The sequence below is a fragment of the Protopterus annectens genome, chromosome 7.part1, assembly GCF_019279795.1.
Source record: "Protopterus annectens isolate FY-2018-M chromosome 7.part1, PAN1.0, whole genome shotgun sequence".
Taxonomy (NCBI): domain Eukaryota; kingdom Metazoa; phylum Chordata; order Ceratodontiformes; family Protopteridae; genus Protopterus; species Protopterus annectens.
The window spans coordinates 232,336,934-232,409,022 of NC_056740.1; positions in this window are offsets into that span (position 1 = coordinate 232,336,934).

Below are 72,089 nucleotides of genomic sequence, written 5' to 3' on the forward strand. Positions count from 1 at the left end.
CAGATATGCATTGGGCATTCCAGTTATGCTTGCATGTGCAGGTACATCAGCTGTTTCCCAATACATCAGTCCCACCTCCTTTGTGTTCTGTGAGTGTTTGGGCAGACAACACCAGTATCCCCTACTACAGGACCAGATAATGTGATGCATACCTGTATGTACTTTTCCAAGGGTGTGTCCATTTCACAGTGACACAATATATACTGTTTGTCTGGGATACTTTCCCCTGTGCATTGCTTGTATATCTAGCCCAACAGCCATGCCATGTCAATCTTTCAGATGGTGACACATATTACCACCATACATTTGCAATGGCTTACTGCTTGCTAGCTTGTGTTATACTGATAGGTATTGTGTATGGCATTGCAGTTGTGAGGATTTGTCCCTATCATCAGCGGTAGTGGGCAATGGCCACCAGGCTTACCTCAACATGCATATATACCGACCACTCTCACACAATATGAGACACACACCAACCTAACACATACATACCTGCATATTGTGCAGATGCTACAACCTACCCTGATACCTTGGCCACCTCTGTGCATCTGTGCTCCATTGGTATTATACCTACACATACATGTTACTAAATTTTTACATAGGGTTGTGGGGGGGGCACACCTGACTGTTACGACGTGTGTACATCAGATTGGGGGTGGGACACCAGACCATTACTACATAATTAAGTAGGGTTGGGGGGAGCACACCTGACTGTTTCTGCATTCCTACACAGGATTGGGGGGGGCACACCTGACTATTTCTACATTTCTACACAGGACTGGGGGGGGGCACACCTGACTATTTCTACATTTCTACACAGGATTGGAAGGCACACCTGACTGTTTTTGCATTCCTACACAGGATTGGGGGGCACACCTGACTATTTCTGCATTTCTACACAGGATTGGGGGGGCACAGCCGACTGTTTCTGCATTCCTACACAGGATTGGGGGTTGGGCACACCTGACTATTTCTACATTTCTACACAGGATTGGCAGGTATGCCTGACTATTTCTAGATTTCTACACAGGATTAGTGGGGCACACCTGACTGTTACTACATTTCTACGTAGGATGGGGGGGAACCACCTGACTATTTCTACATTTCTACACAGGATTGCGGGGAGTACACCTGACTGTTTCTGCATTCCTACACAGGCTTGGATGGGGCACACCGGACTATTTCTAAATTTCTACACAGGATTGGGGGGCACACCTGACTGCTTCTCCATTCCTACACAGGATTGGGGGGAGCACACCTGACTATGTCTACATTTCTACACAGGATTGGGGAGCACACCTGACTATTTATACATTTCTACACAGGATTGGGGGCACACCTGACTGTTATTACATTACTATGTATGGGGGGCACACCTGACACTTGTACACATTTGCTATGACTGTATTGGTATGTCAGGTACTCCATTTATTTCTGTATTCTAACCTATCATGCTGACTACAGGCATATCAGTGTACTACAGATCTTAGCTTTGATTGACCATATTAGTTTCTGACTTCCTACCCTTCAGAACTAATGCCCCACTGCTTGACGTGCTGTAGTCTGTCTATGTAGGCCTGGGGGGTAGGTTACCCATGGGTATCATTCAGAGGCCATAGCACAGCCTTTGTTTGTGTTTGTCTACACCTGTCCTGCTGGCTGTGACTGTTGTTGGGTATGTGAACCCCCCTGACTGGCATGTGTGAGTCACTTACCTTGTGGGTGTCCCAGTACTGAGGGTGGTGCTGAAGGGCTGCTTATGTCGGATGCACATAGTACACTCCCTACACATGGTTGAGGACAGGTAGTGTCATGTTTGGCATCCCTTTTACTGTATGTGAGAGTCAGAGGGAGGTGTTATTCCCTGGATCCCTCCTGTGTCAGTGTATGTGCTATGAGTTGCCTCTTTGCCAAGGCCAGGGCATACTGGGCACACCTCCTTCTGCCTACTGGGGCAGGCTCAGGTTGTTTCTCCCCTGAGTCACTTGGCAATGGTGGGGGGCTGTGTGGCCCTGCCCGTGCTGTTCCTGCTGCAGCTGTTTCCACAGGATCATATTGTGTAGCATGGTACATACGATGACAATATGGGTACATGTAGCTGGTGAATACTGCAAGGCTCCACTGGATGTGTCCAGGCACCGGAACCATGACTTGAGCATCCCAAACAGATACTCTACTATAATTCTGGTCTGTGCGTGTGCCTCATTATGGAGTTCTTGTTCGGGTGTGTGTGCATTTCTGATGGGTGTCATCAGCCATGGCTCCAGTGCGTATCCAGCATCACCATCTAGGTGACCGTGAGGGATGTCCCCATTGGCAAATCTCTGGTACAGCTGCATCAGATGCCAGATGTGGGAATCATGATAGCTTCCAGGGCAGCCAGCACAGACATTCATTCTTATGCCCTTGGCATTGCACACAAGCTGGCAGTTGAGGCTGGGGAAGCCCTTGCGGTTGATGTAGACCCTACCCTGCTCACCAAGTGGTGCTTTGATGCATATGTGCGTGCAGTCTATAGCACCCACAACCTCAGGGTATTCTGCTATTTGGTGGAACAGTTGCATATTGCTGGCCAACGCCTCACGGGTGTTGGGGAAATATACGTGCTCGCTGACATGGCATCCAGGAACTGGTGGAGTACCCTGGATGCTGATGCCTGTGAGATCCCCATCATATCCCCAGTTGGCCTTTGAAAGGTACCTGTAGCTAGTATTCTTAGGCCTACACATACCTTGGTATCCACTGGGATGGGTTCTCCTCTGTTAGTTCTGTGTGTCAGATGTGGCTGGCACAGCTCAACAATTTGCTGTAGGAGGTCCCTGTCCACCCTATAGTGTTCCACTATCTCCAGCTCATGTAGCCCCTGGTAGGTTACCCTGGGTCTGTACACTCTTCTCTGTCTCCTCACTGTGGGTTGGTCAACAGCATTCACATCCTCACCACCCTCAGCCTCTTTCACATGTTGTTGTATGATAGCTATTGCAGCCCCAATCATTTTGTTGTTTTGTTTGTTAAATGTTCCCTGCTTGTATACACCGGTGGTGTAGAGTGTGGGAAAAACCAGAGGGGAAGGTGTTTGCATAGTTTATAATAGTGTTCTGGGCTGGGCTGGTCTGCTGCCTGTGTAATTGGCTGATTCTGATAGATTTCACCTGCCAGCTATGCTAGTTCTCCTAGATTACCTTCCTACTGCTGTTTTCCCTTCCCATTGCCTTCCTGTTTAAGCCCTGGGCCACGCCACGCAAACACAGTGCTCAAATGTGCACAGAGATGCTATTTAATGGTTTAACTTTTTTCCCCCTTTAAAACCTGGTGCCCGGTGCGCACACCTGCTTAGGCAATGTAAAGAGTGTTAGGCAGACTCAGACACAGCCCCTTGCTTAGCTGTGCTTAGCTAGGAGCAAACCTGAGCCATAGGGCTCCAATCCGCTTACAATATGCCTGAAACATGATGTCAGCTAACTCCTAGGCTTGCACCAAGCTATTCCTGCTCTTACACTGTTGGGACCTGGCTAGCATGCTGGGGGAAACTGGGATTCACTATCATTCCCCTCATTTGCATAGGATTGTCTGCTAATGCATAGTTACATGTCTCACACTGAGCCTCCCCCCTTAGCAACCACTACTCACTGGCCATGTTGTCTTCTGCCTGCCATTGACTTTAAAGGCAGAATAGTGATTTTAGTTAGAATGATTATTTTAGGTTTATTTTCTTACTTTCCCCCCGATCCCATTTGCTCGCTGCTGCCCTATGCTTAAACAGCCGAGATCGGTTAAAAAAATAAAAGTTGATTTTTTTTATTTTTTAAGCTGTTTTCAATGCCAATGGCCTTATATTTGGCCATTGGCATGCTTCCTGACTGATATGCACCCTTTACTTGGAGTACATTTCTGCAGATTACACTAGCCCTGCATGGCCAGTTTCCAGCTTCCAGGATTGCAAATTCACCTCATTTGCATGGATTTCTCCTGCAAATGGGGTAATTTGCATACAGGGGCCTAGTCCGCGCAGGACTAGTGCAGGAGTGCTCATGCACGCCCCTGCAGGCTATTCCTGGATCGCACGGCAGACATATTGCTGCTGGAGCTCCTGCACTAATCCTGAATGCCGTGCAAGGCTTGCAGAATCCGGGGGTATATCTTTCTTGCATCGTTGTCCATTTTCACTGATGATTTAATATACAGTTCTTCAGAATATATATATATATATATATATATATATATATATATATATATATATATATATATAATTATTTAATTAGTCATATTAAAGGCAATACAGTTTTTGAAATTGTGTCTTTTATTCTCTTAGGAAAAAGACTACATATATTCCCATTGTTTGGTAAGCTCTGCCCTACGTAAGTCTTCCTCCTTGTTTTAACATATTTCATTTATGCAGATAAACTTTAGTCTACAGGTATATGTCACTTAATTAACATGTAAGATATATTTACTTAGAATTTTTGGTATACTTTGCCATGCAGAAATACAGTACTTCATGGTAATTTATAATTTGATCTTGTAAAATACAATATTTTGGCCATCAAATTATTGTTTTAAGCAACTTGCGTATTAAATATAGAAATCAGCAAATTAATATTCATACCTGCGCTTTTAACGGTTTCCTGCTAATATAAATCTTTTTCTTAGATTAAGTTCTAGTTCCTTCTCTTACTTAAACAGTACATGCCAGTTTAGAATGTTTTAAAAGCTCAAGTTAAGAAAAGCCTGTTTTTTCCATTTAAATCACTGTTTTAATTGTTCTCAGTTAGAGTGTGGTTCACCAGGTTGATCACTGCTTCAGTAGCCTTAGCTATATGGGTTATATTCTGAAATGGTATAACAGCCAGCCAGCTTTCAAAGCTTCACAACACCTTCCACATGCCCAAACTGTCAAGCAGCTCAAGCTGAGCTGAATGAAAGACAAGAAAGGGTAAGAAGCCCTTCCGATCATTACTGTCATCAAAGAGTATGTTCCTCTGAAGCTCCCAAGGACTGACAGTTGGCTTGTGCTTTGTTTTGCTGGGCTATGTTCCCTTTGGAAAAAACTTCCATTTTCTTAATGTTATTGATCTTTTATTACTTTCCTCTTCAGGAAAGTTATTTGAAAGCTAGGAGTGTTGTGTTTTTATGGACTATCTTGAGACTGTATTGTACTTCTAAATGGAGTAATTGTTTTTTCTGTGGGTTTTAAAGTGCTGTGAAGTAATGGAAAACATTTTTTCTGTAGATTGTATTTATTTTACTTTTGGGGGGATGGCATAATGTTTTAAAGTGCTTTTTACTGTGTTTTCTGTCAAAAAAGTAACTTTTGTGGACTGGTACTGTTTACCAGCAACTGTTGCTTGTCTTCCCCTGGGAAAGAGGCACCCGTTTTGGCTTGACCATGGTACAGACTACCAGTCCCATGGTCAGTCCCTCTTCCAGCCACAAAAAGAGAAAAAAATTAAGCAAGTAGTCCTGCTCACTACAACAGGTTAGCAATTTGCCTCAGCAGCTGGTGGGTGACTCTGTTGTGACCATTTGTTGTACCTCAGTCTACTCATCTTTTACCCTGAATCCTTTCAGTGTAGCACCTGGAGCCACTACGGACCAAATGTTAGCCATGTCCTTTGTGGCTGTTATGGTCGCCTCAGTGGGCAAGGGAGAGCCACTATTGCTGGTCCTGGGAGAGAAAACAGGAAAGGTTTCCCGTTTGTATCAGAATGATGTGGCCATCCCTGGGGAAGCTGCTGGTGTTGTCATTAGTAACATGGTTGGCCCCATTTTTTTCCTGTCAAAAAGAAACAGTAAACCAAGCATGTAAATACTCATAGGTTCATATGTTCATAGGTGTTTACTAGGCTAATGACCACAAGGGTCTTTTTAAGACTAGCCATGCATCCCAGATCTCTGACAAGTTCTGATACCCTTGATAAGTGTAAGCATGGGCCTGGGAGATGAACCATTTACAGGTTACCTATGTCCATTAGAGACATAGGTGCCAAACTACTGATGAATTTCACGTTTCCCATCCAATTGTCCAAGTTGCACTTGAATTGGGTTAGGGAGGAACTCATCTTCACATTGAATGGGAGCCTGTTCCATAGACGTGGTAGTCTCTGGGATACATACCTATCTCTCCAGCAGGTCCTATTTATATCACAGGCAAGGTATAAGTCTTCAGAATAGGTAATTCTGGTTCTGTTTGTTTTGTGGATATGCAGAAGGTCCATCAGAGTGGGGTCTAACAATGCCCTGTATGCCAAGCATTGATCTCCCATCAAAAGCCTGTAGGAGACAGAATATAGGGATAGGGCCTTAAGGCAGTCTGCACAGGACATTTTACTTATGCCCTGTATTCTTTTAGTGAGGAACCTCTGTGGATGTTCCAGTTTTTGGATATGCCTGGGTAGGTACATACCAAAAGGAGCACTGTACTCAATGACAGGTCTCATGAGTGATGAATACAGTGAAACAATGACTTCCTTGGACTTAGATGCATGTCTTTGTTTATAAGTTGTGCAACATAGAATGATTTCCTCATCAGTGTAGACACATGATGGTCAAAGGCTAGATTACTATCGATGTGTGTCCCTAAGTCCCTGACTACTGGGTCAACTCTAAGGGGTGTGTTGTCAATATGATAGTTACCAGGGATGGATGACTTCCCAAAGGATACTATTATGCATTTCTTGGCATTTAGTTTTAGTCCATGGCTCTGACACCAATTGTTTGTCTGTGTCATCCTCTCCTGGAGAACATTTGCATCAGTGTGAGATTCAATGACAGCTCCTAATTTTTAGTCAACTGCAAATGTTGTCACCCAGAGTCCACTGACATTAGCCTTGACTTCTGAGAAGTAAATGCCATAAAGGAGCGGTCCAAGGACTGATCAGCGAGGGACTCCACTTGTGACTGGCCTCTTTGTAGAGGTGGACTCTCCAATTCTAACTTCCTGGGTCCTGCCTGTGAGCCAGATGGCTATCCACCAGGTGACATATGGGTTTATACCTAACTTCTTGAGTTTGTCAACAATGCCCAAATGGGGTATTGTGTCAAATGCTTTGGCCAGGTCAAGGTAAGCAGTGTGAATGATTCTGCCCTCATCCATTGCTTTGGTGACCTTCTTAAAGAAGTCCACCAGGTTGAGTAGGCACGATCTGCTCTTAACAAAACCAAACTCGGTTGGGTCCAGTGCCTGGAGGTTTACTATAGCTCTATTGATCATCTCCATGATAATTATTTCCATGGCTTTACATATAAGACTAGTGAGACTTATGGGTCTGTAGTTTCCAGAGTCTGTAGATGGCCCATCTTTATGTAGAGGGATTACTACTGCCTTTCTTCATTCATGAGGCATGAAACCTGTTTAGAGGCTACAGTTAAATAGTAATTCCAGAGGCCCTGATAGGTCATGTTTCATGCTATTTAGAAGGCATCCTGGGATATTGTCTTTGATTTTCTTTGGATATGTGTAATTTATTGGGACTGGCTCAGAGTTTAATTCAGGTTACTGATCCTTTTTGTAAAGTAGTTTCTGGTGAAAGAAAGAGGGAATCCTCTTTGCCTGAAGAGTCAAATTCTGAATCTGAACAGGAAGATGCAGGGGCATATACAGATTTTTTTCCTCAGATTTCTGATTCAGACTCAGAGATGATCATTCCCTGTGAAGGTTTCTCTTTCTCTGAAACTATTGCTAGAAATACCCTAAGAAAATGCTATGAGTTGTTACATAAGAATTTTTCAGAAGCTGCACCCATTTGTCATATTCTGTCTGCTTTAGAGGATGTGATGTGTGTGCTACTGCCTACAATTTTCCTTATAGCCAACTGCCCTTAAAAAGGCAGATACGATGTAAAAAGACTCTGTCTTTTAAATTTTTATACACGATTCCCAAACCTGACCCAGAGTTATAGCTTTAGTTGATCCCACTGCTGCTAAACATGTAACTAATTCCAAGCCTACTCTTTCTGATAAAGGGGGAAAGTCTATAGTTCTGCAACTTTGATTTTCAGAATTTTGAATTGTCAGGTTCATATAAGAAAGTTTGTTCTGACAAATTGTGAAAGCATGAGGAATGTTTTACCTGCAGTTTCTTCCTGTGATGAAAAATCTGTTTAAAAACCTAAGTTTATTCTATTGCACAGCTCAATACTCATGTTTGCAGTATGTGTCTGACTCAGTTGATACTTCTTCCACTGCTATGGCCACTGCTACTGTTTTGAGGATGCTTCATGGCTGCATTCTTAGAACTGCCTAGAAGATGATTTTAAATTCTCTCTTGGACAGAGATTTAGTGTCTGGTCCCTCTGCTGCAGGCGTGATCAAAAAGTGGGATGAAAGGGGAGAGCTTATGCAGGAAATCCCTAAGATTTTTCAGTCCTTCAGTTCCAGATTTTCAAAGGATTTTCTGTCTCCTCATCCAGATTTGGCAAAAAACAGAATAAACAGTCTAAACAAAACACAGGTAAACAGACATTAAGAAGAGATGGCAAGTGGGTTCCAAACAAAGTCTTGAACCTGCTAAAACCAAGGGTAGTTTAACAAGTCTGAATGACTGTTCATGAGATAATGTGACCGCCTTCCATCCTGGCCCCTTTTTTCTCCCAGAAAGTCTGAATTTCCATTTTTCTCTTTGGTAGCAGATTGTTTAAGACAATTGGTTCTGCAAATCATTCATCAAGAACACAGATGGTGGTGGGAGTAAATTCCTCCTTTCCAGGGTGTCATTCTCATCCTCAACATCAGACTCTTGTTTCCACTGGTTCTTCATCACATGTTGTCTTAAGAAGTGATAGAAGAGGGGGAATTGGTTTTATTCAAGGATGTTCCTAGTTCCAAAGAAAGAAAGAAAATGCTTGGAGATTAGTTCTGGATCTTTCTTTCCTAAATGTGTATGTGATAGTGCCCAAATTCAAATTATGTCACTTCACAACCTATTGCCTCTTCTTCCTCTTTCAAGTTGCCTGGCAACATTAGGCTTAAAAGATGCTTATCAACACATCCTTATTCATCAGATGTTTCTTAAGGTTTTGTGTATCTGGATCACATTATCAGTTCTCTGCCTTACACTTTGGACAATCCATGTCACCAAGAGTGTTCACCAAGTGTCTAGCTCCAGTTATAGCTCATTGTAAGCTACAGGGCATCCATATTTTTCCATATTTAGATGACTTGTTTATCTTTGCAGAGTCTTTTTCAAAGTCACAGGAATCTCTTGCTAAGTTGAGAGGTCTCTTACACAAGCTGGGATTCCAGGAGAACATTCAAAAGTCTTTCTTGACTCCACACAGGATTGTGCTTCTGGGATGTCAACTAGACACTCTAGTTAAAAAAAAAGCTTTTCTTCCACAGGAAAGAAATAGATCTTTATTTAGATCTATTTCTAAGGGTTTCCACTTAGACCGTGGACATTGTGAGGGAATACTTCAGGATTTGGGGTCTCATGGCATCTATGATTTTCATGATATCCCTGCAAGACTCCACATGTGAAAGATGCAGTGGTATCTGAAATCTCTTTGGTCCCAGCATCAACACCATTTAGCTTTTCAAATCCCAGTGCTGGGATTTGTCAGAAGACAAATCTTTTGGTGGATGCAACAGATATCCTTAAATCCAGGTCACCTCTTTTCCCTCCTTGCTCCAAAGCAGTCAGTTATCCCAGATGTTTTCAACTTTGCTTGGGGAGCAATTTCAGGTGGGATAAAAGTGCAGGAGGGTGTGGGACACCAAGGACAGATGTAAGAATATAAATAGCAAGGAGATGCTTGCCCTGATCTAGGCACTCAAATCTCTGAACCATCTTTGCTCCCTGGGACCTCTTCAAGTAATTACAGACAGTACCACAGGCATGTGGTACATCATCAAGCAAGGGAGAACCAGGTCATATCCCCTTTGCAGACTAGCCATATCAGCTTGGGATATAGCTTCACAGGACAATCGCATCCTACATTCAATCAGCAAAACTGTGTGTCAGACAAGCTGAGCAGGACCAGTCAAGCCCTCACGAATGGAAACTAGATCGGATGGTCCTCTAAAATTTGATCCATCTGTGTGGAGTTCCTGGAATAGACCTCTTTGCCTCCTCTCTGAACAATCAACTGGCAAGATTCTGTTCCAGAACTCCACACAAGAGGGCCTGGAAGATAAATGCCTTTTCTTTTCCATCAATAAGAATGCTCCTGTATGTTTTATCACCCTTTCCACTAATATCCAGGGTATTTCTGAAGATTTAGAACAAATCCCCAAAATCATTATGGTGATTCCCTTCTGCCCCAGGCAACAGTGGGTCTTCCTTTTGGAAATGGCCAAGGCAATTACCACAAGCTGCCTTACAGACTGAGTCTACTCACTCAAGAACAGGAATGTTTGATACATCCTCACATCAATCAACTTCAGTTGTTTGCCTGGATGATAGGATCTTAGTTCCTTTTAGGCATAGGTTCACTGAGGATATGCAACAGGTACTAATGGAGGCAAGAAAGCCTGCTACTAGAAAAGCACATATTAACAAATGGTAAAGGCTGGTGGCAGCAACATAGCCAGCACCTATTCAGGGCTAGTTGTTCTCTGCTGTTATGATATACTGTATGTGTCAGCTAATATCCTATGGCCTTTCTTACTCCTCTATCAAGGTTTATTTATTATTCATTTCAGCATGTGTGCCCATGGATCCTTGTATTTCAGTGCAATCTCGTCAAAATGTTTTTGAAAGAGATTCTGCATAACAGGCCTCTAAGAAAACCTTGGGAAATTAATTCTGCGTTAGAGAGGCTAACACTTTCTTCATTTGAACCAGCTAACCAGGCTGACTTGAGGTTCGTAACATGGGAAACAGTTTTACTAATTGCTCTGACCTCTGCAAGAAGAGTATCTGAGTTGCAAGTTCTTATGGTAAGTCAACCCTACCTCATTTTCCACGGGGACAGGGTTTCTTTGAGAACTAATCTTTCTTTTATACCTAAAGTGGTATCCAAATTTACTTTAAGCCACACTATCCATCTCTTCATTTTCTTTCCTGAACCTAAAATGAGGAAGAAAAGATGTACCATATTTTGGATGTCCACAAACAACTCAGGTACTATCTTGACAGAACTAAATCTTTCAGATCTTCAGTTCAATTGCTCATTTCTTGTGATGGTAAGAAGGGACAACCTGTATCAAAACAGACTATTTCCAAATGATGGTCTGAGGCTATTACCTTTTGTTATACTCAACACAACAAAACTATTCCTGGCAGGGTCAAGGGCCACCATTCTACCGAGGCCTTGGGTTTCTCTATGGCATTTTGGAATGGGTTGGATTCTAGAAGTATTCTAGAAGCTGCTACTTGGTTCTCTGTAGATACTTTTACAAGACCTCTAGGCCCAAATCAAGCTTTGCTAGGACTATTCTCCAGGGGCTCCTGGACTCTTCTCTTTCCACCTCTGAAATGTAGTTAGCTATGGTAATCTACCTGCATAGCTAAGGCTATTACAGCAGTGATCAATATGAAGAACTTAGTACAATTATCCAAGTTAAACTTACCATAACAGCAGATACTCAAATGATCACTGCTGCAGTAGCCACTCCCTCCCTCCATTCCCCTTGTTTTTGGTGTATTTTTTATGCCAGAGTGTGGACATTTTTTTTGTTTCTAGAGTCATCCTTCATGGCTCAGCTTCCCTCTCTCTCTGCTGGCAGGAAAGCTGTGAAGGGCTTCACACCCAAACCTGTCTTTTAGTAAGCTCAGCCTGAGCTGCCTAACAGTTTGGATACGTGGAAGGTACCCTGATGCTTTGGAAGCTGGCTAACTCTTAAATGCTTGGCAGGATATAACCTATATAGCTAAGGCTACTGCAGCATTAATCATTCAACCATCTACTGTTAGGGTAAGTTTTAACTCACACAACTGCACTTCATAGGTCTCCTGTGGGAGTCATCTTGAGACATTAGTGGTTCTTGAAATTAAAGTACATTAATTGCTGCTGTTTTTAGGTAGCCAAACACTAACGGGTCAAATTAATAATCGCTTTCGATTGAACTTTAATGTTTTACTATTTGTTATATATTGAGATCAGCTGCACCGTCACGGTATTTGTAGCTGAACAATGGTTACTGTGTGAAAGTGAAGTTTCCCTAAGTCTTTACTGCAAAAAAACATTCTTTCTTCATCTTGTGGGCAACAATTTCTGGTCTGCTCACGAATGTATTTCTTTATGTGGACCTGTATGGATTTGTTACTATCTCAAAGGATCATATCCTTAAAACACTTTCTGAACAAGTCTCCTCCCTTTTTAATGAGTCTTGACAACATGCTAGGTTGTCTAATAACTAGTGTCAGGCAGACTCTTGCTGCTCCCCTGCTTATGTTGTTCAACCTATGTTTTGCCACAGTATACGTTCCTAAGTCATGGTGCATATTATTGGTGATTCCCTTCCATAAAGGTCACCCTGACAGTGACCTGGGTAGCTACATACCCATTAACCATACTACTCATAAATCAGGGCATTGAACTTTCATCAGGCTCATCCCACAGTATTTGCATTTGTTAAAGGTATATCATGTCTACTAAATCTTGGAAGCTTCTCTGAAAAGGTCATGAAAGGCACTGTTCACACTGCCTACTTGAATTTGGAAAAGGAATTTGGCACCATATCATATGAGGGAATTATTAATAAACTAATGGCCTTGAACACTGACTCTTAAGACAGACTGCAAACTGGATCAAGGACAGAATGCGTGCTGTTAGAGTTGGTGATGTATCTTCAGTTAGAGAAAAGATGACAAGTGGCATAACCTCTTTAGGCTTTGCATTTTAATAATGTGTTTGAAGTAAATGATATTCTTAACTATACAGTATGGTTAGCATGTATTAGTTAAAGCAAGAATGTATATTTATTTATTATTTATTTACTATATTTTTCACTTGGTAAGTGTACTGGCCTATTGACCCTTTTCAAACAAAACCCAAACTCAAAGAGCAGAAAATGCATCACAGTCTTTCAATCAACAATTAAATACAAAATGAGCATGTAGAAAATTTCAGAACACAAAGGTAAAACTGAATGCTGACAGGATAAGGTTAAAATATCCAGTCAGAGTGCATTGAGAAAAAAATATATAAAACGCAACCTAAGATATGCAAAAAATACAGTGCAATCATATATATATATATATATATATAAAATACATAAGCTCTACATGCATGTGAAATATTTGCACATAAGATGACACATTAAGAGGCTGAAAAATGTTTATTAAATGTATTCTGTTATTCATGATATGGCATGGTGAGTTACCTAAACATTGTCATGGCAGAATTTGCTGGTAGATTCGGTAAAGAGATGCTCTTAAAGTGCATCTTTGAAGCTTTTAACAGTTTCTACATTTTAATGTCTGCAGGCAGGTGGTTCCAGGTAACAAACCCCAGTCTAGAGAAGGCTGTCTCACCTATAACAATTTTAAATGCAGTGTGTCCTAGAGAGAAATTGTTGTCCTGTGTACTTCTCAGTACATAAGGGTTGTCTTGTAAAGGTAGCTTCACTTTTAAAGGGGGACACAGAATAGTCATTTGGAATTTTTTAGCAAATTGCAATAGTGCATCTGGGAGTTTGCTAATACAATAAATCTGCAGATTTTATTCTCATCAGTCTGCATTCTTTGAATATTGTTGGCTGAGTATGTAATGAGAAAAGTAAGGCCATATTCAAGTGTGGGTATTAAAATATTTTTTTAGAAATGGCCCTGCAAGCAGTGGGTGAAAGGAAGTCTCTGATCCTCCTATAAATAATTAGAAAGGGGATATTAATGCAATGTGACTGAAATGTTTCATGCTTTATAATCAGTTTTATAGAATATGTGATGATTAAAACCAAAAGGTAGTAAATGATTATACAGAACTAAAGAATACATAGTTATACAATACGAAAAACACCTACTAAGATTAATTAGTATAAAGCATATATTATTTATGATCGGGTATAACACATTAGGAATAAAATAATATGCTTCAGGCAGCATAGAGGGGAATAGTATAACAGGAGAATTATAACAGAGGCCATATATTTGGATACTTGGTTAGAAATAATACTAAGCATATGCAGATAGTAGTTTATAATGTAATTTTTTTTAGGATGAATATACAATGAGTCAGTGAAGATATATACGTTTTTATACAAATGGCACAAAAATAATTTAAGGTTAAGAAAGAAAAGTGCTTCAATAAAAGACTTATATAAATTCTCTTAACTTCATACAAATACGTAAGCAATAAAGCTTGACAGGGTGTGTGTTAATGTGTAATTAATGCCCACACAGGGGCATTAATTACACATTAACACAAACCCTGGAGGGCATTATTGCACTTAGAGAATGGGCTCTCGGTAAAATTGTTGTGTTTTACTTTCTTATTTATATATTTTTATTGCTATATTATTTTTTTATATATTTTTGAAATAAAATAGTTCCTCTGATCTAATGTTTCAAAACTGTGTAGTATATGTAAATGGTGTTAGAGGAAGCATTTTACCTCCAAAATATACCATTTAAAAAAAAAATAACTAGAAAGTTGCTTTATTTGTTTCATCCCTTACTGCTAAAATGTGTGGTGTCTTGCCAGTCACTGGGGATTGAATCACTAAATAATGACATACACTTGACTTTCAGACTATTTCCTTCAGAAAATTCATGTTAACACAAATCTGTTATTTAACTTATTTTGTAATTTTTACAAGTACGATATTTAAAATCTATTCCTATTTTTGAGGCTTTGTTCCCCCTTTATTTCAGGCTTTATCCAGATTTCTTGAGCTAAAAGTTCGAGAGGTATGCAAACCTCTTGTATGCTGCTGCCAGTGGTCCAGCATCTCATTGTCTCTCCCTCTTTGTCTCTCTCACACACACACACACACACACACACACACACACACACACACACACACACACACACACACACACACACACACACACACACACACACACACACACACACACACACACACACACACACACACACATGCACACACACACACACACACACACACACACACACACACACACACACACACACACACACACACACATACACACGCACTCACACACACACACACACACACACACACACACACACACACACACACACACACACACACACGTCTGCACTTCAGAAAGATGCATGCTAACATAAGTCCTCTTACTGAATGAACTTTGTGATTTTTTTTAAGAGGAATATGTTCCTGTTTGAGTCTTTGTTCCCCTTTATTTTAGGTTTTATCCAGTTAACTTGATTTAAAAGGTGAGAGGTACATAAACCTCCTCAGTGCTGCTGTTGCTCAATCGCTCTCACTCTTCACTCTCTCTCACTCACACACACCTTGCTATCATGCACACAAGCACGCATTCACACACACAGATGGAAACAAAAACACAAACATAAATGTAAACACACACACATTTTTCTGTTATGCTTAGTTTTTACACTTGCTAAAGAGCAAAATCGCTGCTTAGTGAGTATAAAATAACAGGTTGATCGACCTCGGTTTCACTCACATGCATGCATACACTCACACACACAGACACAATTTTGTTTTATAGTTTTCTTTTTTTAAAATATATTTTACACTCGCTAAACAGCAGAAGTGCTGCTTAGCAAGCATAAAATAATGGTGGCCATTTGTTTTTTTCAGTCCGAGCTTCACGGCAGCTTGATATGCTGCCTTGAAGTGGCGGACTTGTTTTTCAGTGAGCATTACTTGTACATTAGTACCCTGCTGGAGAACGTTCTTTCTAATCACTTTCATCCAAAATCTCATAACCACTAGTCCTAACTCAGCTTCTATACCTGCCCCTCCTAGTCTAACTAATACAACTTTGTTCTCCTTTCAGCCTGTTCCCACTACTTATATCAACTCTCTACTACTTAACTAAAACCATGCTCTCCTTCCACTGACAAATTACTTCCTACATTCCTCAAACTTGCTGCTGACTCTATTGCCTATCCTATATCTATACTAATAAACAGATTCATTCTTGAATCTACTGTGCCCACCCTCTGGAAATCCTTCTTTACTATCCCTCTTCATAAAGGTGGAAATTCTACTGAACCTTCTAACTACCGTCCTATTGCCATTCTGTGCCCCCTGTCTAAGATACTAGAGAAATGTGTCCACTCTCAGCTTCTCAATCACCTCCTTAACCATCACTTGCTTACCCCTACCCAACACGGATTTTGTCCCCACCACAGCACCACCACTGCCCTCCTCTCCTTCACACACACCATCGCAGAGGCCCTAGACAACAATAAACTCATTTCTTGTCTCTTCCTAGATCTCTCCAAAGCTTTCGATACTGTCTCTCATCCTTTACTATTATCCAAACTTGCTAGCCTACACCTATCCCCCTTCTCACTTGCCTGGTTCAATAATTACCTATCTGCCAGGGAACAATCTGTCAAATGTCTGTCAGTCTCCTCCCCTTTCCTTTCCATCTCTACTGGTGTTCCTCAAGGCTCCATCTTAGGACCCCTTTTATTTAACATCTTCACCAATGATCTTTTCTCCTCTTGTAAAGATTCTTCTCTCATTCAATATGCCAACAACTCCGCACTTATCTCTATCTCTAATAACATTTCTGAACTACATTCCCTAACCCAACAAGCCCTACTATCCACAGAATAATGGCTTTCTCAAAACCTACTGATCCTTAATCCCAAAAAGACTAAACTCCTACTTTTCCTTCCCCGTTCTCATTCTCACCATAAAACCTCCTTTATTATTGCATCTTCTAATAATACAACTATCCTACCTGACAACCATACCAAACTCCTAGGGGTCATCGATGATGAACTAAAGTTCAACCTACACATACACCAATGTATAAAAAGAACACACCAGAAATTAGGCCTGCTTTATCGGAACAAAAGATTCGTAACTCCTGATTCTAGACTTACTCTTGGACAGGCCCTCCTCCTCCTTACCCTCCTATATGCTGCTCCAGTCCTTATCAATATTCAGGCCACCACTCTTACCAAACTTCAACAAACTTACCATAAAATAGCTAGATTCATTACTAACTCCCCGCACAACTCACACCACTGCATTGCTTTAAACTCTCTCCAATGGCTTGAACTTCCCCAACTATTGCTACTTTATCAATTTCACATGCTTCACTCTATCCTTTATAAACCCTCATTCTGTCCATCTATCTCTGCCTTAGTCTCTATCTATACTCCATCCCGAACCCTCCGTACTTCTAATCAACAACTACTTGATATTTACCCCCCAACAAAGTCTGTAGGCAAACTACTCTATAAACACTCTGTCGCCCATGCCTGGAACAGACTTCCCCTTGACTTACGTACAATTTCACACACCTCCCACTTTAAAACCAAACTAAAAACATATTTTCTCAATTCCAGGACCTGCCCTTGCAATGACCCCACTTAGTCCCCCCTCACACTCTCCCTTATTAAGGACCCTATTTAGTCCCCCCTTTCACCTCTCATAAGGTATTTGCATAATTCCACAGAAACAGCAGAAATATATATTTACTTTGTTTTACTTCTCTAATGCATTATCTCACTGTAAAATTATATGTTTCTTAATTCCTTCTACATACTTGGAACTTTAACTCATGTATGTACTCAACAATTGTAAAACTTTTGCTCTGTATAATTGCGTCTCACCTCATTATTTTTGTATTAATATGATAATTTGTAATAGAAATGTATTGTTGGAGCGGGTCTCCACTGAAAATGGGCCACAAGCCCAGTTGGACTAACCCAGTTAACAAACGTCAATAAATAATAATAAATAAATAAATAAATAATGTACAGTTTGCCCATTCTCTAATGGTTGTCAATATCTCCAGATATAAAAGTGAGTGGCATCTGACTTTATAGAACTTGAGCAGTCTTGAGAGAGCTGATAATAGGCCTGATTCCAAAAGACTTGCTCCTGGTGTAATTGACTTACTCTGTTGTTAGCCTGCTTTATAAATAGACCTTACACTGGAGTAAGTCACTTATACCAAGAACAAGTATCTTTGAATTGGAGTAGGCTTGCACCAGCGTAAGTCACCTACACTGAGAGCAATTATTTTGGAATCTGTCACAATGTGAGTGTTCAGGAGAGACTGAAGTCAGTCAGTTATTGTTGAGGACTGACACTATGAGCTGTTTACAAGCTGTTTCCACTGGTCAAGGATTGATTCCCTCAGCTTTCATTTGCCTATTATGTAAATCTGAACAGGTCACTTAGCCAGACTGTGCTCTGGGGCTTTTGGGAAACTGGGATAGTCTCCTTGACTGCCCACATAGTAACTACCTGTGAACCAATGAATCAAGAGCTTTAACATAAACTGAAGCTGATATAAACTACTGTCTGATAACAGGGGGAATGAAATTATAACTTATTTTTTGATTATTGCAATTTGGATATTTTTTATAATACAATTATAAACACCCAATTTAAAGCATTTGCTTAATGGGATATATTGTGGTCTACAGATTTAAAGAAAGAACTACTTAAATAATGGATTTAAGCCATTAAAAAGAGAAATAGATGGACAGTTTCTAACTAGAAACCATAAGTTTTGTGGAAGGGAACTGGTTTACTTGTAGTTTAGTTATCTGCAATATTGTTATGTCTGTGTTTTTTGTGTATGTCAGATAAAATGAGCTTTCAGGCAATGGTTTTCCTTTTGTTTTCATAAAGATATTATTCTAAGGATCTGGGTTATTATAGAGATCATAAAATAGCAATTGGTAATAGCAATATGTATGTGACTGATGTAAAATGTCTTCATTAAATGAGTTTCTTTAAATGTAAATAGCCCTAACAGTGTCAATAAGAGATGTATTTTTGTTTAAATATTTAAAACGCATATAGCATAAGTGGCTTTTTACAAGAAACTTATTTAGTGCAATATGTAAGATTAAATAAGAAGGAATATACAGTAGTAGCAAGTTCTAGTTTTAAAGACAAGTGAAGGGAAACCACAATCATATGTAGAAAATCTGTTATACTGTCTTATGTTATTGACTCATATGGTGATGATAAAGGAATGAGGCATGTAGTCAACATTTCATATAAAAAAAGAATCTAACCTTAGCAAATTTGCACCAGATTCCAGGAAATGGAACAAAATTTTCCGGGAAATATTTGGAAAATTTAACTTCAAATAGAAAGGGAAGTATAATAATGGCAAGAGAATTTAACTGTATACTTAAAAAAATGATACTAGTGGAATTAACAAACTTAGAACTTCAGCATCTACAAAGGCTTTAATAAACTTAATTGACTTAATCTTATAGATATTGATAACTTTTTTGAATCAAATTCATTATTTCACACTCATTACACTTATATTTTAGTAGGCAGTCAAGCAAGGATAGGGTATATAGTTCAAATTATTTGTTTTCTAAAATAGAAAAGGTAAAGGTGATATGTTCTTTATCAGATCACATTGCAATTATATATGTGCTAATGATAAATTCAAGAAAAGTGGCTTCTTACAACAGACTGAAAGTATATATATAATAAAGTATCGCATTTTAAAAAAAGTGGTTCCTAACAGAAATACAGTAGCTACTAGTCTTTAATAATATGATGACATTTCTGGTGTGATCCAAAGCATATTTATATGACAAGAAGCAGGATTCATGAACCCAATGCGATGTGTACACAGGCATGTCCATGCTGCAATACGGGTCTATATCATATATTCAAAATTCCAAAATGTCGAACACCATATGTTCGAACTTGGAATTTTGAATATTTAAAACATCGATCGATCAGAATAGCAAATTTTTTCCCAGGAAAAAATTTCGCTCTTCCGAGAAACATACACCCAACACAAGCACACCAAAATAAATAAACCACACACATGCATTTAACAAAACCCAACCCTACACTAAACCACACATACATTACTACCTACTTACCTTAACCCGCACCCGAACCCTAAGGTCCGTAACTATCACACACATACCCTACAAATCTATACACAAACAAACTAATTAATACACACACATACCGTTAACAAAACACAACCCTACACTACACCATACATACATTACTAACTATCCACTTACCTTAACCCGCACTCTAACCCTAAGGTCCGTAACTCTCGCACCACAGTGGAGGAAATAGCGAAGCCATGGAACGGCCCACCAAAATCTTGTCCTCGGTAAGATTTAGATATTCAGGGGCTTCGCTAATTTCACCATTCGATATTTTGGGTTCGATGTTTTCACATTTGGCATTGTACCTCTTTGGAATTTTGATATAGACCCTGCAATACTTTTTGTATTCATGAAGCCCTCTTAGATGGTGCTGCATAGTCATTCCATAAAAAGACATGCAGCACTGCGAAGGGCTAGCCACATGGCCACGCAGAATGCTAATGTGGAGTTCCAGCCCCCAGGAAGCCATTTACATGGCTGAGTGATTCATGAAAGTGCACAGCTATGTAGATCAGAATGGCAATCCCCATCATGTCGCAGTAGCAGACATGGCCAAAAGGCCATGTTCAATCACTAATACGAACATGGTGGGGGAGGGGTGACCACTAGACACTGGGACTTATTGTAAAAGTGCCATAATGACACCATCCTCATCAAAGCTGGGATCAGGGATTGGGGAGAACCACCAGACACCAGGGAGAATAATGCTTAAAAGTGCTGACAAGCACCACCATTAATATGGGGATCAGAGGTGGAGGGATATCTAATGGCAACAATGTCACTACAGAGATGAGGGGCTACACTAGACACTAGGGAAGAGTGCCCTAAGGAGCAAAACAGCAGGATAGGGATAGGGAACACAAGACAAACTTTTAAGTGATGTAATGGCACCAATCACAGTATTGGGATCAAGGGTGGGGGACTAGTAGACCACCAGGGAATACATTGCCATGGTCACACCAACATCAATATGGGAAATGGGGTTGAAGGGAACTGGTGGATACCAGGGATGAGTCTCTAATGTGTTGAAATGACTTCAGCATTAATATGGGGACAGAGGTGGGGAGATATACTAGATAGCAGGGAAAACTCCTTAAAGTGCCCTAATGCATATACATTACTACAGGGACTGAGGGGGTGTAAGCCACCAGACACCAGGGCTTACACTTAAGTGCAGTAATGGGACCAATATCTGTACTGAGCTCAGGGTAGGAAGAACCACCATACCACCAACGCTGGCTTTTTAAAGTGTAATAATAATGCCAGCATCATAAAGGGGTTTGAAGAGATGGGGAAAAACTAGACTAGGAGGGCTGACTCTTGTAAAGTGCTTTAATGGCACTAAAGTATTACAGGGTGGGGGACCACAGAAGGGTAGGGATTGGTACAGGGATTAGTGTGTGTGTGTGTGTGTGTGTGTGTGTGTGTGTGTGTGTGTGTGTGTGTGTGTGTGTGTGTGTGAGTGTGTGTGTGTGTGTGTGTGTGTGTGTGTGTGCACATGTGCGAGCACACAAGTAAGAGTGACTGGAAGGGGATTTGACTGCCTACAAGAGCAGCTGGGTATTAACACCCAATCAACATGTTGCAATTCAGAAAACATGCATATTAGCTGATAATGAAGTCTGACCTACTCACACCATGCATGTTCCTGAATCTCATCTGGGCATGTTGCACTTGAAGAGTCTTTATAGGGTGAGCTATACAGCTCACACTTGGGTCTTTAATGAATTCCAGGGAAAGTCTCAACTTGGTATTAAAACTATAGAAAATAGTGGGATAAAGACTTAATAGAACTACAAGAAAGGGCAAATAAAGTTTAAAATGCAAAAACAAGAGGAAGGTCTTATTATCAGAAATAAACAATGAGTGCAGAATTTCAGGAGATCCTACAACTTATGGTTTCATTAGTTTAGAAAAAGTTAAATGTCATTTTTATTTTCTAACTTTTAAAGGCTTAAACAAATTTAGATTCAAAACAATAACAAGAACTAAAGACATTAACATTATATCTATCCCCAGCACTAATAGGAAATATATGGACATTGAAGAAATTGTAGACAGTTATAAAACACTATAACAAATGAATGCACAGAACATTAGCATTTAAAATGAAAAAAGGAACTGATACATTTTTAAATGGGAATATACAAATAAATATTTTTGGAGCAAATAAGAAAATAAGGGGAACAACTGGTTTTATAACTGGAACGAAGGAGCAAATTAAAAGGTTGAATCAAAATAAAGCTCCAGGTAATGATGGTAATGCAAACCATCCCCCCCCCACCCATTTCACACCACTACCCCATCCTCTACAAGGCACACATCTACTGTTACTCATATATCTCACAGTCTCTACCCCCTCAACACTAGCATGCTCTTCCCCTATAGACTCCTACCTAACTCTAAAAACACTGTTCCCAACTACACTAGTTTAATGTCCACAAAACTCTCTACCTGTATACTACACCCTAAACAAACCAAATACCTCATCCATCATCTTATCTCTATCCTTCTCTCTGGGGACATCCACCCAAACCCAGGCCCCCTCTACCACACTGCATCCAACCCCCCAAGCAACAGGCAAACCCCTCCACTTCTCAGCTCTAAATGCTCAGGGTCTATGTAACAAAATTCCAAACCTTCATGCCTGGCTTCTACATAACCAGCCCAATATTCTCTCCATCTCAGAAACCTGGCTTAAGCCCCACATACAAGATTCTGAAATAACTCCTCCCAACTACAGCATGTTAAGGAATGACAGAACACAAAAAAAGGGAGGTGGTGTAGCACTCCTTTACTCAGCATCCCTCTTAGTTACCCCCTATACCAAACCCTTTCCCAAATTTGGCAAGGCAGAAATAATAACCACAACCAAACATGATGCTATGCACGTAGGTGAATGCACGGCCAAAGTAAACCAAGAAAACGACAAAAGGCCAGCAATAAACGGTCCTGGAGTGTAAAATAATTATAGCCAATACATGAGTATAGCTTCAAATAATCCTTTATTAAACATTAAACATGTTTAATAAAGGATTATTTGAAGCTATACTCATGTAGTGGCTATAATTATTTTACACTCCAGGACCGTTTATTGCTGGCCTTTTGTCGTTTTCAAGGCAGACATAATACCAGCCCTACTCCACCTAAACAAGTATAAACTCATACTTGTTCTCTCCCTCTATATTCCCCTGGCGACAATATCTCATCCCTAGAACATATTCTCTCCTGGGTCTCTACCAACATTACTCATGAAACCATAATACTAGGGGACATGAACATAAACTGGGCCACAATCCAATCTCCCACTAACTCAATATTAACTAAAATAACTTTACACAACTAATCAATTCCACTACCAGGCCTTCCAAGAACTCCATCACTGGAACTACAATAGACTGGATTCTAGTATCCCATCCTCACTACATCTCTGATAGTGGTATTCTCCCAGACCCACTAGCTGACCATTTCCCCACTTTTGCCCACCGTCTCCCCTCTTCTGTACAACTAACTCACACCTATATTTCCACTCATTGCCTAAAGAACTTCAATGCTGAAACCTTCCCAAATGCACTAAAAAGCACAAACTGGAACCCATTAAAAATTCTTTCCCTAAATAATGCTCTATCCTACTTTAAATCTCCTTTCACAAACTTGCTGAACTTCTTTGCCCCTCTAAAAACAAAATGTATAAAAAGTAACCCTGTACCCTGGTTAACCAAAAACACCATAGCTACTATGCGACTCCGTGACATAGACTGGACACATTACCATAAAAATAAAACCACTATCGCTCTAAACGAATATAAAACACAACAAAATAAAGTAAAAAAATGCATTACCTTAGATAACAAAGCTTATTTCTCCACTCTCCAAACCAACCACACCAACAATCCCAAACTATTTTGGAAAGGAATCTAATCTCTCCTCAACCCGAGAAAAAAAGAAAACCCTTGCCCCAACCCAGATGTCTCTGACATGGACTTGGCCACCCAATTTAACTCTTTCTTCATAGAGTCCATAAGCAAGCTAACATCATCCTTCACCAACACCTCTACAACCCCTCCTCAGTGTGCTCCCATCCCTTCCTCCCCTAGCATCCCTTGCCCCCAACCTCCACCTTTTTTTATCAATCCCATCTCTATATCGACCATAAAAAAACTTCTCCTAAAATTAAAACCTGGTTCAAATGCCCTGATGAAATTCCCTCCTACTTCCTAAACGTAGCCACAGAAGCCACTGCTCTCCCTATCAGCATACTAATTAATCGGTCTATCTCAGAAAGCCAGGTCCCCCAGCCTAAATGTAAATCCATAAGTCACAAGATGGGTAGCAAACTGGCTAAAAAACAGAACCCATAAGGTTAAAATTGCTGGAGACATGTCAGACTCAAAACCAGTCACGAGTGGTGTCCCACAGGGCTCAGTCTTGGGTCCACTCTTATTCGGCATTTACTTCTCAGATGTGAAAGCAAATATGGGAGGATTATGGCTGACAAAGTTTGCAGATGACTGCAAACTGGGTGCCATAGTTGATTCACCTGCTGACACACACATCCTACAGAAAGGTCTCACTGAAACGGACAACTGGTGCCGGAATCATGGCCTCAAACTTAACGCCAAAAAGTGTATAGTCATCCCCTTTGGGAAAAACAAAGTACCCACAAATTATCACGTAGACAATAACCCACTGAATACGGAAGAAGTAATCAGAGACCTGGGGACTCAAGTCGATAGTGACCTCTCCTTTGACAACCATGTTGCCAAAGTGGTCAGAAAGACATTCTACCTTGCCCATCTCATCATGAAGGGATTCTCATCCAGATCAAAGGAGGTCATTGTACCTCTATATTCCTCCCTTGTCAGGCCCATGATTGAATATAATGCTCCATTTGGGATGTATCTCACCCGGCACATGCAACAACTGGAAAGACCCCAGAAGTACCTCACCAAGAGGATCATAGGTCTCAAACATGTGCCTTATCCAGCTAGATTAAAGAAACTCCAGCTCTATTCAGTAGCATACCGCCTGCTCAGAGGTGATTTGTGCCTAACATATAGGGCCATGTCCAACCAGGAATTGTTGCTCATGCTCCATCTCAAAAACTCCAATTCCACCAGAACCACGCGAGCTAAAGATTTCAACCTCTGCACAAATATGAATAGGACATGCTGGAGGATAGATTCATAACACAGAGGTTACCCATACTCTGGAACAAAATCCCAGTTCATGTGAGACAGAGCCCTTCATTGGCACTGTTCAAGAAAAATCTCGATGCATGGATGGGAGATGTAAGTTTACCCGGAGTCACCTCAGTGTCACTACTAGACAGAGGTATAGTTTACTAAATAATGGGGTCCCACATGTGTCACTACTAAAGAGGCGCAACTATATAGTATGGGGTGGCGTAAGCCACATCACTGTTGGCTAGGCTTATAAATGCCCCCGGGTAGATAGCCTAGTACACTACTATGAAACTATGAAACTATAAGAAGGCCTTTATTATTCCTCTCCATAAAGGTGGCAATAATAATGACATCACAATCTTTCACCCTATCGCCATCCTATCCCCTATTTCTAAGCTACTTGAAAAGTGTGTTCACCAACAACTCTTACCCTACCTCATCATTAATCAGCTTCTTGCCCCCACACAACATGGCTTTAAACCAGGTCATAGTACCTCCACTACCCTCCTCTCCTTCCTAGAAACAATCAACAATGCCCGCGACTCTGGCCACTTTGTATCCACTCTTTTCCTCGACCTCTCTAAGGCATTTGACACTATTTCCCACAACCTCCTTCTTACCAAACTCTTTAAACTTAATCTATCCGCTTCCTCTACCCAGTGGTTCTCAAGCTATCTCACAAACAGGCAACAAGCAGTTAAATAGAAAACAGCTACCTCACCCTTCCGTAATACATCTACAGGCGTCCCCCAAGGTTCCATTCTAGGCCCCCTACTATTCAACATATTCATAAATGATTTCTTCCAAACCATTCCTAACTCCAGTCTCATCCAATATGCCGATGATTCTACTATAATCTGTTCCTCCCCTTCCATCACAACTCTAAACAATCTAACACAAGCCGCCTTCTCTTCCACTGAACAGTGGATGCTCGACAACCATCTAGCCCTTAATGCAACCAAAACAAAACTTATGTTATTCAATGCATCCAAAACCTCTTCCCTAGACAAACAATCCTTCATAATTACCAGCAATGACAATACCCCCCTAGAACTAGTCTCTGACACAAAATTACTAGGAATTATCATTGACACTCAACTAAAATTTGATAAGCATCTACAAGCAAATATAAAAAAAAACATAAAAAATTAGGTATGCTTTACCGCCACAGTCACTTTATCTCTTCCATCACCAGGATTACATTAGCTAATACATACCTCATCCCATCCTTTTCATATGGTGCATCTATCCTAACCAGCCTACAATCTTTCCTCAAAACAAAACTCTCATCTTGTTATAATCTTCTTCTTCTTTCGGCTTTTTCCCAGTTAGGGGTCGCCACAGTGGATCACCTGTCTGCTCATGATTGGCAGTGGAGTTTTACAGTGTAGAGTTGCCAGCCCGGTGCCCAACCTTCCACAGAAGGCACACGCACGCACATACTCACACCTAGGGCCAATTTAGAGTGTCCAGTCCACCTACAGCATATTTTTGGGATGTGGGAGAAAACCGGAGCATCCGGAGGAAACCCATGCAACCACAGGGAGGACATGCAGACTCCGCACAGAAGGCACCCCAGTCGAGGATCGAACCGGAGAACCTCTTGCTGTAAGGCGGCAAAGCTAACCGCTGCACCACCGTAAAATATCCAAATCTGTGGCAGGTCATAGAGCCTCTTTTCACCACTGTAATTTCCTTCACCAACTAAGTTGGCTAGAATTACCAAACTTCCTCACATATACCCAGCTCATCCAAGCACACAAACTCATTCATAACCCGTTTCTCTGCCCCTCCCTAGCAAATACCTTTGAAATGCATAAACCAGATAGACTCCTAAGATCCAATTCCCAAAACCTAATTAAATTGCATAAACCAACGCATCCTGCTGGGAATCAATTGATGTCCTTCTCTCTTGCACGCCTCTGAAACTTTCTCCCTTCTCCCATCTGCACCATCAGCAGTCTCTCCTTGTTTAAAACATCACTGCACTCACACCTTACTTCACAATGGAAATGCTCTTGCTCTCATCCAACTTAATTTTACCACACTTTCTTCCTAACTTTCCAAACTGTGTTGCCTGTCACTGCCTCCTAAACTTTTACACTCTTACCTCATTGTAATTCCCTAAAAAAATGACTATTTACTGAATTAACCTGATGTAATTTTCCTAATGAAAATCTTTTATTTCTGTATTATGCAACATCTATTTGAATTGTGCAATATGGGTTTGTACTATACAAAATATGTATTTAACATTTAATTGAAATGTATATTATGGATTTGTGCTCTTTCTGCACTATGTATTTGTATTTCTCTGGAGCTTTTCTCCCCAGGACTCCATTGAAAATGGGTTGCAGCCCAGTGGACTATCTTGGAAAACAAACTGCAAATAAATAAAATAAATAATTAAAACTATTACCTCAAAATGTTTTATCTCTTCTTCAGATAGTATTCACAGAAATTAAACCTAAATTTTGCATATTCTAATAATGAAAACACACAATATTTTCTCATTTATTTAAATAATATAAAAATCTATACTCTTTTTATAGACCTGTAACATTACTGAATACTGATTGCAAAGTTTAAGTCAATTTTTGCCAATAGATTAAATAATATACTACCTGCGTTAATAAAAGAAGACTAAATTGGCTTTATATTAAATAGGCAAGCACAGGGTAACATCAAAATAATAATTACTTAAACTGATTACACTAATAGCAATAAACACACAATATCCATAATTATCCTGATTAAGATAAAGCCTTCAGGTAGATAAACCCATCTTATTTAACTATAAATTATTTGAAATATACAGGTGCTCAAGCAATTGTATACTTCTTAATAATTATCCTTATAAAAAAGTCATTTTCATGTGAGACTAGATTTTTTTAGTTCTAAGTCAATAAAAATAACAAGGTCATGAAACAAGGTTGCCAATTGTCTTCATTATTATTTACTTTATATCTTGAGCATCTTGCTAAATTATATAAAACTTAATGATATAGCAGGATTTAAAATAAATGATCAATACATTTCAAAAATTTAGTTATTTGCTGATGATATACTGTTACCAATATATAATATTGATTCTTCACAAATAAATATACACAAATCATTAAAATATTTTTAACTGATGTCAGGGGGAAAGATTAATCAGATTATGACTAGCACCTTATTAGTTGATAAATAGTTAAATTATTCAATGGAAATTGGGTACCCTCTGTGTGGAATTCATATGTCCTTCCCGTGTTTTGAGGGGTGCTCCAATTTTCTCCCACATTCCAAAGACATGTGGTAGATGGATAAGGGACTAAAATCTATCCATTGATGTGAGTGTACATGTATGTGATATGGAAGAAATGCCTCGCAACCTACTTCCATTTCCCCTTTTGCCTTATAAACTCTGCAGACAGGGTCATTATCTTACAAATTTCTTCACAGATCATTTATCACGCCACATAGAAATGAAATTATACACAAAAAGGAAGGCATTGGTTGCTGAAGGTGTAAATCCATATTTAACGCAGATCAGCAACAGATGATTTATGACTGCAAAGTTCTAAAACCTTCTGGGGGGGGTCAATGTTTCTTGCAAGCATTGTAGTCTGATAAAGTTATATTAACTAAACTGTTGATGTTGTCTAATGCTGCATTTCCTAAATGTGTACCCACATCTCATTTCCTAATTTTTTGGAGGTTATTAACAATAGTCAGGAAAATTACTACAACAAATTAAGAAACAAGAATGTACCTTTATTTACAGGATTTATAAATATCGCCACAGTTGTGTGTAAAAAAGAAATGTCAACTGTTAATATGGAAACAAACAAAATAAGCACAGAATATGATTACTGGATAAAATTAAGCTCACTAATAGAGAAATATTTAATCTATATTTCATGATCAGTTTATACTCTTTTGGTTATTTAATTAATCTTAGTAATGTATATAGTAAACATTAACATCAACGTTGGAGTTAATACTTGTTACTTGTTTTATTATTCTAGCTTGGCTGGGTCTTTCTTGCAGTTGTTACTTAATGGTCTGTTTGTGTGACCTTTTTTCCTTAATGAAACTTGGGTTGAAATACAATCAAAAATAAATATAATAGAAGGTAATATGATAATATCATTAGCAACTCAGTCAAGGCATTCTTCTTCAGTGTCAGCACAGTTTCTGATATGCATGGCCACAGGGACAGACCTGTCATGTTTCAGTAACCTGGTAGCTGTTTGTCATGATCTTCTGGCTCTGAAAAACATTTGAAGTTGTTAGTCATCACATGATTTAGGGGAATGTAAGGTTTAAACCAAATTTCTCTGAGAGTTGGGATGTCAGGTTTGTGTTCTAGTATGCAAGCCTCAGGAACCTTGTTTTATGTGGACAAGTAGGCAATAACAAGGTAGGCTACTACCATTTCTTTTGAACAGAAGAAGGGTCCAAAAAGAGAAGAAATGTGTACTTACAGAGTTTAGTTATAAAGGGACTGCATTGGAATAAGCATGTCCAGCAAAAGCATTGTATCTGGGTAGTTACATCTGATGAAATTCAGTTTTCTTCTCATCACCTACCTATTTCATCACATAGTATTTCATAGTTTTATTTATTTTAATGATTTCTTTATTTATTTGTTAAAAAGCCATGATCCACTAGGACAAATGCATTTTGTCAAGCTGTGACATCTCAGCTTTTTGCCTCCTGGTAAATGAGTCCTTCAGTCACACAGCATGAGACAATTCAGCCTCCATTTACAAGCTACAGGTAAATAGCATATACCCTTACTGCTCTGTACTGTACAGTTATAGGCAGCTCAATGAACTGTTGTCACTGAACTGCCCACAATCTACTGCAGTATACCAAATACTCTGATTCCCAAAGGAATCAATACTTACAAAAATGGAGAGATTCATGTTGACTTCCTAATGGCAATTTCAGATATCTACATTTCCATAACATGATTCCTCTGAAAAACACTTCTATTGAACCCAAACTAAAGTGTTTTTTTAGGGGGACAAGTACCTCTATACTCTTACATAGGGTACAGCCCCCAAACTTATGCATACTAACCCCATCGTCACACAACAGTGGGAGAAGAAGCATACACTGCTACGCCAAATGTAGCTTTTAGTAGAACTAAACTGAACATTCCAAAATTGCAGTTGACTAGTAGTCACATTCCCGAATAACCTACCAAGTCATGCTTCTTTTGTAGAAGGCATCGCTTCCCACACCTGTTTAATTAACCAATGTAACCAACTTTGACATCAGCATATCAGGAGAAAAAAACCTCAAAACTCAAGTTTGTGGTGCATTCAGACCAGAAATAATATTTTATCTATGGTTTTGAAAAGTGGCCCAGTATGTATTTTAAATGAACATGCTGTGTGACTCATTTTCTGGACTTGCAGATTCATTGAACTATACTAAAATAGTACTAAACTTATGAACTAGATAATATTTTTTCTTTTTCAGATTTCTCCACTAATGTAGGCATGTTTCAGCAAGTAATGGAACTTTATAGGTTCATAGGTAGGTACTAGGCTATCGCCCCTGGGGCATGTACAAGCCAAGCCAAAAAGGTACCCTGGATTTTGCCACCCAAGAAAATTATTTTCCTGTGCCACTGTCGAGCAGAGCCACAGAGGTGATCCCCAGGGTGAATTTCCTATTTCCCATCCAATTATCAAGATTTTTCTTGAAGAGTGCTAATGAGGAGCTTTGTTTGATATAGATAGGTAGTTTATTCCAGAGTACGGGAAGTCTCTAGGACAGGAATCTATCCCTCCGGCATGTTCTGTTTATTGTGGTTCATAGGTTCATACTAGGCTATCTGCCCTAGGGCATTTATAAGCCTAGCCAGAGTGTGTTTGGCTTTCGCCACCCATTTCAAATTAATTTTGCTATGCCCTTTTTCGAGGTTAGAATACTGTGCCTCTGTCTAACAGTGACACAGAAGTGATACCCAGGGTAAACCTACGATCTCCCATCCACTCATCAAGATTCCTCTTGAAGAGAGTCAATGAGGGACTCTGCCTAACCTGGACTGGGATTTTATTCCAGAGTGAAGGGAGCCTCTGGGTTATGAATCTGTCCCTCCAGCATGTCCTATTTATTTCAGTGCTGAGGTTCAAGTCTCTCGAGCGCGTAGCTCGATGGGATTTGGATTTTCTGAGGTGCAGCATGTCCATTAATTCTGGGTTGGACATGGCTTTATACATCAGGCACAGATCGCCTCTGAGCAGGCGGTATGCCACTAAGTAGAGCTGGAGTTTCTTTAAATGGGCAGCATATGGCATCTGTTTGAGCCCTTTGATCCTCTTGGTGAGGTACTTTTGGGGTCTTTCCAGTTGCTGCAGGTGTCTGGTAAGGTACATCCCAAAAGGGGCATTGTACTCAATTATGGGCCTGATGAGGGATGAGTAAAGAGGCACGATGACCTCCCCTGATCTAGATGTGAATCCCTTCATGATTAGGTGGGCTATATAAAATGTTTTTCTAACCACTTTGGCCACGTGGTTGTCAAATGAGAGATTGCTATCAACTTGGGTCCTCAGGTCCCTAATTACTTCTTCTGTACTTAATGAATTACCACCTATGTGGTAATTTGTGGGCACTTTGTTTTTGCCAAAGTGGATGACTATACACTTTTTGGGGTTTAGCTTGAGGCCATGGCTCTGGCACCAGTTGTCTGTTTCTATGAGGCCCTTTTGGAGGATGCTTGTGTTGGCTGGAGAGTCGATTAAGGCGCCCAGTTTGCAGTCATCTGCGAACTTGGTCAGCCACAGTCCTTCCGTGTTGGCCTGTACCTCCCGGAAATATATACCGAACAAGAGAGGTCCCAGGACTGAGCCTTGTGGGATGCCACTTGTAACTGGTTTGGAGTCTGACATGGCTCCAGCAATTCTAACCATGTGGGTTCTGTCCTTGAGCCAGTTTGCAACCCATCTAGTGACATAGGGGTTTATATTTAAGCTGGTGAGCTTATCTATAATGCCCGAGTGGGGTATTGTATCGAAGGCTTTTGCGAGGTCCAGGTAGGCTGTGTGGACCACCTTCCCCTCATCAATGGCCTTGGTGACTGTTTCAAAGAAATCAACCAGGTTTAAGAGGCAGGATCTGCCCTTAACAAAGCCGAACTGGGTAGGATCCAGTGTCTGTAGGTCCCCAATATCATTATTTATGAGGTCCATGATGATCCATTCCATAGCTTTGCAGACCAAGCTAGTCAGGCTTATGGGGCGATAGTTTCCAGGATCAGTTGAGGCACCACCTTTGTGGAGAGGGACCACTGTTGCTGTACGCCACTCTTTGGGTACATATCCTGTAGTAAGGCTGAGATTGAACAGTAGTGTTATGTTTGGGTTTAGCACTTCTTGGAGTTCATGTAGGATGTAGCCCGGGACACTGTCTGGTCCCATTGATGCTGTGTTTTTTGCTTTGGAGAGGGCAGCTCTTACCTGAGCATCTGAGATGTCAGGGGGGCAGCACTCTGCTGGGATAGATATTCGCCCTTTTGGTGGGGAGGGGGGGAGTTTGCGCTGAACCTGTCATCTAGGATGTTGGCAATGTCTGTGGGTTCGGTGTACTTTTTGTCATTTTGGACTAATTCTGAGTATATCTGGGAATTCCCACCCAGGTTCCTAACATAACTAAAGAAAGCCTTGTGATTATCCTTAGTGTCCTGTGCAATTTTTCTCTCGAAGCTGGCCTTAGACGATTTTATGAGTGCCCGTAGTTTTTGCTAATACTGATCAGAGATGCCTTCCCTTTTGGGATTTTGCTCTATCATGTAGTAGCTTCCTCCTTCTATTGTATAGTTTGTTTATGGCTGGGGTCCACCAGACAGGACATCTGCCTTTGGAGGATTGGGTCTTGGTTTTATTTGGGATTGCATGATCCATGCATTCCTGAAGGTGTTCATAGAATGCGTTTATAAAGGATTCTGCGGTCTGGGCGTATTTTCCACAGGCCCAGGGGCTTTGAAGGATTCCACCTCAGTTTTGAGGAGTGTGAAATTTGCTTTAGAGAAGTTTTTCACTGTGGTTTTCTGGGCAGGGGGTGGGGTCGGGATGTGAATATCCAGTGAGATTAGTTTATGATCTGATCTTACCAGTGAGGGATACACTTCTGGTCTGGAGCATAGATTCCCCAAGCTGGTGATGATCAGGTCCAGTATGTTTTCCCCTCTTGTGGGAGTGGTAACAAGTTGTTCCATAGCATTTGAGTTTATAAATTCTAGGAACCTTTAGGCTAGGGTGTTGGAGTTAGAGTAATACTCCCAGTCTACGTTTGAGTAGTTGAAGTCACCCAATATAATGGTGTTTGGAGAGACCTTCATATTTTCCAGTGTTCTCAGGAAGGCCGAGTGGTGTTCCTGGGTTTGGGAGGATGGTCTGTAGCAGGCTATAAACTGGAAGGCAGTTTTACCCACTGTTAGTTGCACATGGATAGTCTCTGATGCTTCATGCTGTGTCACCAACCTGGAGGTGTGGGTATCTTTGACAGATATTGATACTCCCCCTCCTTTTGTGGTTCAGTCCATGTTTTGTGGCCGAAAAGCATGGTATGAGGTATAACCTGGTAGTGCTGGTGTGCTCTCGGGAGCCTTGAACCAGGTTTCTGTTACTGCACATATATCAATGTTTTCCATGCTAAGGAGAGTTTCGAGTGCGTGCATCTTGAGGTTTAGACTTCTGGCGTTGAGTAGCACTACTCTTAGTTTCTTATCCCTTGTGATACCTATGGAGGTGGGTTTGTCTTTTGAGCCTTGCCTAAAAAAGGCACTATGGGGGTAGCAAGAGCCTTTGCCAATATCCAAAAGCCCGGGGGTGACAGGTGCAAGCCGTCCCTAGCGAAGCATCGTGGCTTGTCGAGCATGTCATCCCAGGCTGACAGGCATTGGATCCCCTTTGAATGACACCAATACTTAAGCCAATTGTTAAAATTGATCATCTTGTCTTCATATTGTGGCATCATTCTTCGTGAGGGCAAGATGCTACTCAAGGTCAGGGTCATACCGGCCTGGGCTACATGCTCAGAGAGCTCCTCTATGTCTCTTTTCATGTAGTCCAGGGAGGTACGTCTCAGGTCATTCACACCAGCATGGACAATGACTGAGTCATATTTGTACTTGCCTTGGAGTGACCTGAGTGCGTGTGTTATGTGGTGGATCCTAGCGCCCGACAGGCAGCTCGCCATGACCTTCTCCTTGTTCAGCCTGGTGAGCGGGACGTCAGTGTGCCTGATGATAGAGTCACCTATTACAAGTGTATCAGGTGTGTTGTTTAGCCTTAAGGGCTGTGACTGTTCGGCACACTGGCTTTGTGAGCTATGTGTTGCATGTGTTTTGTTTTGGGGTAGCGGTTGCTTGGGTGTCTGCTTTGGAGGTCTCTGCTGCTTAGGCAGATTTTTATTTAGAGCCTCCGAGTATGTTTTTGTGTGTTTATGTGTTTGGTTTGCTGTCATGGTAGGTCTATGTGAGACTGGAATTGTAGTGAGTATGGTTTCCTTCTCCTCTTGACTGGTTATGCCAGTACTGAGTTGAGAGAGCTTAGCCTCCAGTTTGGCTATATGGTTGCATCTCTCACATGTGTTGGAATTTGTTGGGAGGAGGAGAGGGTTGTCTGTGTACATGAGGCAGTTGTAACATTGCCTCAAGATTCCCAGATTCACCAGCTGGACCGGAGAGGAGATTGACAACTGACCGTTTACGTCCCTAGAGCGTGTAGCTCGGAGGGATTGGGATTTCATTAAGTGGAGCATGTTCAACAGCACTGGGCTTGACATAGCTTTGTATGTTAGGCAGAGATCACCTCTGAGTAGGCGATATGCGACAGAGTAAAGCTGGAGTTTTTTGAGATGGTCTGCGTAGGGCATCTGTTTGAGGCCGGTAATCCTCTTTGTGAGGTATTTCTGTGGCCTTTCCAGTAGTTGTAGAGGTACATACCAAAAGGGGCGTTGTACTCTATAATGGGTCTAATGAGTGATGAGTAGAGGGGAACAATGACCTCTTTTTTTCTGGATGAGAAACCTTTTGTGATGAGTTGTGCCATGTAGAAGGATTTCCTGACTACTGTGGTGATGTGATTATCAAAGGAGAGACTACTGTCCACCTGTGTCCCAAGGTCTCATCACACTTTCAGTGTTAAGTATACTACCGTCTATGTTGTAGTTCATCGGTATAGAGTTTTTACCAAAGGGGATGACAATGCACTTTTTGACACTGAGCTTGAGGCCATGGCTTTGACACCAGGCATCTGTCTCAGTGAGGCCCTTTTGTAGGATGTCCACATCGTTAGGAGTTTCGATTATGGCTCCTAGTTTGCAGTCATCTGCGAACTTCGTTAGCCAAAGACCTTCTGTGTTAGCCTGTACCTCAGAGAAGTAGATACCAAACAGGAGAGGACCCAGGACTGAACCCTGTGGTACTCCACTTGTCACTGGTCTGAAGTTGGATTTGGAGTCTGCTACTTTCATAGTGTGGGTTCTGTCAGTGAGCCAGTTGGCAACCCATCTTGTGACATAAGGATTTATACCTAGTTTAGTGAGTTTATCTATAATTCCAAAGTGAGGGATGGTGTTGAAAGCCTTGGCAAGATCTAGATAGGCTGTGTGAACCACCTTACCCTTGTCTACGGCTTTGGTGACTGCTTCAAAGAAGTCTATCAGGTTTAGGAGACATGATCTGCCTTTTACAAACCCGAACTTGGGGGATCCATAGTTTGGAGATTACCAACGTCTTTGTTTATAAGTTCCATGATGATGCGTTCCATGGCCTTGCAGACCAGGCTCATCAGGCTAATGGGGTGGTAGTTCCCAGGGTCCGTGGTGGCTCCCACCTTGTGGAGTGGGATAACCGTTGCTGTGCTCCATTCAGCAGGCACAAAGCCTGAGGTGAGGCTATGATTCAACATGGTACTTAGGTGGGGTGCCAGTTCCTTCTGTAGTTCGTGTAGAACGCAGCCTGAGATGTTGTCTGGTCCCATGGATGCTGTGTTCTTGGCTTTGGAGAGTGTGGTTTTTACCTGTGCAGCCATGATTACAGGAACTTTACATTCTTCCGGTATAGAGATGGGCTCTTTAGGGGTGAGAGGGGGGTAAAGTTAGCACTGAACCTATCTGCCAGGATGTTGGAAATATCAGTTGGGTCTGTATATTTAGTGCCATTGTGCTGTAACTCGGAGCAGATCTGAGTGTTGCCATTGAGATTCTTGACATAGCTATAGAATGCTTTGTGGTTGTCTTTAGATTCAGTGGTGATTTTGTTTTCATAACTAGCTTTGGAGGATTTTATCAGGGATCGCAGCTTCTTACTGAGGCTGACCAGGGAGCTCCTCCACTCGTGGGATTTTACTCTCTTTTGCAAGAGTTTCTTCCTTCTGTTATACAGTTTGTTTATGGCAAGGGACCACCAGATTGGCTTCCTTTTTTTGGAGGATAGCGTCTTGGTTCTGTTTGGGAAAGCACGATCCATGCACTCATGTAAGTGCTTATAAAGTGCAATTGTGTAGGATTCAGTAGTCGTAACTGTATTGTCCATCTGCATGGGTGTCATGAAGTTCACCACTTCTGTCTTAAGAAGCATGAAGTTGGCTTTGGAGAAATTTTTTACCATGGTTTCCTTAATGGGGGGTGGAGGCAGGATGTGGATATCTAGGGTAATTAGCTTATGGTCGGATAGGACCAATGAGGCGTTGACTTCAGGTGTGGAACACCGGTCACTCATAGTGGTAATGACTAGATCTAGGATATTGTTTCCCCTGGTGGGGTGTGGATAAGTTGATCCAGGACACTGGAGTTTATGAATTCTAGAAAGCGTTGAGCGAAGGAGTTGGTACATGAGTAGTTTTCCCAGTTAATGGTGGGGTAGTTGAAATCACCCATTATTAGGGTGTTTGGTTGAACCCTAATATTTTCCAGTACATCAAGAAAAGAGGAGTGGGAATCCTGGGGCATGGTGGGTGATCTGTAGCAAGCTACAATTTGGATTGCAGTTTTGCCCAGAGTTAGTTGCACTTGGATAACCTCGGCTGCATTGTGCTGAGCAACTAGTCTGGAGGTGTGGATATCCTTAATGAATATGGACACAACTCCACTTTTGGTGTTCCAGTCCAAGTGACATGGCCGAAAAGTGTGGTATGAGTTATAGCCTGGTAGTGCAGGGGTGCTCTCTGGAGCCTTGAACCAGGTCTCAGTCACTGCACAGATATTGATGTTCTCCATTTTAAGGAGTGCCTCGAGTGAGTGCATTTTGAGATTTAGACTTCTAGCATTGAGTAGCATCACCCTCAGTTTTTGCTTGCCTGTTCCTGTTAAGGTGGTGAATTTGTCATTTGAACCTTGCCTAAAAAAGGCACTATAGGGGTGGCAAGAACCTTAGCCAGTATCCGGAATACCAGGGGTGACAGGTGCAGGCCATCTCTGGCAAAGCATCGTGGTCTGTCGACCATGTCATCCCAGGCAGACAGATACTGGATCCCTTTAGAATGGCACCAGAAGCCTATCCAATGGTTGAAGTCAATCATTTTGTCCTTGTACTGCGGCATCATTCTGGGTGATGGCAGAATGCTACTCAGGGCTAGGGTCATACCTGCCTGGGCTACAAAATCGGAGAGCTCTTCCATGTCTCTTTTCATGTAGTCCAGGGAGGTATGTCTCAGGTCGTTCACACCAACATGGACAATGACAGAGTCATATTTGTACTTGTGGAGTGACCTGAGTGCATGGGTTATGTGGCGGATCCTGGCACCCGACAGGCAGCTGACAGTAACCTTCTCCTTGTTTAGCTTGGTGAGTGGGACATCAGTGTGCCTGACTATAAAGTCACCTATGACTAGTGTGTTGGGTACATTGTTTTGCCTTATTGGCTGTGGTTGAGTGGCACACTGAGTCTGTGGGCTATGTGTCATTTGCGTTGTGTTGGGGGGTGGAGGTTGCTTGCATTTCTGCTTTGGAGGTCTCTTTTGCTTGAGCAGATTATTATTGAGAGCCTCCTCAAATGTTTTTGTGTTTCTATGTGTGGATTTTGGTGGTGTAGATTTAGTGAGACTATGTGATGAGTGTGGTGTGGTGCAAGTGTTTACCTTCTCCTCTTGACTGTCAAGTTCAGTTTTGATTGGAGAGAGCTTTACCTCCAGTTTGGCTAGATAAGTGCATCTCTCACAGGTTGTAGTGTTGGGTGGTAGGAGGAGAGGGTTGTCTGTGTACATGAGGCAGTTTCTACATTGCCCCAAGATGCCCAGATTCATCAGATAGACAGGAGAGAACTCTGGGAGCTGACCCTTGGACATGCCTGAATAAAAAAACTGTTTTCCTCTAGATAAGTGAGTGGTGAGTACAAGAGCTGTTTTTTCTCTAAGCAAGTGAGGAAAGTAAGTACCAAAACTGTTTTCCTCTAGGTAATGAGGAAGGTTGAATGCTGTAGTAATTAGTAGGTTATTTAGTACTTACAAGTTCTGAACAAGTGCTGATCACGAATAAGCAAATTCAAGTGCTAAAAGTAAGAATCTGTATCTGGACTAAACTAGTTACAGGAAAGGGGGGAAACAAGTGCAAATGTGGGCTTTTAAATCATAAAGTTGACTGAGATGGAAAAACTGCCCAAATGGCCAATAACTACAATTTCTGGGCCAGAACCACTCCTTATGTGGTAGATAGGTTACCTAGTGCTTACCACTCCCACTGATAAGCTAGAAGGCTTCCCTCCAACACAGAAAGCTTGGGGGGGCTCAGAAGCTTACATACAGTCCTGGATACAGCAAATCTGAATCTGGACTACACTAGTTACAGGAAAGGTATTTTTTATATATACAGAAAAGTAGCTAAAACAGCAGTCAAAACAATTCAAATGCAGCGCAAGCTAGCACACTTGAGTATGTAGCAATGTTAGACCAAACAGTTTAAAAAATGCAATTAAATTAAAAATGACTAAAAACAATGCAGAATAAGTCTATTAGGTAGAATGAGGTAAAGAGATGGGACTGGGGGGAGTGTCCCAGATCAAATCTACAGTGGGGGCGGGCAACTGCAAAACCCTCCAAATTTAAACAACAACACAGGAATATGGAGGGTGGGTATGGGAAAACCAACACCTTCAGCAGAGATCTGAGAAACTATACAGTGAAGCAAAAATAACAGTGCACAACTCTGAAGTCAGCCAGCAATGATATAAAATTAGTCAAACAACAATTACCAGTACACAACTCTGAAGTGCCAGAAAAATATACTCAGCTCTGTATATCTCCAGATAGTTTGAAGAGCACTCTTTCAGGACACAGGAAGGCTCCAGCAATGATATGCCAGATTCCTTCAAATACTTTGCCATTGTTCTGAAAATGTCATAAAATGATTTTCAGTACAGGTAAGCTATACTGTAGAATACAAGAGGAGATGTCATACATTTAAGACAGTACTCATTTCTGTACCTTTATCACCAGCCGAAGAAGTGGGTACTAAGTGCTGAGCATCAGTAAGCACATTACTCTAAACTGCATGACCTGGCAACCCCCCCATGCTGTGTGATGTAACCAGGCTTGTTCATGGTGTGATGTAACCAGGGTCGTTCATGGTGTGATGTAACCAGGCTCGTTCATGGTGTGTGTTAGGCATACAAATAAAATTGGAAGGTACAATGTGGCAAGTCAGTGAAAAAACTGATATGAAGAAAGGCTACAGCTAAAGAACATGGTAAAGACAACCACATCTTTATACTGTATTATAATATAATACAAGATAGTGCAATGTATTTCCATGATAAATATATGTTTAGAATGAGACTGGTTATACAACAAATCAGTAATAACAGTGAGATAGGAATTATGGGAAATATAATTTTGCAGTACAGTATATACATACAAATGCTTCTGCATTGAGCTGGAAAAACTGGTTGAAATTCCCAATTACTCCAAAGCACTGTCTGGTTAAATGACTTACTCAAGGTCACATAATAGGCAAATGAAGGATGAGTGAATGAAACCCTGTACCACAGGAAGTAGCTCTTTAACAGTTCAAAGCCTTAATCCTCTATGTTAACTGTCAGACAAAGCATGCAATCCTGAGGGGACTTGAACCCAGAACCCTACCCACTTACAGTGTGCAAAGCACTTCATTTATAGGCTGAGCTGCAAAAAATACTACTCAGGATTAACAAGTCTGGACTCAATTGAAGGAAACTATTACACCCAGATCGCCATACCTTCACCATAATTTTGTTGAGTTTCTGTATTTATAAATCGTCAGATACCATGCAATTTCCTGTCATTTATGTTTTGTGATTCATGTTATAAAAGATTTGGTAGACAGTAATCTGGCCCTTGACCAATATATGGCCAAAGTAGTTAGAAAATCATTCTGTGGTGCCCAACTTACAAGTAAGGGCATGGCATCCACGTGAAAAGATGTCACAGTGCCAATTTATTTGGCCCTTATCAGACCCATCTTTAGTATAATGTCCCCTTCAGCATCTGCCTGACTAAACATATGCAACAGTCAGAACACCCAAAATGGCTGGCAAAAAGATATTAATAGTTTAGTCTCCAGAATATAACAATAACAGATTTCAGTTTATCTGTGTTCAGGTAACACTGTCAAAATGTTCTCATGTTTTCAGATAATTGTACAACAGTATTAGTTTTCAGTTTATGTTCAGACAATACTGACGGGAAAAGGTACTAATAGTTTCGTTTTCAGAATATAACTTGTACTAGTTTTCAGTTATGCTTTTATCTGTGTTCAGTTAACATTGGCAAAAGATATTCTTTTAGTATTAGTTGAATTAGTTTCTAGAATATACACAGCTATTTTAAATGTTCACTATAAATATGTATCACATTTCAGTCAACATTCAGAATATGACATTCATACTCAGTTATGTGTTCAGTATAGTACATTTCAGTCAAATTTCAGAATATAAAATTAATACTCAGTTACTTCACATTATTCTGCCATTAGTTTTAAGGGTAAAGTAACAGAATTACATTATTTAGTCAATAGTTAAGGGTAAAGTGACAGAATTATTTATTACAGGCTTATTAATAAATTATCTAAAATAATAGGTAGCAATAGTTATTCAGTAAACTCAAGATATAACATGGCAAGCTTAATTTGTTAATTAATTAATTTACAGATTACACTACACTTTACATAATTATAGCATATCAGTCAGAAAGTTAAAAAAAAAGACACCAACATAAAATGTAAAGGTATACACCTGAAATACAGAAAGCATAAGTTTTAGAAAATTATTAAAATAAGTTATCCAAAGAATAGGTAGTAATAGTTATTCAATGCACCCAAGACATAACACGGCAGGCTTCATTTATTAATTAGTTTACAGATTACAGTGTATTTTACATTAAAGGACATTAAAGGAAAATGCAAAGGTTAAGATCTGAAATACAGAATGTATAGGTTTTAGTAAACTATTATGGCTCATAAATATTCATAGAATATTTCAGACACAAAGTTAGAAGGCAGTCATCTATTACAGCACATAAAAGTTAAAAAAGGTAAGTAGCATTATAGAGCAAATCTAAACAAAAACTTATAGACAAAAGTTAATACAGCATATGGTAATTATGCTTCAAGTAAACCACAATTGGTCAGCATAATGTGAACCAAGACACTGATGAAAAATAAAAAACTCGAAAAGAGTTAAATCGAATACATGACTTTTATTTTCAAACCGGTTTTGGCTAAACCGCCTTCTTCAGTGGAAGAGTCTATGTCACATAGAAAAAATCTAATGAATATTTATATACAACCCCAACCAATGGGATACATGGTATGTTCCCGCTTCTTATCATGATAACATAAACAATGAGATATTCAAAAAAATAATGAGATAGTCAAAAAAATAAAACAATTGTCAAAACGAAAAACAAGGCAAAGAGACAATTTTCCAAAATAATATCATAGTAATTAAATACAATAAGTATGTATATGTATATTCCTACACATCTTATTAATAAATAAAAAATACTATATGGGCATCCATGATAACTAACGTGAACAAAATAGATAAAGAAGATACAGAAAAAATATATAATGGAATAAACCAAGCATAATATTACCAGCAATGTAATAACAATAATTACTGAGATCATGAATAATTACTGATAATATAGTATACTAGGGTGTAATCAAATGTAATAAGTAGATGCACATGTAAGAAATCAAAACTGATGCACAAAAAACAAAAATGGAGACCAGAGCATAATTCTCATAACAAAAGACAACAAATCAAAATATATTCAACCAGAAATATCTAGCAAACTATATCTCCTTATGAGAATGTTAAAATATTCATAATATTATGGAACAAAGACAAGATCCAAAATTATGATAAAACAAAACACAATAATATAATTGATATACATAAGGCGCAGCACAGAATTCCATACATTAAATAACATCGTAAAAATTGTTTCACAAATGGTCATTCAGACCTGGCGGAAATAATGCCCCCAGGGTAATGATCCAATATTTCTCCTTGTGATTTAGAATACTGTGCCATCCTTGTGAATTACTTCTGTCACCAATGATTTTATCTATAATCATAAATCTAAACTGAGCATTATGATGTTTCTGAGTGTGTCTGTAAAGAGCATTGATTTCTTTTTTGTTCTTAATATCACTCTTGTGTTCATTCATACTAATTCTTAAGGACCGAGAGGTTTGTCCAACATAAAAAGCTGAACATTGGCAGGTGGCCAAATATACCACCCAACTGCTGCTGCAGTTACCAAAAACCTTGGATTCAAACACTTTACTGGTGCTAGCGCTGGTGAATTGTTTAAATTTACTAACCTGTTTACAGGAACCACAATGACCACAGGGGAAAGTGCCCAACAATTCATCTCCAGACATAGTCATTTGTTTATAAATAGCTCCCCCACTTTCCTTATTCTTAAAGTGAGAGAACAAAGAACCCAATGTTTTACCACGTCTATATGTAAAATGACACTGTGGACCTAAAAGTTGTCTGAGCTGATCATTGGCCAAAAGAATATTCTTTATGCTTCAAGACCAATTATAGAGTTATCTCTTTAGTGCCAATTTCAATTAGTCTTCAGAAAATAGCCATCATGCTTGATAGACTCTCTAATAAAAAGAAACAGTACAATATTTAAAGCTATACCTCTATGAGCAACATGAAAAGGTTTTATTTGCTATAATACAATTATATATATATATATATATATATATATATATATATATATATATATATATATATATATATATATATAATATATAATTTGGTATCTACCTCTCTTGTTTGGTATCTACTTCTCTGAAGTACAGGCTAACACAGAAGGCCTCTGGCTAATGCAGTTCGCAGATGCCTGCAAACATGGAACCATAGTCCAGTCCCCAAATGATGTGGAAATACTACAGAAGGGCTCACTGAGACAGATGCCTGGTGTCAGAGCCATGGCCTCAAGCTCAATGCCAAAAAGTGCATTGTCATCCCCTTTGGTAAAAACTCTGTACCCATGAACTACTACATAGACAGCACCAAATGTGTGACAAGAGACCTTGAGACCCAGGTGGACAGTAATCTGTCCTTTGATAGTTACATCGCCACAGTAGTCAGGAAGTCCTTCTATGTGGCATACCTCATCATAAAAGGGTTCTCATCCAGGAAAAAAGAGGTCATTGTTCCCCTCTACTCGACACTCATTAGACCCATTATAGAGTACAATGCCCCTTTTGGAATGGCGTGACAAGACATCTGCAGCAGCTGGAAAGGCCACAGAAGTACCTCACAAAGAGGATTACTGGCCTCAAACAGATGCCCTACACTGACCGTCTCAAATAACTCCAGCTTTACTCCATAGCATTTCGCCTACTCCGAGGTGATCTCTGCCTAACATATAAAGCTATGTCAAACCCAGAGCTGTTGAACATGCTACACCTAAAGAAATCCCAATCCCTCTGAGCTACATGCTCTAGGGACCTAAACCTTGTCACCACAATAAACAGGACATGTTGGAGGGATAGATTCCTGTCCCAGAGACTTCCCATACTCTGATTAGGCTACCCATCTATGTCAAGCAAAGTTCTTCATTTCAAGTTCTTCAATCAAAGTTCTCCATTTACACTCAGCTAATCGAAGGAAGGACACTCAGCAAACTCGGAGCTATAATATATAACATTAAGTATCCTGTTTTTTGTTTATTTTGTTCTTTATTTCTTTGTTATTTATAGCAATTTGTGTACTGTGTATTTTTCCAGCTAGTTTCACTGTGTGTGAGGTATTAACTGGAAATTGTCCACTTTTATTAAGCATCTATTGGGCTGTTTGTTTCTGATAACTTGTTGCAGTTAAACTCTTTTTTCTAGAGGCTCCTTTAGCTGTTTAAAACTTTCATTTAAAGGCTCACTGCTGCTTTTCAGCTGTAAGAAACATTTCTGCAGTTGTTTCCCACCCTCCCTGTTGGTATAGTGCTTTTATAGTTGGTGGCTTTGCAGTTGCCCTCCCCTAGTGTAAATTTGATCTGGGACCCTCCTCCCAGTCTGGTGTCATTACCTCATTCTACCCAGTACAGGGAGAACATTTGAGAAGGCCAATCAGCTTAGTGTCTGCTACTCCTTTCTCTCTTTCCTCGAGAAAAAAAAAAAATATCTGCTTTTACTGTATTTGTGTTTCTTCCTACTTTATTTTGCTTTTGCGTCATCTTAAAAGTACTCAATTGTATTTATTACTGCTTGGTGTAACTCATTCTAAGCCTTTTAGTTTAAGCACTTGGGCTTCAGACCAGTTGTTTTACATTAAGAAGGTTTGTGGTCTGCACTGTAGTGGCAGAACAGGTAGCTTACATCCTTCTAAGTTGGGAACTGCTGATTGAGGGCTCAGTGTCTGTTATTCTAAAAGTGTATTAATTCTGGTTTAAGCACTTGGGCTTCAGGCCAGTTATTTTACATTAAGAGGGTCGTGGTCTGCACTCTTGTGGGAGGAGAGGCTGGACTCTGCCCTTCTGAGCTGGGAATTTCTGGTTAAAGGCTTATAGTGCCTGCATATTTGAACTGCTTCTTACTGAAATTGGTACACCTTGTTTGCTGTAGCATAGACTAGATCCAGGCCTGCTGAATCTAGCTTTGTTTGTATAACTTGAGCACTAATCAGGCATTCTTTAAAGTATTCAATTGTATTTATTACTGCTTGGTAGTAACTTGATTAAAGTGTAGCTATCATTCTAAGTCTTTTGGATTAAGCACTTGGGGTTCAGACCAGTTGTTTTACATTAGGAAGGTTTGTGGCCTGCACTGTGGTGGCAGGACAGGTAGCGTACATCCTTCTAAGTTGGGAACTGCTGATTGAGGGCTCAGTGTCTGTTATTCTAAAAGTGTATTAGTTCTGGTTTAAGCACTTGGGCTTCAGGCCAGTTATTTTACATTAAGAAGGTTCGTGGTCTGCACTCTTGTGGGAGGAGAGGCTGGACTCTGCCCTTCTGAGCTGGGAATTTCTGGTTAGAGGCTTATAGTGCCTGCATATTTGAACTGTTTCTTACTGAAATTGGTACACCTTGTTTGCTGTAGCATAGACTAGATCCAGGCCTGCTGAATCTAGCTTTGTTTGTATGCTTGTTATTTCCCTGAAACGCTAATTCCACCTAAAACGTGGCTTTTCAGCACTTCTGTGGATCCCTAGTGATATCTGCATTGCTTACTGTACTTATTTCCTTGTTTTACTTGAAAGAAAGTTACTGTTTGTCATTTTTGCATTTAAGTTACTTGTAACATATTGCATTTAAGTTACCTGGCACTTGCTCACTAAAGCAATTATATAAGTCAGCACTAAAAAATTAAAAGCACTACACCCTCACAAACTCCCCTTGAGTACCTTGTTCCCCATTGGCCCTTTTTTCAATTATAAAGGAATTCCCAATACTATTCTAGCATGTCCAAAGGTCAGTTGTCAATCTCCTCTCCGGTCCAGCTGGTGAATCTGGGAATCTTGAGGCAATGTTACAACTGCCTCATGTACACAGACAACCCTCTCCTCCTCCCAACAAATTCCAACACATGTGAGAGGTGCAACCATATAGCCAAACTGAAGGCTAAGCTCTCTCAACTCAGTAATGGCATAACCAGTCAGGAGGAGAAGGAAACCACACTCACTACAATTCCATTCTCACATAGACCTACCACGACAGCAAACCAAACACATAAACACACAAAAACATACTCGGAGGCTCTAAATAAAAATCTGCCTAAGCAGCAGAGACCTCCAAAGCAGACACCCAAGCAACCGCTACCCCAAAACAAAACACGTGCAACACATAGCTCACAAAGCCAGTGTGCCAAACAGTCACAGCCCTTAAGGCTAAACAACACACCTGATACACTTGTAATAGGTGACTCTATCGTCAGGCACACTGACGTCCCGCTCACCAGGCTGAACAAGGAGAAGGTCACGGTGAGCTGCCTGTCGGGCGCTAGGATCCGCCACATAACACAAGCACTCAGGTCACTCCAAGGCAAGCACAAATATGACTCAGTCATTGTCCATGCTGGTGTGAATGACCTGAGACGTACCTCCCTGGACTACATGAAAAGAGACATAGAGGAGCTCTCTGAGCATGTAGCCCAGGCCGGTATGACCCTGACCTTGAGTAGCATCTTATCCTCACCAAGAATGATGCCACAATAAGAAGACAAGATGATCAATTTCAACAACTGGCTTAAGTATTGGTGTCATTCAAAGGGGATCCAATGCCTGTCAGCCTGGGATGACATGCTCGACAAGCCATGATGCTTCGCTAGGGACGGTTTGCACCTGTCACCTCTGGGCTTTCGGATATTGGCAAAGGCTCTTGCTACCCCCATAGTGCCTTTTTTAGGCAAGGCTCAAAAGACAAACCCACCTCCATAGGTATCACAAGGGATAAGAAACTAAGAGTAATGCTACTCAATGCCAGAAGTCTAAACCTCAAGATGCACACACTCAAAACTCTCCTTAGCATAGAGAACATCGATATCTGTGCAGTAACAGAAACCTGGTTCAAGGCTCCCGAGAGCACCCCAGCACTACCAGGTTATACCTCATACCATGCTTTGCGGCCCCAAAACTTGGACCGAACCACAAAAGGAGGGGGGCGTATCAATATTCGTCAAAGATACCCACACCTCCAGGTTGGTGGCACAGCACGAAGCATCAGAGACTATCCATGTGCAACTAACAGTGGATAAAACTGCCTTCCAGTTTATAGCCTGCTACAGACCACCCTCCCAAACCCAGGAACCCCACTCGGCCTTCCTGAGAACACTGGAAAATATGAAGGTCTCTCCAAACACCATTATATTGGGAGACTTCAACTACCCAAACATAGACTGGGAGCATTACTCTAGCTCCAACACCCTAGCCCAAAGGTTCCTAGAATTTATAAACTCAAATGCTATGGAACAACTTGTTACCACTCCCACAAGAGGGGAAACATACTGGACCTGATCATCACCAACATGGGGACTCTATGCTCCAGACCAGAAGTGTATCCCTCACTGGTAAGATCAGACCATAAACTAATCTCACTGGCCATTCACATCCTGACCCCACCCCTGCCCAGAAAACCACAGTGAAAAACTTCTCTAAAGCAAATTTCACACTCCTCAAAACTGAGGTGGAATCCTTCAAAGCCCCCGGGCCTGTGGAAAATACAGCCCAGACCGCAGAATCCTTTATAAATGCATTCTATGAACACCTTCAGGAATGCATGGATCATGCAATCCCAAATAAAACCAAGACCCAATCCTCCAAAGGCAGATATCCTGTCTGGTGGACCCCAGCCATAAACAAACTATACAATAGAAGGAGGAAGCTACTACATGATAGAGCAAAATCCCAAAAAGGGAAGGCATCTCTGATCAGTATTAGCAAAAAACTATGGGCACTCATAAAATAGTCTAAGGCCAGCTTCGAGAGAAAAATTGCACAGGACACTAAGGATAATCACAAGGCTTTCTTTAGTTATGTTAGGAACCTGGGTGGGAATTCCCAGATATGCTCAGAATTAGTCCAAAATGACAAAAATACACCAAACCCACAGACATTGCCAACATCCTAGCTGACAGGTTCAGTGCAAACTCCCCACCAAAAGGGCAAATATCTATCCCAGCAGAGTGCTGCCCCTAACATCTCAGATGCTCAGGTAAAAACCGCCCTCTCCAAAGCAAAAAACACAGCATCAATGGGACCAGACGGTGTCCTGGGCTGCGTCCTACATGAACTCCAAGAAGAGCTAAACCCAAACAGAAAACTACTGTTCAATCTCAGCCTTACTACAGGATATGTACCCAAAGAGTGGCGTACAGCAACAGTGGTCCCTCTCCACAAAGGTGGTGCCTCAACAGATCCTGGAAACTATCACCCCATAAGCCTGACTAGCTTGGTCTGCAAAGCTATGGAAAGGATCATCATGGACCTCATAAATAGAGATATTGGGGACCTACAGACACTGGATCCTACCCAGTTCGGCTTTGTTAAGGGCAGATCCTGCCTCTTAAACTTGGTTGATTTCTTTGAAACAGTCACCAAGGCCATTGGCGAGGGGAAGGTGGTCCACACAGCCTACCTGGACCTCGCAAAAGCCTTCGATACAATACCCCATTTGGGCATTATAGATAAGCTCACCAGCTTAAATATAAACCCCTATGTCACTAGATGGGTTGCAAACTGGCTCAAGGACAGAACCCACATGGTTAGAATTGCTGGAGCCATGTCAGACTCCAAACCAGTTACAAGTGGCGTCCCACAAGGCTCAGTCCTGGGACCTCTCTTGTTCGGTATATATTTCTCGGAGGTACAGGCCAACACGGAAGGACTGTGGCTGACCAAGTTCGCAGATGACTGCAAACTGGGCACCATAATCGACTCTCCAGCTGACATAAGCATCCTCCAAAAGGGCCTCATAGAAACAGACAACTGGTGCCAGAGCCATGGCCTCAAGCTAAATGCCAAAAAGTGTATAGTCATCCCCTTTGGCAAAAACAAAGTGCCCACAAATGACCACATAGGTGGTAATCCATTAGAAATCTGAAGAAGTAATTAGGGACCTGGGGACCCAAGTTGATAGCAATCTCTCATTTGACAACCACGTGGCCAAAGTGGTTAGAAAAACATTTTATATAACCCACCTAATCATGAAGGGATTCACACTTAGCTTAGGGGAGGTCATCGTGCCTCTTTACTCATCCCTCATCAGGCCCATAATTGAGTACAATGCCCCTTTTGGGATGTACCTTACCAGACACCTGCAGCAACTGGAAAGACCCCAAAAGTACCTCACCAAGAGGATCAAAGGGCTCAAACAGATGCCATATGCTGCCTGGTTAAAGAAACTCCAGCTCTACTCAGTGGCATACCGCCTGCTCAGAGGCGATCTGTGCCTGGCGTATAAAGCCATGTCCAACCCGGAATTAATGGACATGCTGCACCTCAGAAAATCCAAATCCCATCGAGCTTTCTTCGCTCGAGAGACTTGAACCTCAGCACTGAAATAAATAGGACATGCTGGAGGGACAGATTCATAACCCAGAGGCTCCCTTCACTCTGGAATAAAATCCCAGTCCAGGTTAGGCAGAGTCCCTCACTGACTCTCTTCAAGAGGAATCTTGATGAGTGGATGGGAGATCATAGGTTTACCCCGGGTATCACTTCTGTGTCACTGTTAGACAGAGGCACAGTATACTAACCTCGAAAAAGGGCATAGCAAAATTAATTTAAAATGGGTGGCGAAAGCCAAACACACCCTGGCTAGGCTTATAAATGCCCTAGGGCAGATAGCCTAGTATGAACCTATGAACCTATTAACACTCTTCAAGAAAAATCTTGATGAGTGGATGGGAAATAGGAAATACACCCCGGGGATCACTTCTGTGTCACTGCTCGACAGTGGCACAGGAAAATAACTTCCTTGGGTGGTGTAAGCCAGGGAACCTTGTTGGATAGGCTTACGTAGGCCCTCGGGCCGATAGCCTAGTACCTACCTATGAACCTATGAATAAAGAGACATCATGGTACACCAAGGAACCAGCTCATAAGGTAAAAAATATAGGCAATAAACAGTTAAGTTTACCATTACAGCATACTGAGATATGGAAAAATGAGGCAGGTTTAACAGTTCGTACGCTATCTAACTTAAATAAAGATTCACAAAGACAGGTTAAGGATGTGTACACTCATTTTCAGAATAATGTACAGGTTTTGAATATATCACTCATACATCAGAACTTAGACTCTAAAGGCTATGAATTTAGGTAATATGGAAATTAAATCATAAAGTTAACAGACTTCAAGCCTAGTGGTCATAATTAGAATTGCAAGTTTATTCACCAGATAAAGAAAAACAATTGTCTAGTTATAATTAAATCATAACGTTAAGAGATTTCAATCCAAACAGGCCATACATGCTCAAGTGACACCTAGTGGTCAAAATTAAAATTGCAGGTTTATTTACCAAATTAAAAAAAATATTTTCAGATTATGAGTCAGGTAGCATAAAACTGTATACAGTAAGTAGTTAGTAATACAGATATAAGGTAACTTCAAAAGTAGGTCCCTGTAGACGTTCATCAGGGACCTCAGGGGCAACTGTTAGATTAGGGACCTCCATTTTAAGGTAGTTATTAGGCATTATGCAGATTCTCAGTAAATTCACTATAGTACATTTAGGAAAAATACGGCCTGAAATATAGAGTCAGACATGTACACATTCAATTTCAGAGAAAGACAATCTATAAGAAAGGAAAGATAACCATGAAATTTGCAGAAAAACAGAAATACAGAACATTCTTTTCTCGAGGGAGAGATATAATCTTGCCAGCTACAGAATGTTCCTTAATGGAATGTTAAATAAAGTATATACAAGACAAGGCCTGAGAACCAAGGCTAAGAAGGCATGTAAAGCATTACAGGGTTTAGGTATTATTAAAATATACTTCAGATACAGTTGGGGAAGTCAGTCAGTTAGTTTGTTCAACCTGACATTACAAAGAAGATTAAGCTACAATACAGACACTCATGCCTGAGTACAGAAGACAGGTCAAATAAAGACTATTTCAGTTTACGTTGTTCAGGACAATCAGAATATGATGTGCAGTAACTTTGGATATATGTAGCAACACTGTTACTACTACTCAGCATCCCAGAAATTCTACACACAGTTACTGTTTATCAGCACTATTACTCAAAACAATATTCGGATATTGTGAACATGTAAAAAAGCCTTATTAAATTTACAGTGTTTGCAGAATTTATTCTGAAAAGTACGCAAGACTTGGCCTATAAAGGAAAGACTGGCACCTGTTCAGCATGAGTTTGGGTAATTAACGGATAAAGACTTTTGTTTCTGTCTCATTTCAGTTGTTTCCAGTTAATTCCAGTATACTACAGTCTTATCAGTTCTTACAACAGGAGAATCCACGGTAAAAACATATTGTGCTATATGGATCACATTAAAGCCCTATCTCTATACTTTGTTTCCTACATGTTACTGACAGACAGTCTATAATTGGCATACAAGGCATCCGCAGATCCAGCTCTGATGGACCTTTTGCTCATCCACAAAATTAGTAGCATCAGAACCACTTGATCTAAGGATTTTGCTTGTGACATAAATAAGACATGTTGATGACACAGATACATGTCTCAGAGGGTCCTCATGCTCTGGAACAGGCTCCCCATCCATGGGAAGCAGAGCCCTTCCCTAATTCTATTTAAATGTAAGCTTGATCAACAGATGGGAAATTGGAAATTCACCCTGGATCTGGCCCCATGTCTCTGATAGACAGAGGCAGACAGTAATGGCTAAACTAACATACTCCTTCCACCCACATAACTTCCAGAAACTTCCTAAATAGCATATCCCCTCCTAATAAATGTCCATGATACATACAGACATAATAGTGTTTGATTGCATGGATAGACATCTAAAGGCCCTGGTGGTCATTAGTATAGTATATAACTATGAACCTATTAATAAAGAAAAAAAGAAAAGATAAAGTAGGGAGAAAATTCAGTTAGTAGAAGAATTTCCATCCTGAACATGGATGGGAACCAGTTTTTTTCTTAAAACAGAAGAAAGCAGCACTTCTTAAATTAAAAGTAAATAAAACAGTGAGATTTAACACAATTACTGAAATAAACAACATACTCAGTTTAATCAGGTTAAGATACCCGAATAATGGAAAAATGCAGGCATGACTTCCTTTCACAGGAGTGAAAACCAAACAAGAACGAGTCAGTAATAGCACTGTTAGCATCGCTTCACTGGTAAGCAAAAATCATAACATCACTTCTGAAGGAAAGAAAAACTGCATACAGTAGACTCCCTCTTATCCAGCATCTCCTTAACTGGCCTCCTCTTTAACCACCCTTCAAATTTCTGCTGTAGTCCTAGCAAAAGACAAAATAGAAGAACAACACTTCTGCCTCCTCTGGGCTAAACAATGACGGACATTTGAGTTTTAGACTTCATATTCATTAGAAAAATCCATGCTAACACAAATGTTGTCATTCTAGCTGATTTATAACCTATAGATATTATTTTGTATGCTTTTTCTGATTAACCAACCATTCATTTATCCAGCCTTGGGTCTGGTCCCAGTGAGACTGGATAAGAGGGAGTCTACTGTACCTAGAAGCTAGGAAGCTATTACACCCAGATGGCCATAGCTTCACCACAATTTTTTTGATTTTATTTGTTGAGTATATTTGTTTTGCAATAACTTATACAGTAGAGAGACTAAAGTTTTTGGTAATTATTAAACAGAAATGTGTTAATTCCGTGTGGAAAGGATTCTAAAAAAAAGTTGGAATACTGCAGGGCTCAAAACAAAGTCTGATCTTTTTTACTGTCCTTAAAACTGGCAGTGCAAGCAATCTGAAAATAAAGTATGTTGCTGTCAGATGACATGACCATATGCAATACAGCCAATATAAAATAGGTTCATAGGTAGGTACTAGGCTATTGGCCCTAGGGCCTATACAAGCCTAGCCAAAAAGGTACCCTGGCTTTCGCCACCCAAGAAAATTATTTTCCTGTGTCCCTGTCAAGCAGAGCCACAGAAGTGATCCCTGGGGTGAATTTCCTATTACCCATCCAGTCATCAAGATTTTCCTCGAAGAGTGCTAATGAGGAGCTCTGTTTGACATAGATAGGTAGTCTGTTCCAGAGTATGGGAAGTCTCTGGGACAGGAATCTATCCCTCCAGCTTGTTCTGTTTATTGTATGACAAGGTTTAGGTCCCTAGAGCATGTAGCTCGGAGGGATTGGGATTTCTTTAAGTGGAGCATGTCTAACAGCTCAGGGTTTGACATAGCTTTGTATGTTAGGCAGAGATCGCCTCTGAGTAGGCGATATGCAACGAAGTAAACCTGGAGTTTTTTGAGACGGTCTGCATAGGGCATCTGTTTAAGGCCAGTAATCCTCTTTTTGAGGCATTTCTGCGGCCTTTTCAGTTGTTGTAGATGTCTTGTGAGGTACATACCAAAAGGGGCATTGTACTCTATAATGGGTCTAATGAGTGATGAGTAGAGGGGAACAATGACCTCTTTTTTTCTGGATGAGAAACCTTTTGTGATGAGGTGTGCCACGTGTAAGGATTTCCTGACCACTGTGGCAATGTGATTATCAAAGGAGAGACTACTTTCCACCTTTGTCCCAAGGTCTCTTATCACACTTTCGGTGTTAAGTAGACTACCGTCTATGTAGTAGTTCATGGGTACAGAGTTTTTACCAAAGGAGATGACAGTGCACTTTTTGGCACTGAGCTTAAGGCCATGGCTTTGACACCAGGCATCTGTCTCAGTGAGGCCCTTTTGTAGGACATCCACATCGTTAGGAGTTTCGATTTTGGCTCCTGGTTTGCAGTCATCTGTGAACTTAGTTAGCCAAAGACCTTCTGTGTTAGCCTGTACTTCAGAGAAGTAGATACCAAACAGGAGAGGGCACAGGACTGAACCCTGTGGTACTCCACTTGTCACTGGTCTGAAGTCTGATTTGGAGTCTGCTACTTTCACAGTGTGGGTCCTGCCAGTAAGCCAGTTGTCCACCCATCTTGTGACATAGGGATTTATACCTAATTTACTGAGTTTATCTATAATTCCAGAGTGGGGGATGGTGTTGAATGCCTTGGCAAGATCTAGATAGGCTGTGTGAACCACCTTACCCTCATCTATGGCTTTGGTGACTGCTTCAATGAAGTCTATCAGGTTTGGGAGACATGACATGCCTTTTACAAACCCGAACTGTGTGGGGTCCAGAGTTTGGAGATCTCCAGTGTCTTTGCTTATGAGTTCCATGATGATACGTTCCATGGCCTTGCAGACCAGGCTCATCAGGCTAATGGGGCAATAGTTCCCGGGGTCTGTCGTGGCTCCCCCTTTGTGGACTGGGATAAATGTCACGGTGCCCCATTCAATGGGCACAAAGCCTGAGGTGAGGCTATGACTGAACATGGTACTTAGGTGGGGTGCCAGTTCATTCTGTAGTTCGTGCAGAAGTCAGCCTGGGATGTTGTCAGGATGCTGTGTTCTTGGTTTTGAAAATGAGAAGAAAGAAAGAAGGCTCAAAACCAATTAATGAAAAACATATTCCTCCACGAAGTGGCCACAATTCATGAGACAAGTGCAAACCCTCATGCTGTGGTAGTCTTTTGGGAAATTTGTGTATATTTGACTGAAATAGCAGTTTTCATTCAAATAGGCGCATAAACCTTTCCCACTAATACACATACAGTCCATGGATGACTGTAGTTTCTAGGTACAACTTCTAATTCATTTAGGCTAATATAGATATATTTAGGTCTATGATACTCAGAACTGCTATATTTGTAATGCATACTGATAGTTGCTTTAAATTTGCTTTAAAAGAGGTGACATACTGCAGTAGAAGATATCAGAGAAATATTAATAATAATGTGGATATGAGCCTCTTTGGTGGGATAGTGAGATAAAGTGCTGACTATGCCCCAGTCAACTTGGGTTTGATTAGTGTCTTGGGTGACGGACTAGCAGGGAGGGACTGGTGTGCCCATTCCAGGAGGGAGGGCATTCACTGATTATGCTCCCTTAGGGGAGGCATGGTCCATTGAGGGGAGCTGCCCTCAGACATAATCAACAAGTGCAGGAGATGGGGAAGGGAATAAGTAGGGCATATAAAGAAACCCCCAGGATCGATGCAAAGATGGATGAGTCCCCAAAATACCCTGAGGATACATGACTGTTCTAGTCCGTTAATTCAAAATCTGAGGTTAATACAGGAATAGAAATGACACAAGACTCCAAGGCTCAAACTTATTTATTTATTAAGCAAAACTTTCCTAAATGTACAGTAAAGCTAATACTAAATAGACAAAAGATCTAATAAATCATGTACTTACAAGCATATGCATAAACAAAATCATCTTTGCCACTGATAGGGAAACTCCAACTCCTATCCAGTGCAGCTATCTGTTCAGTCAAGGCAAGGCCGACACTGGCGAAATGTCTCTATGCTCAGTTCAGGCTGGTGCTGTGATCAAATCCGGATGCTGATGATGATTTGCATCTTAGCCTTTGAGCTTTTATAGTCTTTTATTGCAGACTCATCATGAGTTGATAGAAAACTGCAAATCATTTCCTAAGTTGTTAACAAGCCTCGTAATGTCTGGTCTTGTGCCCTACTTCCCCTTCTCAAGGGACAGTTAGCTCACAATCTTGTGATATAGTTCCTCTTTGAAATCCCCACATTCTGGTAAACATCTTTTAGGTTAACAAAAGTTCAGTAATACCAGTAATCAGTGAGCAAGGCCTGCTCTTAAGCATATTGTTAGCAGCATATAGTGATGTAGTGGCATATCAAGAACTAGCAATAATCAATCTAGCAATAATTAAGCATACACAGTGATATGTGTCTCGAGGCATAGCAAAAACTGGTAGACTGTGGATCACAGGCCACCCCTTGCATCGAGCAACGTCGCTGTATCCCTTATAATGGTTAAAACTGACAACATCAGTTTGTACCTTCTCATCACTTTACAATAAATGCAGCATGATATTATGCAAAATAACACAGAAATTATTGTGGTCAAAAGTAAAGGATGCAATAACAAATTAAACCACACTGAAGCCTTAGATGACCACATAAAAACATCATACCAATGCGAAACAGTTATATCCTGTATTTCATTTGCAATTTTTACAATGGTACCTTTATCTTTAATCATTTTAATCACTGTTTGATGCGCATCATTTAGTGTTTTATTTAGAAGTTGCAACACTGTTTGTCCTTCTTGCCTAATCTGTTGAAAGTCCGGGTGGACTAGAGATGGCCACTTAAAAGTGTGTAATGGTTCTATGCTAGCATTAAATGTGACGTCCATCCATTTAGTCAGTCTAATCAATTTTCTAGTACAAAAATTAATAATTGCATGGATGTTACTTTTACAGTATGCTCCACCCGTTGTGATCATCCCATCACTCCAGGCTAATTTACAGGAGGATATCACACAAACGGTGGTATCATTTAGCTGGTAGATGTCTGTGCCATTTACTACATACCTGTGCCAGGTGCATTCCCCAGTGCCATTATGTAAGCATGGGTGAGGCTTCCTCTTTACCATCATGCATACCCACCCCTGGGGCCAGGTTTTACAACCTGCCACATCAACGGGTACATCATTACAATCAATCAAAGTAGACTCAATTTGAGGTACCCACCAATTATCTCTAAATTGCAAGGGTAGTGCAACAAATGGACAGACCTGTTTTGTCCCTTTCTTACTAGCAAGATAGTCAAAAATCAGTATGCAAGACTTATTTTTACATGTAAAATCTATTGGCTTTAACCAATGATACAGTTGCAGTTCCTTTTGCCAATGGGCTGCCTTTTTAGCCCCCCAAGTTTGAATAAATTGCAAATATTGCTGATTGGCCGCCAACTGAGATAAGATACAAAAAGTCTGATTTACTTCTGCTGTGAGATTATCTAAAATCTGTTCTGTATATGTATTTGTATGTTCAATCCACCTCTATAAGACAGTTTGAGTCAAAATACCGTCTACAGTTCTTTGTCCCAGCTCGGGATCATGGTCTGCTAGTAGCTTAAAGGCCATATTTAGGTCAATGCCCAAACGGCTCAATTTGCTACGGAGAGTGTCTATATCTACACTGTTTAAGAATCCAGTCCCTGTTCCGACCGCACCTAGTGCAGTACCAAGAATACCTGTAACATCACGTTTATTTCTTCTATATTTGTAATGTTTGTACTTGATATGCAAAGAATCAACCGGCCATAATTGTACACTTTTACAATGTGGGTACCTAGTGGTAATATTAACTGCTGACATGTTAACTATCATTTTAATATGTTGTATAACTCTAGCACTACTTACAGTTTTACATCCCCTGGTATATTTTACCACATGTCCCAAACCATTAAATACAGTTGAACTATTATCCATGGCATATATCTCCAAATTTGGAGATAGGGTTTCCGCGGTGTCATTTTCCCTTTGAAATTTGGCTATGCAGGAGGAATCTAATGGAGACTCAGCTAACGGAAATTCCGACTCGTTTAGCCTTTGGTACAAACCTCCGAAAGGGTTGGAAACACATTTTTTAGGATGTCTGTCACAGTTTAATCTACATACAGTTGTAATGTTTTCTGTCTGAGTGATGCTCCAAGTTAAGGCAGGCTTGGGTGTCACTGCATATAAATGGTCTCCCAATTTCCAATAAAAGTCACAGTCAGCTGTTAAATTTGCAACATCTTCCCCTTTGAATAGAGGGACAGGATCAAGACAGTTGTATGGCCCGTCTAAGTGTTGTCGTCGGAAAAGGTTGGCTCTTTCCCAAACAGTGGCAATAATCTATGGAGAGGAAAGTACAATGGTTGTTTAGCAGAATCAAGTAATACTAAAACAGTATCGCCAGGACCATCACAAATTACTGTCCCATGTTTATTTGGCTGATTGGGTGTGGTCACTATAACTTTTATTCCCAGCCATTTGCTTGGGTTAGTATCACAGTCTTGTAGTAAAATGACAGCATCTTGATGCATACAAATTTTTACTAAAGGTTGTCCTTTCTGAATCATCTGTGTCTTGTTATCTAAATTGATAGCCTTTACTATCACTTCTCGTTCTGGCTCCCATAATGTAAAAACCTCCCAACATTCTCCCAATAGCCCTTTTTGTCCCCAGTGCCAATTTTTTGGGAGAGAGAGTTTCCAGCCTGTCTCAACTAATGCCATGTTTTGTGCTGGCACCCTTTGTTCAGTCAATGCACATAGCCAGAATCGAGTTTGATCAGTATTTGTTAAAAGAGGGTATATGGCATTCGGATTTAGCTTTTCTATTTTTAAAACACAGCAGTTGGATCGAATGTCATTCATATGCATTTGCAAGGGAGTTCCTTGATGTTTCTGGGGTCTGTTATTTAGCTGACTTACAGCTAACTCTAATACCTTTGCCCAGCCTCGCAATGTTCCATCATTTGTGTTCTTTCGAATTTGTTCTTTAAGGAGCCCATTATACCTTTCAATTAAACCAGCAGCTTGGGGATGATATGGGATATGCAGCACCTATCGAACTCCATTCTCCTTTGCCCATTCTTGGACCTCTGCTCCGGTAAAGTGGCTACCTCGGTCACTTTGGATTTCAGTGGGCATCCCATATGTCACACATAATTTATTTAATCCTTTTAACACTGCTTGCTGGTTTGCCTTTTTGCATGGGGACACCATTAGTAATCCTGAATAAGTGTCCACCATCGTCAGGCAGTATTGCTGATTTTGATCCAGTGGTAAAGGACCAATAAAGTCTATTTGCCAGATTTGTGCTGGGCGGCTGCCTCTGTGAATGTGTCCGCATGCTTCTGCTTGCAGTTGCTTCTGTTTATTTCTTTGACAAATTTTACACTGCTTTATAACATCCGTAGTTATCTCCTTATTTAACTGCATACCATGCCTCCGGGCCCATTTTATCGTCGCATCTCTTCCCAAATGTCCACTCCGATCATGGGCCCATCTTGCCATACTAGCACTTTTAGCTTTTTCTTTAGTAACACGTACCGCGGCCATCTTATCTACCTGCTGGTTATGCCTCCTTTCATTTGTTATAAGTGATGCATGGGCATCTACATGTCCAACACTGATTTTGCATTGTTGAGCTTTTTCCCAAATCCGTTGCCAATCTTCTGAACCTCCCCATAGAGGCCTGCCATGGATCGTCCAATCCTGTTGCTGCCAGGCAGGTAACCAGATTGTTAATCCCTTATAGACTGCCCAGCTGTCAGTATAGATGTATGCTTCATCCTCAGGTGATAGACTATCGATGACCAGGGCAACAGCTCGTAATTCTGCCTGATTATTTGAACCGGCAGTACCTTCATCAAATAATACAGTTTCTGTTCGCGGGCAATAAGCCACTGCAGTCTAGGTCCTACCACTTGATCCAATTTTGGCAGAACCATCAGTAAACCATGCAAACTTCTGTTTTTCTACATCTAACTTATTAAACGGTAATGCTTCAGTTATTGGAGACCGTGGAAGCTCATGTCGCTGTTGTTCCATCGCATCAACATCATCCAGAATTACCAATCCAGCCAACTGGTGTTGTACCTGAGACACCCCAGGCACGATGTTGGCCCTTTCCTGTAAATACCACTTCCACTTTTGTACGGTCGAAGATTGTGCTATCAGGGTTTTCATTAAAGCATTGTCTCGTAACCACCCCTGGATTGGATAGTCTATTTTGACTGTCACTGTTTGTTGTTTAGTTATTTCTTCCACATGAATTAATGCTGTGTACACCGCCAGTACATGCTGCTCAAGGGGGCTATATCTCACCTGCGCTCCAGTCAGGGATTTGGACCAAAATCCTAAGGGTCTCTTTTTCCCAGTGTCATCCTTCTGCCACAGCCCCCAAGACATAACATTATTGGCAACTGTTACTTTAAGAACAAAGGGTTGTTGTGGATCAATTGGGCCCAGCCCCACGCTCTGCTGTAGAGCCTTTTTTGCCTCTTCAAAAGCCGTTTGTTGCTTGGGACCCCACTGAAAGTCACATTTTTTCCTAGTTACATAGTGAATGGGTCGCAGAATCAGCCCAAGGTGAGGTACAAATGCTCTCCAAAAGCCCATTGCTCCCAAAAAGGCCTGTGCCTGCTGTTTTGTTTTTGGGACTGCGATTTTTTGGATACTCTCCAGTGCTGCTGCGGGAATTTCCCTTTTCGCTCCGTTCCAAATCACGCCAAGGAATTTTACTGATGTTCCTTGTTGTGTTTTATTCTCATTTATGGCCCACCCTCTGTTCTGAAGGTGCTGAACCACAGTTTTTAGTGCGATTTCCACATTAGATTTTTCTCCAGTAATCATTATGTCATCAATGTAATGAAAAATAGTCACTTTGTCCAGCTGTAACTTGGCTAGGTCTCTAGCCACTAGTCCATGACACAGGGTAGGGCTGTGTAGGTACCCTTGAGGTAGCACTTGGAAGGTATACTGCCTCCCCTCCCAGGTAAAAGCGAATTGGGCTCTGCTTTCTTCTGCTATCGGAATGGAGAAGAAGGCATTTGCTAAGTCCAAAACTGCATGATGTGGTCCAGCAGAGGAAGACAATCTTTTCACGATCGTAACAATGTCTGGAACAGCTGCCGCTAAGGGTGGGGCCACCTTGTTCAGACCTCGATAATCTACAGTCATTCGCCATGATCCATCAGGTTTTCTTACTGGCCACACCGGGCTGTTGAATGGACTCACTGTTGGCTCAAGTATGCCAACCCGAAGCAGTTCTTGGATCGTCTCAGTAATCTCAGCCTGCCCACCTGGGATACGATATTGTTTGATGTTTACTATTGTTTTAGGTGTAGGAATACAAAGCGGTTTCCACTTCGTATTGCCTCGAACTACAGCCTTAACTGCGTTGACTGAACAATGCCGCACTCCAAACCTAAATGGCCCTACAGTGGTTTCCAAAGTTCTACCCTTTAACACGTCTATCCCTAAAATATGTTCCGGTACTGGAGCTATCACTGCTTTAATGTAAATAGGAATACCATCCCCGAAAGCTATCTTAATCTTGGTTTTGGTACCTAGTGTCTTTGTCCCTCCATAACCATCAATTTCTACATACTGTCCACGAAATCTACGGGGGTTGCCTGCAAAAATGGTTACTTCTGATCCTGTATCTACCAGAGCCATCACATGTTGTGGCCCTCCCTTCCAAAAAATGGTAAGGGGTACGTAAGGGCGTCGGTCCCCAGGTGTAATTGCTCTTACTGTACCCCTAGCTACTGGGGACCCGCCGTCTAGTCAGTTTGTCTCTGCTTTTTCGACTGGGGTCCTCCATCCCTTTCCTCCCCAGTCTCTCTCATCATTAAATTCCCCCTTTTGCCACTGTGCTAGCTCCTCATCAGTAGGGATGTCGGGATATAATTGATTCTATCCTACCTTCCCTTTAGTGGTACTCCTGGTTGGACTTTTTGTAGGGGTTTGCTTTTTGCTTTCAGAACCCGAACCTTTTTCTTTTTGTTTTTGCTTCCACTTTTTATATAATTCTTCAGTGGCTATCCCATCTATTTCCGCAGCTTCAACCCCCCACCTTAACAGATCCAGAAACATTTGCTTTTTTGTAACTTTCTCTCCAGATTTATCTTTTGATCTCTCCGCATTTGCCTTTCTAGCTCTTCTCTGCTCTTTTTCTTCCACTAATTCTGCCATTTGATTTAGAGTGGCTATTACGTCCCATATCTGTTGACCTACACAGCCGGCCAGGGCAGCCATTAGCTGCCCTTTCCACCACTGTGGTGCGTTTTTTATTAATTTGCTCCTCATATTGCTAGTCATAATCTGCGCATCTGGTCCTCTCGGGAGCACCAATACACCATCCCTCAATTCTATTGAGTAAACAGTAGCCAACATAGCCATTTCTCTTAACTGCTGTATTGCCTCTGCCATTGTTTTCCATGGCTTATGTTCATCCGCTACTGCTGTGGCATCGGGCCAAGTAGCGCGGAAAGCCGAGGCTAACCACACCACCAGTGTATTCACCTGGGAATCACCATGATCTACATTGTTTACTATTTGCTTTAAACGCGGGTGAAACACCAGACATGCACATTGGTGCATTTCTTCGGCATTTAGAGACACCGCTTCTCCCCCTGTGTCCCAAACCCGAAGAAACCACGCTAAAACAGTTTCCCCTGGCCTTTGCTTATAGATTTGGATTATATTCAATAATTCAGCTTGAGTATAACTCCGCACCTCAACCCATTGTTGTGGCGCTGCCTTTCCAGTCCACTGTCCCTTTTTCTCAATAACTGGGCGTGCCTCCACTGACGGAGAATCTACTATTTTTTCTCCCGTTTCACTATCACCCTCATCTGTTGAGGGGAGGTCACCTTCCCACTCCTCAGGATCAAACTCTGCCTTACACAGCAAAGCACGAACCCGAGGCCTTGAGGGCGGATGGTGCAGTTTTCTCCCGTTTCGTTGCCTACGCTGTTGAATTATCCGAGTAGCTAAAGTCACTGAATTAGACTTCCAGTGTTCTGCTTCCTCCCCTACTTTGACAAGTGCCATGTTTGCCTTTTCCAAGGCATCTCTATCCAGTCTATGTGTGTGTGTGAGTTCTTTACATTGCTCTTCTAATCCTACAACTTTTTCTTTTAGTGAATCTACATCTCTGTCTAATTCCTGAATTGCTTCAAAGAACAGCCATCCGGCTGCCCCTACCCCCTCCTTCACCTTTTTTCCCTTATCATCTAATTTTAACCCCTCTAAAGCTTTAGCTAGGCCATCAGGGTCTGCCTTAGGTCTTTCCTGCAAGGGTCTTGGAGAAGGAGGAGGTGAAACTTGACTCAATACCTTAGCAAGAGGATCCCACTTCCCAAATAATGCTGTTAAAGTAGCATCAACGCCCAACTTATTTGGGGTGCCTAATGCGGCATCCTTCCTACCTATGCCTAGGTGTTTTAAAGGAAAAAACATTGGTGTTTGTTGTGACATTTCCACTGCAAACCTCAGATCCTGCCGACTACGCCAAGTGTTCTAGTCCGTTAATTCAAAATCTGAGGTTAATACAGGAATAGAAATGACACAAGACTCCAAGGCTCAAACTTATTTATTTATTAAGCAAAACTTTCCTAAATGTACAGTAAAGCTAATACTAAATAGACAAAAGATCTAATAAATCATGTACTTACAAGCATATGCATAAACAAAATCATCTTTGCCACTGATAGGGAAACTCCAACTCCTATCCAGTGCAGCTATCTGTTCAGTCAAGGCAAGGCCGACACTGGCGAAATGTCTCTAAGCTCAGTTCAGGCTGGTGCTGTGATCAAATCCGGATGCTGATGATGATTTGCATCTTAGCCTTTGAGCTTTTATAGTCTTTTATTGCAGACTCATCATGAGTTGATAGAAAACTGCAAATCATTTCCTAAGTTGTTAACAAGCCTCGTAATGTCTGGTCTTGTGCCCTACTTCCCCTTCTCAAGGGACAGTTAGCTCACAATCTTGTGATATAGTTCCTCTTTGAAATCCCCACATTCTGGTAAACATCTTTTAGGTTAACAAAAGTTCAGTAATACCAGTAATCAGTGAGCAAGGCCTGCTCTTAAGCATATTGTTAGCAGCATATAGTGATGTAGTGGCATATCAAGAACTAGCAATAATCAATCTAGCAATAATTAAGCATACACAGTGATATGTGTCTCGAGGCATAGCAAAAACTGGTAGACTGTGTGGATCCGTCACAATGACCAGCACCAGAGTAAGTCCAGGGGAGTAAGATATAAGCTCATAGACCCAGCGTGAAAGTGGGGCACTGGGTAACTGGGCTGGTTAAATGATGTCCCAAGGGGATCAAAATATATATAAAAAATTATTTAAAAAATAATAACATAAATATGTTTCTGAAACCATATTATCAGACAAATTATAACACTACATAACATAAATAAATAAACTATTACATGGGAATAACTTTCTGTCAACACTACATAATGTAAATAAAAAAAAAACTATTATATGGGAATAACATTCTGTCATGCTTGTAACTGATAATCTGAGAATGTGAGATTGCATTTAACTACAAAAAAGGAAGATGAACTTTACCATGAGAATAAAAGGATGAGCTGGATTAACATGCACATTTTAAAGGACTATGATGTGGAGACAAAGTTTACAAAAGTGAAACCGAGAAGCCTACTAAAGAATATACATCGAAAGTATCATTAACATTTTAATACTGGTACAGAAATAAACTACAAATGTAAAGAAAGAGGTAGGCAATAAAGAAAGAGACAATTTCTCTTATCTCTCAATAGATCACAAGAAAGAGGAAAAAATAAACAAGTTATATTGGATGCCACATAAGCTTGGTAGACAAGATAATTGTGTGCAATTTAAGAGTTATGAATATACAATAATCAGAATGTCACCTAGGGAGAAATGACATTAAAATATGTATTATATAAGAGAAGTGTGTTAGAACAAAGCACTGGCATGCTTATTTCCAGGTTAATGGATTTAATGACAGGTAAAGAAAATAAATCATAGCAATGACACATTTATTTCTTTTACACAGTCTGATAACCAAAGCAGCCAAAGTTGTGAGAACCTTGATAACAGAATGGTTTACAAAGACAGATTCAGTTGTCTGAGGATATATGTGCCTACAGAGAGTTAAAGGAATTAAAAATGAGTTAAAATGTCACTTGGCTTATGTGTTCAGATGTTTAACGCATTTCTTACTTTAAAGGCATTCCTGTTGACAAAAAGAAAGCAGCTATGAATACATCTGATATTTATATTGTAGAAACAAACACATACACACACACACACACACACACACACACACACACACACACACATATGGATGCACATGCACATAGACTTTCATAATTATTTTTCATGTTACAACTCAGCAAATAATCAACTTGCTGAGCACAACTGGTCAGGATTTCAGTTAAGCAAAAATTAAATATTTTCATTTTTTCTGCCATACCTGGTTATGAATTTGACACAGCAAAAAAACTGAATATAAGCTAGCATTTTTTAAGTGTACAATCTCCCCTGTAGCTACCATCAAAATTATATATACCACCTCCTCAATTGCACCAACATGAAGAAAAGGGAACTCTGAAAACAACAAAAATAGGGGAATTCACAATCAGTGAGATGAACTTGACCAGCTAGAACGTCATGCAATTTAAACTCAATGTGATGTAGATAAGACTACATGCATACCCACACAAAGGTCTGTGTGTGTGTGTGTGTGTGTGTGTGTGTGTGTGTGTGTGTGTGTGTGTGTGTGTGTGTGTGTATACATATAGACATGTGTGTGTGTGTGTGTGTGTGTGTGTGTGTGTGTGTGTGTGTGTGTCTATATCAATATATTTATATATATACAGAACTTCCACATATCTGTTATATCTGTCACCCAGTTAGCAACTGTTAATAATAATATAAACTAAAACCCCAATGCTGACTTGCACTCCATGTATTAGTATCTACAGTGTGTGTGTGTGTGTGTGTGTGTGTGTGTGTGTGTGTGTGTGTGTGTGTGTGTGTGTGTGTGTGTGTGTGTGTGTGTATATATACATATAGATAGATATGTGTGTGTGTGTGTATATCTATATCAACTTTTATATATATGGCTAGAACTTCCACAGTGTATATCTGTCACCCAGTTAGCAACTGTTCATAATATAATCTAAAAACCTCAATGCTGACTTGCACTCCATACCTTAGTAGAATTGTATATCCCTGCATGATTACTACATTCCATGGACAAGTTGCTATTAACCATAACTAAAATCCAAAATTCTGCTGGCTTGTCCTTGTATTCTTATTATGTCTAGAATTCAGTCCTTACAACCATCATACAACAAACCAACCCTTCCAGATTCAAAAACTCACTAAAACAATACTTTAAAAACATTTGGCTCTGTTCTTGGAGCTCCTCAGGCTAGATAACCCTGACCCTTGCACACACATGAGAGCTAGGTGACCAGCCACTGCTCTGCTGTATTCATCTGTGCAAGTCAAGGAATACGATGCATTCTGCTAATCATAAATACAATTTTATACTGCATTTTTCACTTTTAAACTGTATTTTCGCTATATTGGTGATTTTTTAAACTGTTTTTTGTTGATTTGTTGCACATTTTGTCTGCTTTAGCATAGACTAGATTCAGACATTCTGAATCTGGCTATGTTTGTTAAAATGATCACTAAACCAGGCTATCTTTTGTTGTAGAGAGCCCTCCTGCACTCTTGTGGCAGGAGAATGCAGTTAGGACTTGTGATTGAAGGTTGCTGGCACAGGGCTCAGTTTTGAGTTTTTTTATTGGTTAAATTGTTTAATTCAATTTGCTCACTGTTACTACATAAGCCCCGCATTTGTGCGGGTTTGCGTTTGTTTTAACACAGCTCCACAGAGTTAGGTGACCAGTCAGTGCTCTGCTGTATTCATCTGTTTATGCACAGTGCACCTCCATGCACCATTGTGCACTACTGCGCAGTGGGGGTAACCACTGGCAGTTATAGATGCAAAAACTTCAGTAGATAAATAATAAATTATCTAGTTGAGAAGTCCTTAAATTGTGCTTAACTGCTCAGAGAACACTGCTGCTGTGCTTTTGACCCTGAAACAGTCCCAAAACCACAAAATCTACAATAGTCTCATACTATTTAGAGAATTCCCCTAGAATAGACCCTTTATAGAGCACCCCAATAGTAGAGACAACATTTGGAGTACCCAGTTATACCACACCCCTCCATCTTCTCTCCCCGCTGTGAAAACAGGATTTAACCTAGCATTATGGATGGTCAGTTTCCCTCCATTTCTCCTACCAGCTTGATTGATATGGGTATCTTGAGGCATTGTAGCAACTGCCTCATGTACACTGACAGCCCTCTATTCCTAAATCACCCAAGTACAATTTGTAAAAGATGCATCTAGACTAAGAATCTGGAATCCTTGCTCTCTCACACACAGAAGAGTAACACTGAACAGGTTGTCAGCTCACATAGTATACCTCCTACGCAAACCATGCACTCAACACATAAACCATCATATGTGAAGGTACTCACCAGAAAAATACCTAAAGACCAGAGACCTTTCAAACACAAACATGCTACACCTAATACAGCACCTACAGCACTCAATACAGATAAAAACACAAGCACCAGTGTCTCACCAAATAAGTCCCTAAGGCAAAGCACATCTAAATCAATTTATTTAGTCACAGGTGACTCCACTGTGAGACACACAGATGTCCCACTTACCAGGCTGGACAAGGAAAAGGTTACGCTCAGTTGTCTACTGGGTGCCAGGATCCATCAGATGACACATGCACTCAAGTCTTTCAACAAGTACCGTTATGACTCCATCATAGTTCATGTTGATATGAATGACTTGAGATGTACCCCACTGGACTATATGAAGAAAGATATGACTGTGCTCTATGAATATGTGTCCCAGGCACGTATGTCCCTAGCCTTGAGCAGTATCATATTCTCACCTAGGATGATATCACATATAAACAAAAAATGATTGAATTCAACAACTGGTTTAGTTTCTGGTGTCATTCTAAGGGAAACTAGTTCCTGTCAGCCTGGGATGACATGGCTGACAGAGCACGCTGCTTTGCCAGAGATGGTCTTCACCTGTCACCTCTAGGCTTTCGGTTACGGGCTAAGGCATTTTCCTCTCCCACAGTGCCTTTTTTAGGCAAGGTCTCAAGAACACAATTTCCGACATGAAAATATCACTCCCAAATAAAGGTTATGCTGCCAAACACTAGGAGTTTAAAATAAGAAACTGCAGTCGCTGGAAGCACTCCTCTCCCTGGAGGATGTCTATGTCTGTGCAGTCACAGAAACTTGGTTCAGGGCCACAGAGAGTACCCTGGCCTTGCAAGACTATAATGCCTTCCACACTTTCAGACCACAAAATGAATGTGTGAGAACCAAAGGGCAAGGAATATCTATCTTCATCAAAGATAAATCCACCTCTAGACTAGTTAGACAGGAAAACTCCATGAAATTACTCCAAGTTCAACTAACTGTGGGTAAGACCCCCCCCTCAAGTCTTTGTTACGTATAGGCCCCCTTCAATGAACCAAGATACCCAAGCTGCTTATTTGGACCTACTTAAATCAATCAAACTACAACCAAACACTCAAGTCATGGGTGATTTTAACTATACCTCCATTGACTGGGAAACATATATGAGTAACAACATGCTTACACAAAGGTTCCTGGACTTTGTTAATACTAATGCCCTGGAACAAATAGAATGCAACTCCACAAGGGGCTCAAATATTCTCGATCTGGTCCTCTCCAACATGGGTAACTGTTGCACCACCATAAGTATAGGACCCTCACTGGTTAAATCTGATCACAAATCAGCCACATTTGAAGTAGCTATAACACCTGAATCCCTCTTAGGTGAAATCAGGATAAAAATTTCACCAAAGCTAATTATACCCTCCTAAGGGATGGCATAAATAATTTCCAAGCTCCTGTTCCTACAGATGGCATTGACAACTATGCTAAGGTATACACAAATGCCCTGTACGAATACTTACACAAATGTATTGACACAGCTGTACCTGACAGGATCAAAACAAGATCCTCAAGAAAAAACAAGCCTCCCTGGTGGACATCTTGCATTAATTAATAAGTTATACAACAAGAGGAAGAAGTTGTTGTCTAAGAATAAAAAAAGAGAGGTCCCAGCACTGGAAGAACACCCTCCTCTCCTTGAACAAACAAATAAGACAACTTGTAAAATCCTCTAAGGGCAACTTCAAAATAAATTTAGCAACCAAAGCTAAGGATAACCATAAGGCATTCTTCAGCTATATCTGTAACCTAAAAGGTAGGGCCCAGATGTGTGCTGAACTAGCTGCGAATGGCATCACAATCACAGATCCTGCAAAAAGAGCTAACCTATTAGCCAACAAGTCTAGCAAAAATTTCACCCCCTGTCCCCTCCAAACATTCCACAAAACATTCCTTCTGCATCTCCCCCACCTTACATTTCCAAAGAACAAGCCATTAATGCTCTCTCCAAGGCCACAAACATATCCTCAATGGGACAGAATGGTATCCCAGGTTGCATTTTAAATTATCTAAAACATAAGTTAGCAACTCCATTAGGTACTCTCTTCAACCACAGCCTGAGTACTGGTTTTGTTCCTGCTGAATGGAAAACAGCAACCATCAGCAACAATCAGCACCAACCTTCATAAAGGGGGTGCAGCAACAGACCCTGGGAACTACAGACACATAAGCTTAACCAGCCTCATCTGTAAGGCCATGGAACAAATCATCACAGACCTTATAAATAAGGATATAGGTGATCTCCAAACCTTTGGTCCGACACAGTTTGGTTTTGTCAATGACAGGTCATGCCTGTTAAACCTGGTGGACTTCTGGGAAAACATCACAAGAGCCATAGATGAAGGCAAATCTGTGCATACAGCCTACCTTGACATAGCTAAGGTCTTTGACACAATCCCGCATTCGGACATCATCGATAAACTCTCCCAGTTGTCATCAGATGGGTTGCTAACTGGCTGACCGATAGATCACACTCAGTCAAAGTTGGGAACTTTACCACAACCAGCAGACCTGCCACCAGTGGGGTTCCACAGGGGTCAGTGCTGGACCACCTATTGTTTGGAATTTCAGGCCAAAACAGAGGGGCTGTGAGTGACTATGTTTGCTGATGACTGCAAATTACGTGCAATCATTGACACCCCAGACAATGTCAATATACATCAAGAGGGACTTACATACACCAGTGATTGGTGCCAAAGCCATAGACTTAAACTCAATGCAAAAAATGCATTATCACCCCCTTCGGTAAAAATAATATCCCTGCAGACTATCATGTAAATAATAATACCCTAAGTAACAACTCAGTAGTGAGAGATTTGGGAATGCAAGTTGACTGTAGCCTAAACTTTGAGTACCATGTGTCTACTCTGGTAGGGAAGACATTCTACGTCACACACCTCATTAGCAAAGGCATTGCCTCAAGAGCAAAAGATCATAATACCCCTGCACTTGACCCTCATCAGGCCAGTAATTGAGTACAATGTTCCCTTTGGTATGTGCCTTACCAGGCACCTGTAGCAACTTGAGAGACCTCAGAGATTTCTAACCAAGAAAATTCAGGGTCTCCAGTTCATGTCATACACTGACAGACTGAAGTCACTGTCACTGTACTCAGTAGCATATAGACTACCCAGGAACCTTAACCTGGCCTGCGACATAAATAGGACCTGCTGGAAAGACAGAAATGTCTCTCAGAGGCTGCCACTTCTCTGGAAACCATAAATTCCTGCCAGGGATTTCACCTATGACTCTCCTAGATACGGGCAGTCATTGCTAACTAAGATCTCATGTTTTGGCAAGATCCTTCATATTGGGTTTCTGTAGTACTATGTTGGGTACACATGGCTTAGCTTATAAAGACCTTCAGGTCAATAGCCCAGTAACCACCTATGAACCTATTACACCTGTATACCTCAACAAAACAAAGACTCAATGTAAATTTCTTACTGTCTTTTATCCCTTTGCCCTTACAGCTACTTCTATTGTCTCTGCTTACCACAAGACAAAGTTTGTCCCTCCAGCAATATTACAGCTAACGTTTACTACCTTCGCCATCTACCCCAACTTCACTACACCTTTCTTTTTCTGTATATCATCTAACAACTGTACACACTTGTAGAACAGAGAGTGTGTTGTACCTTTAAGAAGCATTTCCAGATGTAAGCATACAAATAATATGCATGTGCAGGCAGCAGCACCAATTTGAGAGAACAGCCAGAGTGTTAACATGTATGAGTGTGGTAGTCAGTCTGTTTATAAGTTTATTTAAGTTTAAGTTACAAATCCTCATTCTTACTGTGTTTGTGTGTAGCAAAGCTGCTTGAACTGAACCCACAATTGTTCATCTGTTTTATCCTGACCAGACGAGCAACATGGTGTCAGAACCGGGATTGAGAGTGCAGCTTCTTCAAGCCTTGAGGTGTAGAGTTGAAGGTGAAGGTAGATTAAGCAGGTTGAGTGATACAGAGCTAAAACAATCAAAAAGGGCCAGAAACAAACTTCAGGTAACCAAAACTTGCACGAATTATTTATTTTGCAAAGAAAATGAAATGGACCATCCGTAAAGCATAAAACGCATTATTAATTAAACTAGTAGCACAAAACGTATTATTAATCAAACTAAAGGCACACAACGCATTATTAAACAAAATGTTCAAAACCAGGATATTTGATAAAAGTAGCAGAAATATTCATATGAGGCTCAGAATTAACTCCAATTTGCATAACGAGTATGTTTAAAGTACAACGAGCACAAGAAAAGTATAATGAGCATTATAAGAGGTTAAATGGGGATACAAAGTACAATAAAAAGGCAAATAAGCTTAAAAAGCAAGGCAATTGTATGTTTTTAGTAAACAACCATGTTTTGGGCATAAACTACTATTTTGCATTGACCAAAGCCGTTCAAATCATAACTAGAGTTGTTCAAAGTATCTCAGAGTGTGCAGTGTTTGCAGAGTGTGTGCTTTATTACAGTACAATTATTTCTAAGAGTTTGCTGTGTGCATAGTACAGTTATATTGCAAAGTGCAGTCCAAGTACGGTCATTTCGAAAAGTTTCTTGTGCTGTGCACATTTATTTGCAGAGTGCTGCCATTTCAAAGTGTTTCTTACACTGAACAGAGTTATTTCCCGAAAGTACAGCCATTTGGAAGAGTTTTTGTGTTGTATACAGTTTATTTGCAAAGTACATTCATTTTGAAGTGTTTCTTACTCTGAGCTTCTTCTGCCATGTACAGTTTGTTCACAAAGTACAGTCATTTCAAAGAATTTCTTACAGTGATAAGGAGTGATTTCACAAAGTACAGTGATTTTAAAGTGTTCTTGAGCTAGGGAGACTTATTTGGCTAAGTGCAGTT